The sequence below is a fragment of the Crinia signifera genome, chromosome 2 (genome assembly GCF_055691185.1).
Source record: "Crinia signifera chromosome 2, ASM5569118v1, whole genome shotgun sequence".
In the NCBI taxonomy this organism is placed as follows: Eukaryota; Metazoa; Chordata; class Amphibia; order Anura; family Myobatrachidae; genus Crinia; species Crinia signifera.
The window spans coordinates 337,079,660-337,151,748 of NC_139218.1; the positions used below are offsets into that span (position 1 = coordinate 337,079,660).

General features: G+C 46.6%; 1 protein-coding gene across 1 annotated transcript; it reads right to left on the reverse strand.

Annotated features, from left to right (window-relative positions):
- Window positions 1-10,290: 10,290 nt before the first annotated feature.
- Window positions 10,291-57,722, reverse strand: ENDOU (endonuclease, poly(U) specific). The gene is made up of 14 exons (XM_083171255.1): window positions 57,627-57,722; window positions 45,865-45,984; window positions 43,345-43,389; window positions 39,438-39,482; window positions 37,475-37,660; window positions 35,711-35,755; window positions 31,088-31,132; window positions 26,947-27,120; window positions 25,692-25,839; window positions 22,405-22,604; window positions 21,739-21,852; window positions 19,930-20,036; window positions 14,493-14,635; window positions 10,291-11,971 (listed from the first exon to the last, which is right to left on the reverse strand). The coding sequence occupies exons 1-14, from the start codon at window positions 57,700-57,702 to the stop codon at window positions 11,860-11,862; spliced, it is 1,560 nt and encodes a 519-aa protein (XP_083027381.1). The 5' UTR covers window positions 57,703-57,722; the 3' UTR covers window positions 10,291-11,859.
- Between the last annotated feature and the right edge of the window lie 14,367 nt (window positions 57,723-72,089).

A 72,089-nucleotide genomic window follows, 5' to 3' on the forward strand; every position in this document is an offset into this window, starting at 1 on the left:
GCAGCAATCACAAAAGAGTATATTACTGTATATACAGTTTAGTATCTGAGTAGAAGGGGGTGTTTGCAAGAAGCAAACCAAAAGACAAATGTGCCTTTTTGGGCGCACTCTTTATTTTGTAAGTTTGATATGATTATTACATTAAAACATAACTTTTAATGGGCTTCTTACTCTAAAATATTCGGAGCATTCATCAGTTTTTAATCAGTCATTTAGTACATTTTCATTTGACTGTCAATCAAAAATCACACACAACATATAGACAGGACATAGACAAACATTTAAAGACATGCTAGACTCATAGCTGGTCTTGATGTGCGACAATTTGATTTGTATCAATTCGCACTTAAAATAAAAAAGTGCGAATTGATACAAATCAAATTGTCGCACATCAAGACCAGCTATGAGTCTAGCATGTCTTTAAATGTTTGTCTATGTCCTGTCTATATGTTGTGTGTGATTTTTGATTGACAGTCAAATGAAAATGTACTAAATGACTGATTCAAAACTGATGAATGCTCCGAATATTTTAGAGTAAGAAGCCCATTAAAAGTTATGTTTTAATGTAATAATCATATCAAACTTACAAAACAAAGAGTGCGCCCAAAAAGGCACATTTGTCTTCTGGTTTGCTTCTTGCAAACACCCCCTTCTACTCAGTTACAAATACTGAATGTGTTGGGCGCACCACCAATCCAAGACTACAATTATTTAACAGAGTAGTCCAACATATTGGTTATACCGATGTTTCTCGTATAATGTAATAAAACTATGTACTAAGTCTGTGCGGATCCACACCCCCTTCCTTTGCATCAATACAGTTTAGTATGTCTGAAAAAATTACTGTCAGTATTGGCAGAAGGTGCCAAAATGCCAACATGTCCTTAATGTCAGCATTTCATCCTGGTGGTTGCAGCAGATCCAGCTGCATATTCCAGGTCATGGCAATCATGTGACATGACTTCCAGGTCCCGTGTGTGCAGTCTGTGCGTAGCCCAGGACTAAAGCTGGGTACACATATATACAATCGTCGGGCCGTTCTTCCAATCTGGGGGCAAACGGCCGTTCGATTGTATAGGTGTGTACGCTGTCCCAATTGCTGCTGTGCGACCGATAAACGGCCAAAAACGCTCTTGGCCGTCCACGGTCGGTCGGTCGAAGGTTCTTTGCTGCTTAATATTTCATCCGACAGGACGGCTCCATATCGGAACAAAAGTGAAGTGTGTACGCACCTTCGATCGATATGCTTGACAGTTTGACAAAGCACGGTGGTATGCTGCATTATGAGAGACCCTGTAACCCTTTGCCTGCTGTTTTAACTAATGTGTTTTTAATGCCTCACTGCTCAACACTTTAGACGCATCACTTTAAGACATTAATCAATGTTAAAGTTTTAATAGTGTGTTATGGTGCCCTGAAAAGAGCTTCCAGCCCACTCTATTAAAACTTCAACATTGATTAATGTCTTAAAGTGATGCGTCTAAAGTGTTGAGCAGTGAGGCATTAAACAGACATTAGTTAAAACAGCAGGCAAAGGGTTACAGGGTCTCTCATATACTTCTTCTTGCGATTGTTTGGACGGGAGTACATCGGACATCGCAAGTAAAATTGTACATATGTGTACGCGCAGAACGGTCGTATGTTTTGGACGGCCGAATGTGTATTCGGTCGATCGAACGGTCGCAAGAAAAAGGAAATTGTACATATGTGTACCCAGCTATACTCTGTGGGAGTGATTGAAAGAGGCTGATAGGAGTCGGAGCTGAAGTCACATGACTTTCCTGAAAACACCTGGGCACACCTGCGTTTTCCCTGACACTCCCAGAAAATGGGCGGTTACCACCCACAAAAGCAGGCTTCATGTCAATCAACTTGCTTACAGGTAGCGATAAAAAAAATAGCGGGATTTCATTGCAGTGTAGCCTTGTGCATGGGTACAATGAGTTGTACGCATGCACAGTCATTCAATTATCGCCCAGCCTGTGAATTCGCAGCCTTGCAATCAGGTTGGAAAACCCCCCACAGTCAGAGCCACCTTTATGCCTGTCTTTACCAGAATGCTTGTCAGAGATATTTACATAGTGGTGTAATGCATGCTATAATGACTGAAGATTTACTTCTATGGAAATAAACATTTCTCTATAGATTGTAAGTTTCAGCTCTTGGCCCTTCTGCCACCTTATCTGTCTTTTATAAGCCATTCTTATTTAAAAGGTACTTATACAGATGCAGCGGGTCTCTTCTTTGCAGGGGATGGCGGAAGATTCGTCATCCGCCAGCCGCCGTAAGGGGACGCGCGCGCACAAGATGCGCGCGCATCGCCTTACAACGGGGCTCCCCCCGGGTCTCCGCCGCCTCGCCGAGGGTCGCCCCGGGTCCCCGCCGCCTTGCCGCCCCCCACCCTAACCCTGTCCGCCTCCCTGAAGCGGAGACAGACAGGGTTCCCGTCCCCCCGCCGATGGGAAACTGAGACGCACGTGCGCGTGAGACGCACGCCCGTCTCAGTCAGATGGGGCGCCTCTCCATCAACTCCATGCCGACATGGATAGTGGGGGTATGAGCGTACTATCTATAGTGGGCGCCCAACTAACATGTAAGTACCAATTATTGTTCTATTATTTATTTATTTATGTTATGTATGTCCAATTGTAAAGCGCAATGGAATATGTGTGCACTTTGTCCCTCATTCTGATTGACCCACAAATCTGCAAATTTCATCTAAACACCGCCCGCACGAACGCCCGCCCACCCCTCGCACGCTGATTTCCCTGCATGTGAATGGATGTTTCGCATAAAAATTCATTCGCAACCTTGTGTGCGGGGGCAAAATCAATCAATGGTCACTGCCGAACTAATGATTTTGCATGCGCTAGCAGATCTAAGCCAGCCTCTGCAGCGCCCCTTGTATGCTGACTTCAGCTGCCCGCCCCCTGCATCACGGTCGCATTAGCATGAAAACACCAAGCATATTCATGGGGACACCCCTGGAACGCTGGGCGTTCCCATGGGTGCTACCCCTCACTGCCACCCCCACGCCACCAGCCCGCACTGTTTTGTACGAACGGGCCTGCAAATAATCAATTCTCTACGCCACTCACACAAAATGGCCGCACATGCGCATAAAGGTTTATGCGCATGCGCAGTCTCTAAACATCGCTCCCCTGTGCGAATGCGCAAGAAAGCAAATTAATTAGAATGGTGGCCTATATGTCTGAATTTATTAGCAATCTCATTAGATTTTATTGATTGCAAATATTAGCATAAACGTCACTAAATAGGTTGACATGGTCAAAAGTTCAACATGGTCAAAAGGTCAATATGAAAAAGGTCAACGAATAAAAAGATCAACAAGCGCAACGTAATATGCTGCGCTATATAAGAAACTGTAAATAATAAACAGGAGGTTTTTTTTTTAAATAATTTTTGGGACTTTCATACTTTCCGATCCACGTGGACTACAACTGAGAACAGCAAAGTGGCCCCAAGCATGGTGAGGGAAGTGAGTCATGTGAGGGCACATGTTACATGAATTTGGGGGCCAATTCTACAGGTGTCGACACTGACACACATGTAGACCTTTTGACCTTGTCCGTCTATTGCATGTTGATCTTTTTCATGTCGACCTTTTGATCATGTAGCCCAGGGGTGGCCAAAGCGGTCCTCAAGATCTACCAACAGGTTATGTATTCCAGACCACCTGTGGATCTGTAGAATGTGTCAGTTAAGAATGATAGCAGCATGTTTAAAATTGGGCAGTTGGTAATGGCTTACACCTGTGCATACGCTAGGTGGTCTGGAACACATTGATGTTGGTAGATCTTGAGGACCGTTTTGGACCTATTGGATGCCAACCTTTAGGCATAGTTTGTCCTCACTTTGTGATGGAGCTGGAACCAGGTTCCATGGCCAGTGTCCTGCTATACAGCGAAGTGTCAGCTATTGTGCACATCTGTTGCCAGCTGGGATTTCCTGCTGTTTTCTACAACCAGTTTACTCTACATACAAATACAGTACTGGCAATTATCTGAACAATGGCTTTCTTAAGCTCCATACACTCGAAGCAATATGATCGCTGAGCAATACTGGCTTAATATTACTCAGCAATATATTGCTCAGCGCTCATATTGCTCAGTGTCCCGTTTTCATCAGCGACCAGCGATGGACTAGACTCTCTGCCGGGGGAAGCTGCTGGTCACAGGAGCATACTCCAGTGACCAGTGACCATCCCCGGGCTGGTCGCGGAAGCGCGTTCCCGGCGACAGTCACCCCGTACACATGGGCATATGGTCACTCAACGACCGTATCCCTGGCGCTTATGGCTGAAATCGCCCAGTGTGTACGGGGCTTTACTGTCCACATATCTGCAACAGAAAGAGCTGAGTTGCCAGTACAGGAGGGCTGTGTAATGACTGTGCATCATCTTATCTCTCTATGCAGGTATGTTGGTGTACTCTTACTAAGCTGTTACAGTGGGGTGATTACAGCAACTACTGTTAATGAATTTAAATCAAAACTGGATGCATTTTTGGCCACTAAGGGAATCCTATAGATATGATTTACTCAAGTCAGTAGTTACAAGTTAGATAGGATGAACTCGATGGACTATCATCTTTTTCAGCCTTAATAACTATGTTACTATGGGCCTTATTCTAGTTCACTCTTTCTGACAAAATCCTTCTTAGATGGACAAAACCATGTGCACTGCAGGGGGGAAGCTCCGTGTGCTCCGTGCTGTGCTCTGTGCCATGTGCTCCGTGACCTGACCTGTGCCCTCACTGCCCTGTGCTGTGCTCCGTGCCATGTGCTCAGTGCTGTGCTGTGCTCCGTGACCTGACCTGTGCCCTCACTGCCCTGTGTTGTAGACTTGAGAGTCAGTGTTTATAGGCCTGAGCCCTGTAGTGTGATTTAACTAACTAGGTGCTGCAGTGCTCACACGCAGGGGCTGCAGTGTCCACTGTCCAGGGCTGTCCTGTGGCCCGTGCCCTGTTGTGATTTATTTAGCCCTGAACCCTGTGTTTTTTGTGATTTAACTAACTAACTCAGTGCTGCAGTGCTCACACGCAGGGGCTGCAGTGCTGCTGAGTAGTACACTGTGTACAGGGGCTGCAGTAATACAAGGCGCTGTGTCCAGTGTGACGGCCTATATCTTATCCATTGTCCAATGTCACGAGTCACTCACGACATATATCCTGTGTCCTGTCCTGTGTGACGACTGACGACATATCCTGTGCCAAGTGTGACGACATATATCCTGTGTCGAGTGTGACGACATCTATCCAGTGTCCAGTGTGACGACAATATATCCTGTGTCCAGTGTCACAAGTCACAACATATATCCTGTGTCCAGTGTGACATGTAATGTGTGCCGGCATATATCCTGTGTCCAGCGTGACATATATCCATTGTCCAGTGTGACGACATATATCCAGTGTCCAGTGTGACGACATATATCCAGTGTCCAGTGTGACGACATATATCCTGTGTCCAGTGTGACGACATATATCCTGTGTCCACTGTGATAACATATATTCTGTGTCCAGTGGGACGACATATATCCAGTGTCCAGTGTGAGGTCCACATGCTGTCGCCTAGCTTAGTCATCCAGCTACCTCGGGATAACCTTATGGCCCTACTACAGTAAATGAAAACGATTTTGTGAGCTGTGAAGTGATCAAAATTGTCTAGAAATGAGTGGAAACTAATGTTATTGAGCTTAATAACACTTTAGGGGCAAAAACAGGCCCGAAAACTATTATTTTAGCAATTTTTAGCATTTTTCCAAAAAAATCCAGATCCAAAACCAAAACCCGCAAGGGTGGTTTTGCCAAAACCAATCCAGATCCAAAACCCGAAGGGAGATCCAGATCCAAAACCAAAACCCGAAAAAGTGCCCACCGCACATCTCTAATTATAACCAGCAAAAAATCTCTACATTTTTCCAAGCAGCGCCTGAAGCTTTCATCTATTCTGTGTGGTCCGAGGTGGAATTTACAAAAAAAAAAAAAAAAAAGACATATTTTTTATATTCAACCAAGGTGCACATTGTTGCAATATTATAAAAGCCTTTGGAACCTGAATAACAATGTTGAATATTGCATAGGCACTATTTATAAAATTAAAAGTAACCCAAAATGTAATAACCTGAATTAACACATATTTATATAATATGTTTAAAATATATTTCAAGTTGTTCATTAGTAGATTAAACCGTAGAATGGAGCAGAGGTCTCGGAATGTTACACACATATAGAATGTTACATTTGTGTGTGTGGCGACCTCTAGTGGCAACAACAATTGTTTTCTTTCCTAGAAAGCGCAAGTTGGGAAACATGATCATTACTAAAGGTGCCCATACACAGAGCGATTAGCTCTGTACATTTTAAACTAGATGTGATGCAATTTAGTTATAAAAAAGTACACGCAGCACATACATTTTGTGCTTTGTGGTGTGTGATGCACATGATCGCACCATGTGTGGGCACCATAAAGTATGTCAACAGGTGCCCTTATTCTGATTGATGCGGACTTTACCGCGTACTTACGGATCGCGTCTTTATGACGTCTGCGCATGCGTGGAGAACGCTACGCGCATGTGCCACGCCTTGACTCGGTACCAGTTCGGCCAAATCCCGTCCAAAACTGTTCACCGCTATCAGTCGGGAAATAGGGGCGTATTATGGGCGTCATGCGGAATGACACATGGGCGTAGTTTCAAAGTGGGCAAAACGGGGCGGAAACATGGGCGGACACGGGGGAGTACACTTATGTTGGGGGGCGTACATTCGGAAACCACTCCGAATGCACGCGATGAAAAAAGGGCAGAAATGTGCGGTGTCCACAAGTGTACTATTGCTTTGCGGACACCACTCGTTCATGCGGTAGGCGAACGTACGCCTAATGACTACAACCATTAACACCTGAACCCAATAGAATCTACTCCTTTACTCATTACTCACTAATAGGACGCTTGTCAGTGCTTTAATTGAAACCATTGCTGCTTCAAGGAAACCTTAGTAATCCCCCACATATGCTGTACTTGTCCCACACTTAAAAACTGCTAACAATGGACATGACTGAATATTAATACTAGCAATACAGAAGATATATAATAGTGGGTTGTTTGGCGTAAATACTCCGCTTACGTGCGGTAGCACCGCTTGGCTCCCGTTCGGATGCGGTATTCCCGAGCATACTCTGTAATACTCTGTAATACCGTGCCGAATCGGAGTGTTTCTCCCGCACACGCATGATTTGTATGTCGTCCGTAAACACGCCCTGTTCTTAAAGAGTGAGTCCGTCCGAATGCGGAGGACACGTGGGCGTTTCTACGGACGATGGCCGCATGCGGCAAAACACCGTGGCGTGCGGACCGCTCCGTAAGAATGCGGGAATTTCCGCACAGATCAGAATAAAGGCCAGGGTGTGGTATAGCAAATTGGCATAAAAATTATTATTTATTTTTTTATGCCAATGTCGGCACCTGAGTGTGGACCATCAGTAAAACCCCTTATACATCGCAAACATAACCCGGGGTGAAGTGCAGTGCGAATGCACCAAACCTTATAACCGGGGTCGGGCAACCTGGTATTTTGACCCAGGTTATAAGAAAAGTTAAACTCGGGTCGCCCTCTGTATAATTGACGTCCCTGGTTTAATGTGAATGCGTCCAACCCGGGTTGGATCCAGGATCACGATCCTGAGTCTGATCTGTGTTTGCGATGTGAATGGAGTATAATTGTACCGCTTTGCCCACAATGCTTTGGGCCAGGAGCTTTTTCTGGGGACACTTTACTCACCATTCACCCCTGCCATCATTAAATATTTGATAACTGCAATATAGTACCCTTGACATTACTCAGCCACACCAAACCACCACTAAGCCTACAGCTTTGTGAGTATCCATGTTACTAGTAAGTATTCATGTTACTTTAGGGTACCTAGTATCAGAACAAGGCCCTATGTAAATTATACATCACCATTATCTGGAGAAATAGCCAGAGTACATTTTAGGATTGCATTAGTGTATTAACTTTAGGATTGCATAACTGTATTAATACTATAATGTTACAGAATTTTTGTTCTACATTTGTCTCACTTCCAAAAATTTTTAAACAATAAAATAAATTCCTATTTTGTCATGTAATCAGAGAAAAATACAAAAATTGTATAAGATGTTAGAAAACGAAAATGTTGGGCCAAATAGGGTGCGAGAATCGGAATGTGAGAGATTTTCAGAGAGTTTTCCCATTTTTTTAAAATCAGTTACAGATGGAGCGGGAGACATCTTTGCAGGGGATGGCGGAAAAGTCGCCATCCCCCGTAAGAGGATGCGCGCGCGTCCCCTTACAACAGGGCTCCCCCCGGGTCCCCGCAGCCTCACCGACGGTCGCCCCAGGTCCTCGCCGCCTTGCTGCACCCCCCTCCCAACCCTATCCGTCTCCCTGAAGTGGAGACGGACAGGGTTCCCGTCCCACCGCCGACGGGAAACTGGGACGCACGTGCGTGTGAGATGCACGCGTGTCCCAGTCTCTATTGCCGGCGCTCGCCAGTGCAAGGGATCTGGCGAGCGCCGGCCAAGGATGATGCCCGCTCCATCTGTACATGGCAAATGTAACCTAGTTTTTCAGTGTACAGTAAATGATCGCCACTTTAAAACAATGGGAAAACAATACAGTCTTTCTGATTCTCACACCCTATTACATTTGGCAGATGATTCAGGTTCATTCCAAAGGACATTTAGTTTGCTAATGGACAAAACTGTGTGTGCTACAGGTGGGGTAGATGTAACATGTGCAGAGAGAGTTAGATTTGGGTGGGGTGTGTACTTTAACTGACATCTATATTGCAGTGTAAAAATAAAGCAGCCAGTATTTACCCTGCACAGAAAAGAAGCTGATGTCAGCGGACCGCCCTCTTCCCGTACAGGACACCACAGATCTTAGGCCAGCAAAGACTGACTAAAGGCCCCCATACACTAGGGCGACTTGTCCTTAGGACAAGTCCCCCCCGACTTCCCCCTGAGCTTCCCCGGCTGCTCCCCGGGGGAGCTTGATTAGATTGGCACTTGATGTGCCATTTTTTACATGTGATAAATCGTCTCGATTTATCACATGTAAAAAACCCGGGGAGCAGGGGGGGGGGGGGCTACAGAGGTGGGAGCTGGTGGGAGCTGGGGGGCTGGGGACGCTGCGGGGGACACGTCTGTGTCCCCCGCTGCTGGGGACGCTGCGGGGGACAGCGTCTGTGCGGCGAGGCGGTAGAGGGAGCAGGGGGGCTGGGGACGCTGCGGGGGACACAGGCGGCATAGAGCCGGGCAGGGGGAGCCGGCGGGAGCTGTCAGTGCTAGAAAAAAAAAGCCTATACAATGAATGGGCAGCCTGTGATTGGCTGAGCGCTCTCTCAGCCAATTGCTGACTGGCTGAGAGAGCGCTCAGCCAATCACAGGCCGCCCATGCATTGTATAGGCTTTTTTTTTATTATTCAATACTGACAGCTCCCGCCGGCTCCCCCTGCCCGGCTCTATGCCGCCTGTGTCCCCCGCAGCGTCCCCAGCCCCCCCTGCTCCCTCTACCGCCGCGCCGCCCCACTAGGTCCCAAGTCGGGTGGTCGGACGTGCAGCAGGTCCGACCACCGATCTGCAAGCGCTGGCAAAATAATTCAATGTTCGGCAACCATCAAATGATTTTCATCCCCACAAAACCTCCATTCGCATGCATGCGGGGAGATCCGCGTTGCGTGCGGGTGGCGTTTAAATGACTTGCAAAGCTGCGAAATGTGCAGCTTTGCGAGTCAACCAGAATTGTCCCCTAAATGTGCTTTATACAAATGAACCTGAACCAGGCCCTTGATCAGTTTTTGCCAATAAATAAGACACACCACAGATATTATTTTAACCCTTTGAGTGCCAGCGTTGCTGTGAGAGATCTTTAAAATATATGCTAAAACATGCCAGCGCCGCTCACAGCGACTGTTCTTTTTTTTGGGTGCAATATTTAACCAAACTTCAATGAAGTGACCTGGCTGTGTTTGTATTTATACTAAAAGACCAGTCGCTGTGAGCGGCGCCAGCATTTATAGCGGATATTTTGAGGATCTCTCACAGCAGCGTTGGCACTCAAAGGGTTAAACAGAAGCTCTACAGCACAGCAGCCAATCACCTGGATACACAAAGGTCATTGTTTTAGCACTCCTGGGATAGAAGAACAAGAAAAAAAAACGTTTTTCAACATGATAACATTTTATTAAGATCTAACTACAACAAATTCATTGAGAACTCACAATATCTGCAGTTGTGTTCTTGTATGGCATTGGTAAAATAGCCTACAGTATACCAAATACCTTTCCTATCAAAACCTTTATGATGTGTTTGTTTCTGTCACAATATAAATCCGGGTGGCTGTGACATTTGTATATTTGTGCACAGCTGCTGCATTTGCATTAACGTACATTCCTAAATTATGCTACCCTGATCCGGCACAAGTGCTATAGCTGAAGCGATGTGAACAGGCTTGCAGTGTGATTGACATGCTGGAGCTATTTCAAGGAGGACAGTGTTTCACAAAACAGGGGGATTGTCTACCCTATTTGTGAGCTGTACTGAAGCCAGTGGCTGCATTGTCAGATGCAGACTCACAGTCCTTGGAAAGTTGGCTGAGGGCTGAGGCCAGGGGCGCAACTAGAAATTTGTAGTCCCCATAGCAAAAGTTTGTAAGGGCCACCTTTAGCAACTGATGGTGATACATTTATGTAAAATATAGTACTTAGACAGTAAAGATGGGGCCCCTTCAGCTCTGGGCCCCATAGCAGCTACACCCCTTGCACCTATGGTAGTTACGCATTTGGCTGTGCCTAATGAGGCTATGGCCCAACAGTTGCAATCCGATGGCCCCAAAGGTGCGGCTGAAAATTGAAAAATTTAAATTAGGGAACCACACCAACTGCCAGTCAGTTATAGCCAGCGGTGATTTGGTTGGCATTTGCTCCCTTATTTAAATTTTTCAAATTTCAATTTGCAGCCCCACATCTGAAGACACCTAATGCTGCATCTCCAGACTTCAGATCTGATATGGCACATCTCAATTCCAGAGATAACGCCTACATCATCTACAGACCTACTCAGGTCCGCTGCTACTGTATACGCAGCACTGTTCACTCCTGCATCCATCTCTGAATCAGGCCCTAAGCACATTTCAGTTTCTTACTAGCGTTCTAACATTGAGCAAAGCAAAAAAAATAAAAATGTTCAGAAAAGTACTTGGTTCTTGCTATCCCCAAAGTTAATTGTGGCTATAGCAGAGTTAAATGTAGGTCCATTTTGCAGACAGAGCTTGTGTGTTTTATTCTGTGCATGCTCTGGAACGTTACCACCCTATTTATTCATATAACTAAAAAAGTTCATCACATTTTTTAAAAGTTCCATTACCTAAATAACATGCCAGGAACTCAATGCTGGCTCAGAGCACGGTGCTCCACAATGCAATGCGGATGCTGACAGTCAGATTAACAGCGATAATGATCAGAATCCCGACGGATCCCAAGTACTGGGGTTACACACAATGGGGAGGGTTATTGTTAGACTGCGGGGAGCGGGGATTAGGGGTACAATATTTGCCTAGATCCATCGGGTTTTGGAATGTTGGGATGCTGCTGTGAGAATCCTGATCGCCCATATAAGCAAACTTCAGTAAATGAATAGAATAGACAGTAGATAATATGGGGTAATATTACTAGATAATACATTTGAATAGATTAAACATAGCCAATGCCTTCTTGGGTAATAAATAAATGAGGAAATCTGATGAATAAAGTGCATTAGGCATGATGTGAGTTCTAATGCTGAAACAATGTTTGTCCATCAAATTAAAATGTGGGATATGCTGTAGCAATGAATCTCTTGCCATTGGTATAGGTGTTTTTGGTCCATTCATAGGTTTGTATGGCGATGCCATGTCCTCCCAGACTCAATTGGCACCTGCAGATAAGAAGAAAATAATGAGTTTGCTAATCGGTACTTTAATCGTGATTAAGGCCCCATTTATCATTGATCCCATTTACAATGCGATCTGGGCGGAATATTACCGCCCAGGATCGCATTGTAAAATGCGATCACATCACCTAAATGTATTATTCTGCTAGGCGCAGGGACAGGGCTCCGAAAGGAGCCCGTCCCTGCGAAGCCCTGACCCGGAAGCCGGGGGGTCTGCGCATGCGCGGTTATGCGCTGACCCCCCCGCAACCCCGCTGACCGCACTGCCGCTCGGGCAGTGCGATATGTAGCCATAGGCTACAACGGGCTATCACCACATTAGAATGACGATAGCCCAGGGCTGCGATGCCGGGCTGCCCGATGTTGATACATCGGGCAGCTTTGCATCCTCCTTAGAAACCTATGGGGGATGCGGCCGGCGGCGCTGCAGGGGGGGGGGATCGCAGCAGGGATCGGAGATTCCTGCTGCGGTCCCCTTTAATACATTTATATGACACTTAATATTTGCAGGTAAACCCCGAAAATGTGTGTTTTCAGGGATTTAGCCGCAAATATTGCTTTGTAAATGGGCCCCTAAGAGTTTGTCTTGTGTAAATCTACTAATAAACTGCAGCCCTACTCCTAAACTGCAACGCTACTCTCAGACTGCAGCTCTACTTATGTAACTAGTGTGTGTTATTATTTGGGCCAAATGTAACAGTGTGTGAGAATCAGAAACAAAGAAGTGAGAGATTTTGAGAGAGTTTTCCTTTTTTTTTTTTACAATGGCAATCATTTACATCAGTGGCGTAACTATAGCACTGCAGCCCCGCTGTGGCGGGGAGGCGCTGAGGGATTGTGGGCGCCGATCTGCGGGGCTATAGTTACAACTTACTACTACCGTAGTATGTGTCTGTGGCCGGGAGCGGGGCATATCAGCAGCGCCGCCCCCCACTCCCCCTAGCCCTCCCTCCCACCCAAGTAAACTTACACACCCCCCTTACCCCTCCACATGCCGCCGCATTCAGGGTCCCGGCCGCAGCACAGATCTTGTCCTGGCTCCGTCTCCTCCTGCCGTTCTCATGAAAAATAACTATCAGAAAATGGCTGCCCCGATACAGCAGACAGTTTTTTGGGATGCTAGAGGAGGTGCGGGCCTCCTCTAGCATCCTTAAAAACTGTCTGCTGTTAGGGGGCAGCCATTTTGTGATGGTCATTATAGAACTGCAGGACTCAGGAGACGGAGACGGGAGAAGATCTGCGCTGCGGGACCCTGAATTCGGCGGCGGCATGCGGAGGGGTAAGGGGGGTGTTTAACTTCACTTGGGAAGGTGGGTGGGAGGGCTAGGGGGAGGGTGGGCGGCGCTGCTGATATGCCCCGCTCCCGGCCACAGGTGCCTACTTCCTATCAATCACCTTGCGAACGCCAGCGAATAAAAAAAAGTAGCAGGCTTACATTACAGGATGGGCTTGCGCATGTGTACTATGGGCCATATGCATATATATAGTATGCAAATACACCAACATAGGGCAAAATCCAAGCTCCTAATTCTGGTTCCAAACATTTGGCGGGAGACTCAACCTATGTTGTGTATTATGGCAACTAAAATGCAAATTATAAATCATTGCGAGTAATTTCACATGAACATCAGAAAAAATATTTGTTCACTTCAGGAAATCCCCCTGTGTAAAGGGTTGTACACACCCCTACACCCAAGTGCAATGACCACACCCACACAGAACTGCTCACAGCTCCTCCCCTTCACAGCATACAGTACGCACTTGAACATTTCTGCTCCAGGCCTATGTGCCCCTTAATCGGGCCTATGTGCTGATCAGTGATACCATCCCAAATGCTTGCCATAACAGAAAGCGCGCTATGCAGTGAAGGCAGAAAATAGGGATGGCCATCGGCACATCCCCCATCGATGGTTGCCTTTGATGGCTTCTAGAGCAGGAACCATCGATGGCTATAAACCATTCTACCTCACACCATCGATGGTTCCTGCATGTGCAGAGCAACGGGACTGGTCGCTGCGGGCAGCCTGCTCGGCCGGGATCCGCGCGCATGCGCAGAAGAAACTTTAGCCATCAATCCAGTTTAAGTTTCTTTTGCGCCTCCGGCGGGGCAGGCCGCCCGCAGCGACGCCGCTGGACGCAATGACGCAATGACGCTGCGCACGCAGTGCGCATGCACCCCCAACTTTTACCATCGGAAACCATCCATCGATGGCATATAATTATTCGACCATCCACTATCGATGCCCAAAACATCGAACACTAGGTCCCAACCATCGATGTTTTGGGAACATCGATAGTCGATGGCCATCCCTAGCAGAAAACGTTTCAATTCACTATCGTTCCTGTGAGATTTGTTATATACCAATATTCTGATCATGTAATGGTAGAGGGAACACAACCAAAGCATCACATGTACACACACTGTATAGAGAATGAGGTTCATCCAAGTGTGGGTACATTTGATTTAGAAGTGATACATTGTGGATATGGAATAGAGGGAACTTACTTTCTGCCAGGACGACTAATATAGCACAGGGTGTAGACCGCAAAGTCAAACTCCGGACTTGAGCCAATGAACTGGGTTCCAACTTCTTTATTGAAACCATCCCAATTAAACTGCTGCCCCAACACATCAGGGTAATGTGTCCACTGTCAAGACAGGAAAACATTTCAGGAAAACATTTCTGAAAATAGATGTTGTACTTCTATGTTCTTATTAAACAACAATTTTATAAACAGGAGTATACTGCAATACGCCCTGTGTACAGAACCTATTTCAACACTTTACATTATAAAAGCATGTCATCAATCCATCAATTAACCTGTTTCTTCTTGGAGCAAAGTAGTTAAATATGTAGCAAATGGCAGAATGGTGGGGAGTGGGTCTTGGTTTATGACCTCTGTCCGTCCCCCTGCAGGTGGCCAGGGATATTTTATCATGACAATGGGCATAGTGAATTTAACCCAATTTGTCCTTCTAAGCAACCACCTCTGAAGTGTCAGCAAGACGGGATGCTGGGGGATCATAATCACATTGCATCCCAGCCATTTAGGAGAAAATCTAATTGTCCTGTTTGCTCTGCGTCCGATCGCTAGGACACAGGCAGAGCTTGCAGTGCAGGCATATGTAATGGTTACTGTGAATGGGAGAGAAAGCTGTAGTTAACTCTCTGTGACCGGAGAACAGGACAGGACATTGTATTGAAATGACAGATCTACAAGAAGGTTTGCAAGACATGAGATCTCTAGGAATAATAGAATCAATTAGAGGCTTTTATAACAAGGTTGGAGAGCCTGCTGCAAAGAGAACACACTCCTAAAAAAAGCATGCATGTTTTATGTTAGGGTAAGAAGACATTCCGGTTACATATATGTCCCAGTCTCTTTCTATGCCATTTCCCTGTTCTAATCATTCTGTAGTTCAGAATACTTACTGGTGTACTTTACTCACCTCGCTTCAGGGGCAGACTAAATGGGATGAGTTTGGGTGGATTTGTAATTAAAGTTAATTATTATTAATATGTTTTAGTTTTTTTTGGGAGGGGAGTTAATTATTATTATGCGATTTCCTCTATTCTATTCAATTTTGCTTATACTGTAGAAGCTAAATCAAATAGAAATTGCATAGAAAGTGGAATGAATATCGAATGGGTTTTCCACATTCGATGCAGATTTGATCCCAATGCGTGCTCCCGCGTAGTGTAAATCGAATAGAAACAGTATAGTGTAAATCTAATAGTAGATATTGCAAATCTAAAGGGGTGCATACAATTACACGCTTTGATTTTCACAGGTTTTAGATTCTATTTTGCATATAGAAGCAAAATCAAATCAAAATTTAATCTAAATCAAACGGTTTTTAAGATGCTTTCAATCGGCATTGGATAATGTACTCTATGGGAGCAAAGGACAAATCAACCATTTGCTCCTAAAAGGATGGAAATTAGACAAAAATTATTGTTTGTATAGATTTGTTAAATCAAATGGATTTAACCAATTTGTCTGAATGATCATTGTGTGTTTTCCAGTATTTGGGAGCGAATTCTCATATGCTCCCATACATTACCAGATTTTTGTTCCCACCATACAGATTGGACACATAAATATTTAGATGTGTACTCAGCTTTAGTGTGCCTTTATGACAGTTTTTAGGAAACACTGCTTTAAGCAGGGTACAAACCTATATTGGAGCAAAGGATAATCCTCAATTTGCTCCTAAATGCTGGAAAACCACCAAAAATGACAATTTGGATGAATTTGTGAAACCAACCAATTGAATTTAACCAATTTGTCTCAATGACCATTGTTTGTTTTCCAGTGTTTTGGAGCAAATGGTTGATTGTCATATGCTCACATACATTACCAGATTTTTGTTCCCACCAGATAGATTGGACAGATTAATCTTAAGGCGTCCCATCATTACCAACTGCCTGGAAAAAAAATGTGATTGCATCCTTCCAGGATGTGATCACAGTTGGATACTTGCGCATGCACACAGAAGTGCAAAAATCGCCTAATAGCGTTTGTGGTCTTCAGCAAGCTGAAGAAGGCCCTAATTATTCGCCGGAATGCTGAGTTATGTGCATCCGTGCAATAATACCAGTTCAATTTAGGAATGCCAATCCCGGGATCAGATCAGTCTGATCCTGGGATTATGGGCATTTTTAGCTGGAATTTCAATCCTGGGATTATAGCCGGGCAGCACTGAGCACGAGCAGTGCTTGGCTCAGGTGCTGCCTGGAAAACATGCGCAACATGATGTTCGAGGTCACGATGCACAGCCGTAACCAAAACCGCATATACCAGCCACCGAGGGGGGGGGGGGGGGGTGTCTGATTGCCTGGAAACCTCCAGTAGCTGGTATATAATCTGATCAATAGAGCTGCCACCACATCATGCAGTGCAAGGGACAGAGCAGAGCTGCTGCACATGCCCAGTGGTAGCAGCTTCTTCTACGACATCTACTTAATGTGTGGATCTAAGCTCTCAAGCATCGCAATGGACCAGAGAGCAGCTGCCAGGAAGAAGAGACTGGAGCCTTACCATGTGGTGGGAGATTGTGAGGTTAGAAAGTGTAGTACTGGTTCTATTATGTTTGTGTATTTATTTATTATGTTTTTTTTTATTTTTTATTACGTAATCTTTATTCAGAAATGTTTTTCGGTACTTGTGTAGTTTCACGGCGCCAGTATAGCGCCGTGCGTCTGAGTCCCCTTGCGGAGCTAACTTCGCTCAACAACGCTGCGGGCTCGGTGGCTCGCTACGCTCGCCGCGCTATTTAAAATCAACTCCATGCCAACATGGATAGTGGGGGTATGAACTATCCATGTTGGCATGGAGTTAAGTTACTTTTTTTAACATAGTTTGTGGCGAGCGTAGAACCCGGAAGTAGCACGGCGCCATGCTGGCGCCGTGAAACTACACAAGTACCTGTTTTTCATATTAAAAATGAAATTACATTTACCACATAACAATAGACAAACATTGTACATATAGCATAGTTACCGCATATTTAACAATAAGATATTAAATGCTTACATTATTTGATGTATCTTATTATACATGTGACTTTCAAAATTAGTTTAAAGTGCTTAAAGAAGTGCTTATTTTTGCGAAATATTTATCTATTTGATAGTTCATTTCGGTTGTGTAGCATATAACTTATTTATTTATTATATTTTTAACCTATTCCTGACCACTTATCTTATTTAAATGTTTGACTTGCATACTTACTCCAGTGGTAGATTTTGGAATACATTTGGAAACCGCCCTCTAAAAATCCTATGTCAGCTGCCTTCACTTGTTCCACTGCCTCTGCCCGTCTGCTCCACCGCCTAATGTTTGCTTGTAAGCAGTTGTCAGGAGGTGATACCGAATACCGGGGTTGAAAAATATTCCCAGGGATTGGCATCCCTTGTATACCATAATCTTGTGTTTGGGAAGGGGTTCAGGTAAGGGAGCCCCAAAAATATTAGTTTATTGGGCCCCAAATTTCTGTTTCGGGACTCGCTATTAACTGTACCAAGCAGTGTCACAATGAATTTGCTATGAGCAACAAAACCTTTTAAGCATTTACCTGTGGAAAGTTTTTAACTGTGGCCCTTATTCTAGTTGAATCGGATGGATGCGTATTTCGGAGAGGAACCGAGTGTTCTTAGCCCCGCCTACCGTACGGATCGCTCACACCGTCCAAATGCGGTAAGACGCCGACCGAACGGACCGTGAGTGGTTGTTTCATGTGAATACCTCCACCATCTGTGGGAACCTCCCCCATCCTCCGATGGTCGCCGACCATCGAATGATGGACCGAGTGCTCAGGCAGAACCGAGTGCTCCAGACCACTCAGACATTTTTCCAAATAAAAGCAGCGATATGGACGGCCAGCTGACATCCGGCCAGCTGTCCGCCCCCCACACGTGCACCACGGCCGCATTACCATACATACGCCCAGCATTTTCATGGGAACGCCCATGAAACGTGGGGAGTACGCATATGTTAATGAGCCTAATCAGCCCTTCGCACCCCTCTCCACCCCCTGAGCGGATGGTTCCGTATGATCATTTTCTGCACGGAACTCACGCCGTGTTCGCATGTGTGAGGCATTCGCACATGCGCAGATACGCCTCCACACATGCACAAACACCAAACATCGGCCGGCCGCATTCAGATCCATCCGACTCAATCAGAATAAGGGCCTGTATGACAATTACTGTGCTTCCTATAGAGTACTCATAGATTTTGTGTATCTAGTAACACACTGTACTATGTAATAAAGAATACATAGCTTATAATACATTGCTCATTATTTGCAGCTACAGTACTTACTTCAATGCTATTACTTGCTGTAAATCATCACCTAAATCTAGGCAGTAATTACTCACAGCATTGTCATACATAGACTCTTGTTTACTAAATACTGTAGGTATTGTCAGATCAAAATCATACATGTGAGAATTATGCGTGTGATGAGTTATGGAGACAATGTACTGTATGAGAAACTCCTAAGAAGTCAGGATGAAGAGTGATATATGACGCTTTGTATTGTACATGGAAATGTGTAAGCCAAGTTTCGTAGGAGTCATGTGCTGACAAGTTTCAACCCATCTTTGTAAAATGCATTGGGAGTGGAACATTCTCAACGTATTCCTTGAGACGTAGATATACCTCACTAGTATAGACACACTGATTTACTATATGGAAACAAGCATCAAACTAGTGCAGCCAGGGAGGCAGATAACTGGCTAGATCTGCCAATCACTAATTCTCACCAAGGGGCACATGTAATATCGGATTGCAGATGTACTGCGATCTGGTCAGCATTTACAACCCAAGATCACATTGCAATATGCGATCCTTTCTCCCAAATGTATGTCCAGTCTGTCGCTAATAGGCTACAATAGGCTACCGCCATCTCAGAATGGCAGTAGCTCAGGAACCCACTGCGATGCTGGCCAATATTGATACATCGGGCCGCATCCCATCTCCCACAGAAACCTATGGGGGATGCGGCTGGTGGTGGGGCAGGAGGGATCGGAGACTCCTGCCGTGGTGCCTCCGTGACACATGCGGGGAGTACTTGATATTTAATAGTAAATGGGCCCCCAAATAACTATAGGAATGCTGCCAGGAATAGAAGTGACATTTAAAGCATGAGGATATTTGGCCTTATCAGTTCTGTGCTGCACCCAAAAGCAACTAAAAAATAATAAACATAGGGAGCATTACTAAAAAAAGTCAAAATAAATAGTAGTTGTAAAAAGTCACTGGGGCCATTTATGAGCTACAAAATGAAATACTTTAGGTCTTATGGTGAAGGAACCCCTTGGGAGGTGAATATCATGTTACCAGTCATGTGAATATCATGTCACCAGTATTGTTTGTGGCCTCACTATCACCAGGCAATTAAAATATGTCTTTACTACAGTACATTGATAAGAACATACCGGCCCATCGTAGTTATAGCTGTAATAATCCATCTTGCCTTTCTTTTCCATGAGATAGAACCGGATCCAGCTGTGGAACCCAGACACTTTCCCTTTTTTTACTTCACCTGAGATTAAATTAGAAACAAAGATGGATGTATCAAATTGTAAAAAAGTCAAACAAAAGTAACAATTTGGTCAGATATCTAGAGGGGGAAATATAAATGAGTGTGGGTTGTTAGGCTGAAAGAGTCTATTTCGATTCGGTCACCATGATCAAAGGATCTTTACAAAAATATTCTAGTCCAAGTGCGGGCTCAAGGGTCCAATATCCAGTTAGGGGGATAGCTGGACAGCAAGTCCACGGTAGGCAGACCACACACTTGTATGTGGACTTGTATGTGAAGTGTGTTGACTGCTTACCGTGGATTTGCTGCCCAGCTATCCCCCTAACTGGATATTTGACCCTTGAGCAAGCACTTGGACTCCATTTACCTCCCCTGGTTCCATGGTGGCTGAGAGATCTTGTTGTGGGACTGGCCCAGCAGTATGCCCGGTGGACATGTTTTAATGCTCTTTTAATAAGTCTTTTTTGTGAGTACATTTTACTAATAAATACTTTATCATTGTTCATGAAGTATTGCACCAATTTGCTCTTCTCCTTTCTGGTCTCCATTACATCCTATTAAAAAAGTTGATGTTTTGGATGCTTTGGAGATCTATGTAATTTCAGAGTCACTGTACTTCCTATGGAAATGCTGGAATAGCCCGGCAGCTTTTGCTTTGAGGAATTCCCTATGTGCCTTTTATATAATGCATGCTTGTGAGTGTATTTTAATCTAGGACCTCATTTGGGTACCTAACCCCCAGGACAGATACTGTACCTCTGTATACGGCATGACACATACTGTACAGTACATAACAATGTACTGATAAGCAGTGGCGTAACTATAGCTCCGCAGCCCCCGTGGTGGTGGGGCGCGCAGAGAAATTGGGGGCGCCGCCGGGGGGGCTGCAGGCTATAGTTACCCGCGGTCTGCGTCTCGCCCGGCTCAATGCCGGGACCTGCCTGACCGTCACGGTCCCGGCCGGCTCCTGCTGCAATGAAAACTGAGAATTAGAAAATGGCTGCCCCATACTGCAGACAGTTTTCTGTCTGCAGTATGGGGGCAGCCATTTTCTAAGAGTCTGTTTCATTGTAGCAGCAGGAGCCAGCCGGGACCGTGACATCAGGAAGGTCCCGACAGAGAGCCGGGCAAGACACAGACCGTGGGTAAGAAGGGGGGGGCAGGTTAGGTGTGTGGGGGGGGGGGGCGCCGAATAAATGTGCGGTGGGGGGGGGCGCTAAATAGTTAGTTACGCCCCTGCTGATAAGTCTTGTGCTGTTCTGGATTTACATACTCTAGGCCAGGGGTCCTCAAACTATTTTGCTCTGGGACCCCATCAGATAATAAAAATAGTTACAGGACCCACAGTTTGAGAACCGCTGCACTAGATTGTCCATCTCACATCTCCAATGGACTCTTGGGTAAATATACAGTACTGTACAAAAAAGCTTCTAAAAGGGAAAGTGAAATAGCAACTAATCCGATTCTAGCTATAATTTCTCCATTGTAGCCTAGAAAATGATATAGAGAATATGATTGGTTGCTATGGGCAACATCCCCATTTTTCTCACTTTTAAAAGTTTTAGTAAATTGACAATGAGTGTGCATCTATTTAATATAATCATATCACCAGCTTTCTCTATTTTAAATGTACAGTACAGGCTTATTTACTTGTTTACTGTATAAAAAAAGACAAACAGACCACCCAAATAACCGCACATACCACAAAACACATGCTCAAAGCCGCTAGAATCTTTTTCTCCAGAAGACCGAGAGTAAAGCCCAAACCACATCTTCTGCAGGTCATCAGCAAACTCCTTCTCGCTCGTGTACAGACCTAAGGGGGACACAGTTATCGGTCTCAGGTGTAAGCTTTGCAAACTATTAGAGTGAAGAAAAATGTCGCCCAATTACCAAGACAGTTGTATTTATATTAATTGTTATAATGTAATTGTTACAGTAGATCATTTGCCAGTGGGAATTAATCATGATCTGATTGGTTGATGTACAATACTGCAGGCCTCCATTTGTCCTGGTAACTACCCAGATAGACCAGAAACCCAGTGATAGCTTGGTAGTAGTACTGTAGTTTCCCAAAGGAACTACTCCCTGCAAACAAAAGGCAGAGCCCGGGGAGGTGTTTTCTCCTCCTGGCACTGCCAGTCCAGCCTGCAATTAGCAGTGGGTTTGGGGAAGCCACTCCCCTGCTATAATGGAGTCCAATCTGGCTCTAGGGACTGCAGCTGATGCAAGAACTCTCGGCGGGACACTGCCTTCTGCGGGAGGGACGAGGGAACATCCCCAAAAACTGGGACGTTCCCACGTTTAGCGGGACAGTTGGGAGGTAGGTAAGTGCTCAAGTGCATCACAAATGTAACACATGATTTACCCTTTTGTTGGAAAAATGTATAAAGTTCCTTCATAACTGTTGTCTTCATGATTTCCTGCAAGAACCGCTTCTGCTCCTGAACTTCCTCTGCTGTGGGTGTTTCATCTGTTCCTGTCTTTCTGTCATAATTGTCCAGTAAAGAGATGAACGCGGCAAATGTTGGTCTTTTAAATATCTCCTCATTCACATATTGGTACAATCTGGGGAAGAGAGAAGGTCACATAGATTATGGTTGTATGTACTAGCTACATCAATTATTATTATATTACAGCAGAACTGAATATATTATCAGGTATTTTCAGTATATTCATTTAAAGTTTTCTTTAATCTTTCAAGTCACCATCTAATTATAAGAAGCACGTGTCTAGATATCTGTGTCTAGCTTAGATGGACGGAGAACTCTTATGGTCCCCATACATCATCCGCGGTGATTCTCCGACTCACCGACACAATCTGCCAGCAATGATCGTCAATCTGTCTGTGAATCTGCAAGGTTGAACCTATTAAAAATGCACGAGCCACTGGCCATGCCCCCACAGTAGAGAAAATGGGAGAGTTAGGCCACGCCCTCAAATTTCAGCCCGATTCACGTTTTCTTCAAGTTGGTAGGTATGTAATTAGGTGGCGGAGGGAAATGAGTTCTACCACCTATCCAGGGATACTTTATGCCCTGAAGTTATGAATGATGACAGATAACTCATGAGAAACTCCCAAGAATGATGAGGTATGAATGATGATTTATATTATTTATGTATATACAAGTTTAATAGGTGTCACTGCTGACAGGTCGGCCATACAAAGTTTACAGAAAGTTTTGCTGAAATTAGTCAAAGAAGAAACAGCTGCTGAATTTGCATCTACAGTATGTGCAATATTATACATACAGAGACAAATCTCCTGAAATATACTGTACTATGTAAGGAGAAAAGGCTGTTCAATTACTGACTGTGCACCATACTGAGAATTGGAAAGGCATTTACACAGCAAAAATATTTGCACTAGCTAGTGCCATCTAGTGGACTGTACAGTTTTCTGTCATTTAAAGACTGCAAACTACCGGCATTATGTACAGTATCAACCATCATTGTGACTTTGGAATTATCATAATGCATCATTCTTTCCATGGGGTTATTGAATCCTGATTGCACAGCTGTGAATTCGCAGGCCGAACGGTAATCGAACAACTTGTATGTCGCACGCATGTCTAGGCTTAATCGCTGGCCTTACACAAGTTGATTGACAGGATGCCGGCGTTTGTGAGCGGTAGCCTGTCTTTTTCTGGGATTGTCAGGGAAAACGCAGGTGTGCCCAGGCGTTTTGAAGAGAAGTTGAGTGATATCAGCTCCAGCCCCTAATGGCCTGTTTCTATCGCACCCACAGAGTAGGTCCTGGGCAATGCACAGACTGCACACACTGGAAAATCATTAGACGGGAGCATCCTGCATGTAGATTAGCTGCTAATGACCAATCCGAGTAAGTTTCGCAAGCCATTCACATGGATTTGCAGGCCTGCACAGAGAGGCGGTACACTAATACGGTGCCCATGTTGACCTATGTAGTCATTGACACACAAAAAAACCATGAAAAACTCATGTCAACCATTTTCCATGTCAACATTTTGCTTGTATCGACCTTTTTGACCATGTCGACCTAATGCATGTTGAACTTTTTCCTGTGTTGACCTAGTTACTTTCGACCAAACGACCCACACGATCAGTATTACATTCCTAATAATGCTTGAGGTCAACATTTTTATAATCTGGTCTGATTCAGATGTTTAACCCATGAGTGCCAGCGTCTCTGTGAGAGATGTGCAAAATATCTGCTAAGACTGTCAGCATCCCTCACATTTGTTATATAAATTCAAATAAAAAATGTGTAAAAAAAGATGATATTCCCTATATAAGGTAACATGACAGGTCGTTACGATGAATAGAATTGTTTGCTTGGCAATTTTCACACCAATTCTGACAAATGCACTAGGCATTTTCAAAGGGTTAAAGGTGCGTACACACTAGTCGATTTTGAGATCAACGTAGCGCCCCTTTGTTGTTTTTTTAGCTACTTTGAGCTAAAAATCAACCAGTGTGTATGGGCAGGTGATGAGCTGTGATCGCTGATGCACGCTCCTGCATCATCGTCACCCGCCACCATCCATCGGCCTGTTTTGCAGGAAGAGTGAACAACTTTCCATAGTTTCCTACTATGGAAAGTGGTTCACCCCCTGTGAAAATTGCAGTGCTGTGATTTTCATTACATCATTCAGCATACACAATAATAATGGGCGATTAAAGCCTGCTACCTTTTTTTCTTTGCTTGCCTTCGCAAGATGATTGACAGGAAGTAGGTGCCTGGGGGTGGTAATCGGCAATTTAGTGGGAGTGTTAAGGAAAACACTAGGCATGATGGAAAAAACGCTGGGAATGCCAGGGAAAATGCAGGTGTGCCAAAGCCTGTTAGGGGAAGGTGTGTGACACAGTGGCGGTTTTTACATATGGGCATGCAGCCCCCCCCCCTCCCCCAGGTATAATCCGCCACTGTAGTGCAGCCATGTACAGTCTGTGAGACTGCACTGGCTTCTCTGTGACTGGCACTGACTGCCTATTGGAAGTCCGACCTGCCAGTCACCAAGGTAGTCCCATTGGGAGGTGTGTCCCCCCTCCAGGATGCCTCTCTATGGGCTGGTGAGCGGCAGCCCATAAAATCCAGGGTCTGCACATGAGTAGGACCTACGCCGTTACTGCTCATGCGCTGGTCCCGATGCCTGTCATTTGTATTGTAGATGCACCGGGGGCCAGAAATCATTTGATGGTCGCGGACCATCGAATGATTTCAGAAGCGCTCGCTAATCTAATTCGCTTTTAGGGCGCCCACAGTGAAGAACTGCACATGCGCATATTTGCATATGCTCATGTGCAGATCTACAACATCAAGTAGAATGAGGCCTTTATCAGAGGAAATGTTACTGGCTTCTATAGGACGTAGTAAAGATGAATGAATATATCTATCACCCTGTAAGAACAATAGCATGTTTGCATTTTTGTTACAAATGATCAAAAAACTAAAATACATTGATTTTGTTTTGCAAACAGTATTTTTTGTTATATCTATTTACACAAATTGCTATTCTCTCGATACTTAGGGTCTGATTCCGACCTGTTTGTTCTGCTGCATATTCACAGCACGAGCGATTATCGGAGGACTGCGCATGCGCACAATATGCACAGGCCGTCCGTATGAAGACAGCCAGTGAAGGCAGGGAGTTACATGTCTGTCCCGGTACTTACGGGTCCTCGCTGAGATCCTCGTGGCTTCGGGTATCAGACGCCATTTCTTGCTTGTTTAAAGTAATATCAGAATCTGCAGCTTTGTTTACATCGCACTTATACAACTTCTCAGACATCGCCTTTATCTCTTCATTGCTGATGTCACTTCCTGGAAAAGGGAAAGGAGCTGACTGACATCTAGGAGATTGCTACATATGTATTTACAGCCTAAAGATCCATGATGCATTATAAAGCTAAACACTTACATCAGTGCTGTCTTCTAGGGGCCAGATGGGGAACAGGGGCGATTACAAAGTACTCAGGCCTCTCTGGAGACACGGGTTTGCTGGAACCGCTAGCAGGCCTGTCTGTTTGCAATCCCGTAAGTGGAGATGGGATCGGATCAAACTGTGGACCTTATACAGGTCCATTTGCTCACATGGGAATTTGCATGTGAGCTCAATGTTTTCTAAATCCGCTTGCACATTTGTGCGTATGTGCATGCACCGGGTGGGTGCATCCACAGCGAACAGACTGTATGCTGGGTGAGCGCAACCAACATTGCAGGCCGTAGGTGTGTTTGTGTTGGGGGGGGGGGCGCAGGCCGGTGTACCCGCCCGGCCCGCCGGCAGGCCAGTGACCATCAAAATATGTGTGAGTTTCCCCCCAGCCTGCTAATGAATGTTTATGTAAAACATCAATTCGCAGGCCGTGCGAACGTGCATGGCGTGCGAATGAGGGGCGGGTGGCCTGCTATTCGCAGCACATGTTCTGGTGGTCCCGCAAGGGTGCGAATTAGCATCCTTGTGAGTCAACCAGAATATGGGCCCGTGTCCAAAGCAAATTATGGTGGCAGTCATCATAGGCTAGAATAGAAAAACCAACACCGCCAGCCTGAAAGCATTTATGGTTGCGAACCATCTTTTACTGATACTCATCTCTAGCTGGGGCAGATTTTCCACAACGCAATCTAAGTGCCTGCCTAGGGCCATAAGTCCCAATGGGCAGTCCCAATAAAAATATCCTAGCCATGAGGTCTAAATCCACCTTTATCCCTACCTCTAACTACAGTGGTGCCTCTGACCTGCTCTGCTTACTACAATCTTATAAATCCAGTGTGCTTGTAGCCATGTAGTACTGTACCTTTCAGTTTTTCCCTGACCTGGAATACTGGAATATTTTAACACATTATTCATTCCCATTATCAAACATCCCTCCAGGACATTGGCTGGCACCGAGAAGCGGATACAACCCATCACTCAGTTTCTGCACATACCTCCGTGGTGACTGCTGCTAGCACCATTTTCACCAGCACTGTTTGCACTAGAACCTCCACCACACACGTTATCATAGTCACTGCAGCAGTTGTTGAATTTGCTGCACTTTTTGTTGCAATGACAAGAATCTTTCTTATTATATTTCTGTGCGCATCTTCCCTGGCAGGAGGTTCCTATGTGGGGAGGAAAGAAAAAAAACTGATTAATGAAGACTGCAAACAGCCTATGTTCCCGGGTGCTCTAAAATATCAAAGTCAATTTAAGTAACCCATGCTGACATAAAGCAGGTTATCTTTATAGATGACATCAGAAACTAAAAAGGGCTCCTTTGTTTATTACCTGCAATGTCAACATTCGCACATTGAACCCTCACACTCAATTGAGGGGTTATTCAGAATGGATAGCTAATCAGAGAATTCACAAGTGAAGCAATTATGGAATGACTGCACATGCGCAGTGTTCACATTACATGTGCACAAGCAAAATTGTGACAGAAAATGTGAATGGTTCCTAATCGCTATGCAGCCGCAGTTTGACTGACAGGAAGTCGGTGTTTTGGTGTGGATACATGTCATTTTCTGGATGGGTCTAAAATACGCAGAAGCGGCCAGACATTTTTAAGGTGGATCTCTGCCATCAGCAATGACCACTTCCAGCCCATCACAGATTAGTGGCAGCCTCAGACCTACTCACATTTGCTCAGATGGCAAAGACTCTTCAATGTTCTGGGGAAAAGCAATGGGTGATGGGGAGTAGATTGTGACAGGATAGAGTAGGTAATAGGGAGGTAGAGGGTGATATCCAAAAGGTACAGTAGTGAGTAATGGGGAGGAAGATGGTAATAGGAAAAGGCACGGAGTGATGTGGAGGTAGAGTTGACTTGAAAAGGCAGTGGGTGATGGGGAGGCAGTGGGTGACAAGAAAAGGCACTGCGTGATGGGGAGGCAGTGGGTGACAGGAAAAGGCACTGCGTGATGGGGAGGCAGTGGGTGACAGGAAAAGGCACTGCGTGATGGGGAGGCAGTGGGTGACAGGAAAAGGCACTGGGTGATGGGGAGGCAGTGGGTGACAGGAAAAGGCAGTGGGTGATGGGGAGGCAGTGGTGAACAGAAAGGGATGATAGGAGGGCAGTGGGTGACACAGGGACAAGCACACCGTCCTACACACATGTATGGTGTGACTGTGATATATGTTGAAAGGAGCTGACACATCCAGATTGCAGCAGAGCAGTTAGTAGTCCTCTGACGGTTGGTCTACAATAAGTAGGGTTGAACAGGAGACCCTCCTCAGAAGGCTCCCCCTCCTCAGATGGCAGTGGTATTATGAGGATACTTATAGTATCAAAGCCATAAGTATACAATTTATCACCCTGAGCAAGCTGTACACCATTGTGATATTAGTGATTTGATACTACTATATTTAAAGCTTTGGAGGTAGGTGAAGTCAGACATAATAGGAAATGTAATAGGTGGGCATTGCTCTGAGTATCTCGACGGTTAAAATCCCAACAGGGTCAAAATCCCGAATGGGTCAAAATACCGACAAAGGCAAAATCCTGACAAGGACAAAATCCCGACATTTAAAATCCAGACAAGGTCAAAATAACGACATATAGAATGTACAGGTGAAACAGGTAACATGACTTTCGGTCGACAGGTCGCGAGGTTGACATGGTTTTTTCACTGTTTTTTTACCCAAATGTTGACACAGTAGACATGGATACCGTTGGAAGTGAACCGCAGCCCCTCGCAACGCTCGCTTCGCTTGCAATGCTTCGGGCACACTATTTTATTCTCCCCCATGCCCTAGTGCAGGGGTCTTCAACCCATGGCCTGTGGGCCACGAGTGGCCCGCCGAGTAGTTTTAGGTGGCCCGCCAGCGAATTGCTTTTTTTTTTTTAAATACTGTGCTGATTTAAAAAAAATAAAAATCCTTCCGAGCGCTGTCCCCTTAAAATCCTTCTGCACGCTGTCCCATTAGCAGTGGGACGCGGCGGAGGTGGTTGTGCTGGCTGGGGCGGGCGGGACTGTGGGCGAACATGTGCATTGTGTACTTCCTGACGCCGCGCACCCGTCCCGCCCATGTCCTTTCAGACAGCCGGGAGACTGGAGTGAGTGTGACAACCACCGGCAGCCGTGCACCTGTCCCTGCCTGCTCCTTGGCTGTTAAGACAGCCGACGCCGCCAGCAGCAGCCCTCTGAAGGAGACCTCTGTAAGGGACACTAAGGCAAGTGTCGCAGGAGAGGGTGATGCCGGCTAGCTACCGTGGTGCTGACTAGGGGGGAGGGGGGGGGGCTGGCAGTGCAATGTGGCCCTGTGTATGGGGAGGGTGCTGACCATGGGGGAGGGGGGATGGCAGTGCAATGTGGCCCTGTATAAAGGGAGGGTGCTGACTATGGGGGAGGGGGGGCTGGCAGTGCAATGTGGCCCTGTGTATGGGTAGATTGCTGACTATTGGGGAGGGGGGCTGGCAGTGCAATGTGGCCCTGTGTATGGGGAGGGTGCTGACTATGGGGGAGGGGGGCTGGCAGTGCAATGTGGTGCTGACTAAGGGAGGGCTGGCATGCTGCTCAATGCAGTGCTGACTATGGAGGGAAATACTAGGGAATTTTGTGAGGGACACTACTGTGGCATTTTATGAGGGACACTACTGGTGGCATTTTATGAGGGACACTACTGGTGGCATTTTATGAGGGACACTACTGGTGGCATTTTAGGAGGGACACTACTGGTGGCATTTTGTTAGAGGCACTGCTGGGGGCATAAGCAGGAGTATTGGGGGCCTTATAGTGCAAGGTGCAATGGGCATCATGGTGTGAGGCATAATGTGCAATGGGTGTCACAGTGTGTGGCATAATGTGTAATGGGCATCATGGTGTGAGACATAATGTGCAATGGGCATCCAAGTGTGTGGCATAATGTGCAATGGGCATCCCGGTGTATGGCATAATGTGCAATGGGCATCACGGTGTGTGGCATAATGTGCAATGGGTATCATGGTGTGTGGCATAATGTGTAATGGGCATCATGGTGTAATGGGCCTTCATGTTTATATGTCACTGTGCAGCCTTTAGACAGCCAACTTAAGCGTGGAAGGACAACAACCATTCCTGCGGTAACCAATGTCTGGTCATGCAGGTTGCAAAAGTGAGATGTCAGGTAATTTTTTTCCTGCTAGTTCACACTCTTATCATTAGACCACGCCCCTTATAATTAGGTCACACCCCTTTTTGGGAGCGTGCCTGCGGCGCGCGCAATTTCTTAAATACCAAAATATGTATGGAGGGCTGCATTTTCTTTCTGTTCGTACTGGGGCCCTAATTGTTTAGAAATAGCCCTGGTGCAGACTATATATTGGGGGCAGGGTTTATGTGTATGGGCAGCTGTGCCAACTATCTATGTGGGGGGCTGTGCAGTCTATCTATTAAGAGCTGTGCTAAATACCACAGTAGAGCTTAGTGGCCCTCGGGCTTCGTTGAATTTTTTAATGTGGCCCACACTGTCTTAAAGGTTGAAGACCCCTGCCCTAGTGGATGGTAGGGCATGAAATACGGCCTGTCGGCACATGTGGGGTCAAAAAAACAGTGAAAAAACCCATGTCGACCTCGCGACCTGTCGACCGAAAGTCATGTTGAATGTTTCACCTGTACATTCTATATGTCGGTATTTTGACCTTGTCGGGATTTTAAATGTCGGGATTTTGTCTTTGTCTGCATTTTATATGTTGGGAATTTGACCTTGTCGGGATTTTGTCCTTGTCAGTATTTTGACCCATTCAGGATTTTGACCCTGTCTGGATTTTGACCATCAGTATTTTGACTGCATCCTGTTGAGAACATCAAGGTGCCAGTGAGGAGTTGCAAGAGGGACATGGAGCATTTGGAGGACCAGTGTAAGGAGTGACAGTCAGGTGTGTGTGTGGATAGGCACTAGAGGAAGATCAGCAGGACGGATGTACTGTGAGCGAGGATACAGGCTCCCACACAGCTGTCTACCAATCTGCCATGTTAGGATGCACCCTGCAGTGTTCTCTTCACAAACCTGGACCGGGTAATAATGATGTGCTACTGCATGTAATGTCATTTCATGTAGATTGAAGAGGGATATCGCTACATACAGTATTCAAGAATATAGTATTACCTGATTTGTCAGGGAAAGTTTCTTCTTTTATGTTTGGTGAAACATCTGTTAACAAAAAAAATAGAACATCAGTAAATATTTATGCAACATTGGCAAAATGGGTCCATCCCGGGAGCGACCCGGCATTTGAGACGGTGAAGCTCCCTTCAGCGACCCAGCAATAAGCCGAGTCACTGACGTCACTCGTCATCGGGAGTGTTGGGGAGGAGGAACTGATACTGCCTCCTCCCTATCGTGTAAACGGCCGCTCGAACCGGGTTACCCATTTACACTGCCCAGCAATCGGGGTCCGACCTGGGTAAAACCCTTCTTTTAACCTGTGTCTTGTTGGACTCAGTTTTTCCAAATGGTGCTTTCACATGACCCGGGTCGGACCTGGGTTATTTGTGCGGTGTGAAAGGGTTAATAGTGTATTTGCTGATATTACCTGACCTTGTGCTCCGGTACAGTGCACAAGGGCATTGCATACTATGCAATAACTCTGGCACAGCATTATGGGGGTCAGAAACAATTAGTTTTATTTTGAAAAATAAATCTTATAATTAACCTTTATATACACATGGTGCGGAGCGTGCAGCTGCTATGGGACCAAGAGCTGAAGTAAAGCCCATGTTCCCTGTGTACATGTGTTATATACATTTTTCATCAATAGATGGTGCATAGGGGCCCTTACAAACTTCTGCTTTGGGGCCTTTGACACTGATTACAGATATGCCAGATTGAATTGGACATACACACCAGAGCAATATCGCCAACGATTCCCGAAGAATTCATGGGCAAATGATAGACTGCATTCACACTGAAAAATAGAGTTAATGATTTTGGGCCTGATTCAGAACTGATCGCTCATCTGCAAATTTATAAGGGACTGACAGGAGAAAGCCGCCGCCCAGTCTGAAAGAGAACATACCCTTTGCTAAATTGCAAGAGAATTGAGAATAGATCGGTAATCACCATCCACTCGCAAATCGTGTTGCAATTCATGAACCATTTAATGATTTTTCCAGTCCGTACAAATGTAAGTCTGACCCTTACACAACTCTGCTACTGAGACAGGCTGGAAGTGGTCATCGATGACGTCACAGACCCTCCTCAGAAACATCTGAGCACTCCTGTGTTTTATCCACCGCACCAAGAAAATGTCAGGTTTCCGCCCAGAAATGTTGGCTTCCTGTCAATCAACCTGTGACTACTGGGATCAAACTGTGAATACATAGCAGTAAGAAACATTTGTGGTCCTCAGGGGCATAGCGAGGGCGGAGCCGGTGGAGCACAAGCTCCAGGCGCCGATTGATCACAGGGCGCCAGGAGCCCTGCACTGCCAGCCTGCCTGACCCGCCCGCTCCCCGTTGTGTTGTGTGCCACTGTCTGCCACTATTTTTAATTTAAGTCTCCTGCTGGACCGCGGCGCTCGCCAATAAGTGCTCGCAGTCCAGCAACCAATCAGAAGCATCGGTGGCTGCTGGACTGCGAGCGCCTATTGCTTAGCGCCGCGGTCCAGCGGGAGCCTTGAATTCAAAATAGCAGTGGACAGCTGGAGCAGGGTTGGCCACTGTCATGCAGGCTGGCTTGTGATTTGTTGTGCGGGGATCAGGTGGGCGGCTCTGCAAACAGCAGGGAATGAAGTGCTCCCTGTAGCTGCTGTATCTTCTCGTTTCCTCTCTTTTCTTCAGGGGCCCAGGTGATAGATAGGAGGTAAGCACATTAGCAGCCACTCAGCCCTCCACATTACCCGTGCTTCCTAACTGCTGCTCATACGGGATGGTAGCCGGGGCTGCTATTGCCGTGCTCTGAGTACTGCTGTACATTCCTCAGCAGCAGCAGGGAGGGGGAGGACAGTGGACTGAGGAGAGACAGAGCACTGATCTCTCCCTCTACTTCTGCTGAAAACATATAGTACCTATATCGTAGGTGCAGCAGGCAAAAAGCCCAACTGCACCATATGATCCTTCAGGGGAGGGGAGGGGGGGAGGAGGGGGGTGCGAAACGTGCACGTGCTCCAGGCACCGTGGCACCTACCTACACCACTGGTAGTCCTGCATGCGCCATGAGGCTGGCACGCTTGCGCAGTTATTCTGTAATCAGACAGATAGAATTCATTGGGTATCTGATAAACCTTTGTATACTTTAGGACTGGGTGGATGGTTATTTTCTACAAGTCACAGTGTCCCGGAGAGTGTGTTTTTCCAGCATTTAAATGTGCAAAATTTGTATTGGTAAACACTGGGAGTTTTTCTATTAAAAAACTGTCCTATTAAATCATGGTTGCCGACTTTCTTGCTGTCCTCTCCGGGAGAGGGCAGCCAGCTCAGCATGACAGGGGGGCGTGGCCAAAATCGGGAGCAAATAGGGGTGGTGCTGGGGCGGAGCCACGGCTGGGCTGACCTGTTTTGGGGGTGTGGGTAGAGTGATCATGTCATTTAAGCCCGCCCCCCACCGTGCAATGCCGGTATTTTATACATTGCACTGCGGGGGGCAGGGCTAAAATGACGCAATTGCGTCATTTGACCCACGGACCCCCCCGCCGAGGGGCGGTCTGCTGGTGGTTGCAGGGCAATGCGGGAGGGTTGCCCTCCTTTCTGGGGGGCCGGGAGAGGGACCCGATTTCCGGGGCCCTCCTGGTCATTCCGGGAAGATAGGCAACCCTGTATTAAATACTGGGCTTAAAACAAAATGAAAGGAAATATTTTAAAATATTGGAAATGCTTTAAATGTAGGTGCTAGAATATCCCACTAGGGGGCGCAAGATCACAGCTGTCGGACCACAATGCTGCTGTTATGTTGACAGAAAATAGAATCTTTGATAAGAAATGTCCATGTAAAATACTGCAATAGGTTATAATATATTCATTGGGCAGTATTCAATGAGAAAAATTCTCCGTGTTTTATGGAGAATTTTTGCTTTTTTCGCCCTGGACGGAGCATTTTGCTCTCCAAAAGTGAACCACCCTATTCAATGTGAAATATTCGCCGTCTTTCTAAGTGATTTTCGCCGTCTCTCTCCGTGTAGAAATTCTCCATCTTTTGATGGAGAGCTGGAATGTGAACTTTTAATCTAAAAGGGTTTTTTTTTTAATTTTGGTGTAAAAAAAATCAGGTTTTTTTTTCTGTGAAGGGCAGTGCAGCCAGCAGGGGGCCGGAGCGCTCGAGCCGTTCATTAGATATTCATATATTCACTGCACCCGATGCACGTTCGGGTGCAGTGAATACTGGGTCCCCCGCTGGCTATAGGGGGGGGCAGCCTGTGCTGCCTGGGTCCCGGGGGGGGCCCCTACCCTCCACATATGTTCTGGGGCATCCAGGGAGACTTTAATCTCCCTGGATGCCACCGTCCCACGGCTCCCTGTCAGCTCCCTGCCGCGGACGCTCGTCCGCTGCAGGGGTTAAGACTCGCCGCGAGTGGCGGCGAGTCTTAAATACGTTGAATAGTGGGAGCAGGAGGCTCCGGAACACGGCGAGTGCATGGCGAGAGAAAAAATATCTCGCCATGCACAGCGAATTTTCTACATTGAATACTGCCCATTGTCTTTATATGAGAGTGGATACTGTCACCATATTTCTAGCCAAGAAACAGTAACATACCGTAAGTTATAGTTTTGTATGAAAACATCTGGAAGCACTGACAGACGTATTATTATTGTACATTTTCTGCTCAATACATTTTATTCTGACTTTTGCTTTAAGAAAATGTGATTCTTATTTTAACTTTTTTTTTTTTACATCTATATTTCGCTAGTTCCAAAGCTCACACTTCAAAGTACAACAACGGGCAGATGCACTAAGCTTCAAAAGTAATAACATGGACAGTGATAAACAACCAGCCAATCAGGTCCTACCTGCCATGTCACAGTTTTGTTGGGGCACTCTTACTCAATGTGCCGCCGCTATTTCCGACGGGGGGAAATAGAGGCGGCTCTCTATTCAATGCTGTCTTTAGCGGCGGCATTGATGCGGGATCACAGCAGAACAATAAGCAGGGTTGAACAGGAGACCCTCCTCAGAAGGCTCCCCCTTCTCGGATGGCAGTGGTATTATGAGGATATGTATAGTAGCAAAGCCATAACTATACAATTTAGCACCCTCAGCAAGCTGTACACCATTGGGATATTATGATTTCATGCTACTGTATTTAAAGCTTTGGAGGAAGGTGAAGTCAGACATAATAGGAAATGTAATAGGTGGGCATCGGCCTGAGTATTTACTAAGACATTGGGAGTGAGAGGAGGTAATGATAATGGTAACAGTGGGTATATAATGCTGAGCAGTAGATTATATGGAAATGAGGACGGGGATGTAAAAGGAGAAGGTGTGGTTAAGAACATCAAGGTGCCAGTGAGGAGTTGCAAGAGGGACTTGGAGCATTTGGAGGACCAGTGTAAGGAGTGACAGTCAGGTGTGTGTGTGGATAGGCACTAGAGGAAGATCAGCAGGACGGATGTACTGTGAGCGAGGATACAGGCTCCCACACAGCTGTCTACCAATCTGCCATGTTAGGATGCACCCTGCAGTGTTCTCTTCACAAACCTGGACCGGGTAATAATGATGTGCTACTCCATGTAATGTCATTTCATGTAGATGGAAGAGGGATATCGCTACATACAGTATTCAAGTATATATTATTACCTGATTTGTCAGGGAAGGTTTCTTCTTTTATGTTTGGTGCAACATCTGTTAAGAAAAACAATTGAACATCAGTAAATATTTATGCAACATTGGCAACACGGGTCCATCCCGGGAGCGACCCGGCATTTGATACGGTGAAGCTCCCCTCAGCGACCCAGCAATAAGCCGAGTCATTGACGTCACGAGTCATCGGGAGTGTGGGGGAGGAGGCAGCGCTTGGAGCTGATGCTACCTCCTCCCTATCGTGTAAACGGTCGCTCGAACCGGGTTACCCATTTACACTGCCCAGCAATCCGGGTCCGACCAGGGTAAAACCCTTCTTTTAACCTGGGTCTTGCTGGACTCAGTTCTTCCAAATGGTGCTTTCACATGACCCGGGTCGATCCGGCAACAACCCAGGTCGGACCTGGGTTATTTGTGCGGTGTGAAAGGGGTAATAGTGTATTTGCTGATATTACCTGACCTTGTGCTCCAGTACAGTGCACAAGGGCAGTGCATACTATGTATTAACTCTGGCACAGCATTATGGGGGTCAGAAACAATTAGTTTTATTTTGAAAAATAAATCTTATTATTAACCTTTATATACACAGGGTGCAGAGAATTCAGCTGCTATGGGACCAAGAGCAGAAGTAAAGCCCATGTTCCCTGTGTACATGTGTTATATAAAATTTTCATCACTAGATGGTGCATAGGGGCCCTTAAAAACTTCTGCTTTGGGGCCTATGACACTGATTACAGATATGCCAGATTGAATTGGATATACACACCAGACGATTCACTCCATGAGCAATATCGTCGACGATTCCCAAAGAACTCATGGGCAAATGATATACTGCATTCACACTGAAAAATAGGGCGAGATTTAGTGGGTTGACCGTTTTTGAGAAAATGCGATTTTTTTCTCAAATCGCCCTATATCGCAGTTTTTTTAAATCGTATTTTTGCCGCGAATTCGCATATTTAATGAGATGTGTATTCCGGCATGAAAAGTGCGAGACAGTGCGATATAGGGTGATTTTCGGGATGAAAAGTGCGATTTTTGTAAAATGATTTTGTGATAAAAAAAAAAAATTGGTGTGAGGTCCCCCCTCCTGTACATAACCAGCCCCGGGCTCATTGAGCCGGACCTGGTTCCAAAAATACGGGGGACAAAAAGCATAGGGGTCCCCCGTATTTCTGAAACCAGCCCCGGACTCTTGGACCGGTCCTGGTTCCAAAAATACGGGGGACAAAAAATCTGGGGGTTCCCCGTATTTTGAAACAAGCACCGGGCTACAACAGCCCGCAATGTCATGCCACAGCCGGGGGACACTTTTTACACAAGGTCCCCTGGCCGTACCATGAGCACCGTGGCTGGTCAGCCCTGGAGGAGTGGGGACCCCCCCCCCAATAAAGGGGTCCCCCCCTAGGCTTCACCCGTCCAGGGCTGAAGCCCGGGGCTGTCACTGGCGTCCCTGGCCATTGGACGCCGGCCTGATAGTGTTAAATTCACATTCCTAACATTGCTAAATACAGGAGAACTACAAGTGCCAGCAGACCTCCCCCGCATGCTGGGACTTGGAGAACCACAAGTCCCAGCATGCGGGGAATTAATGGGCCCGCTGGGACTTGTAGTCCACCTGTAAATAGAATGTTAAATAAAAGCACACAAAATGAAAGGAAATGTTTTAAAACATTATTCATTCCCATTTTCAAACATCCCTCCAGGACATTGGCTGACACGAGAAGCGGATACAACCCATCACTCAGTTTCTGCACATACCTCCGTGGCGACTGCTGCTAGCACCATTTTCACCAGCACTGGAGCCTCCACTGTTTGCACTAGAACCTCCACTACACACGTTAGCATAGTCACTGCAGCAGTTGTTGAATTTGCTGCACTTTTTGTTGCAATGACAAGAATCTTTCTTATTATATTTCTGTGTGCATCTTCCCTGGCAGGAGGTTCCTATATAAGGAGGAAAGAAAAATCATATTAATGAAGACTTCAAAAAGATTATGGCCCGGGTGCTCTAAAATATCAAAGTCAATTTAAGTAACCCATAGCAGGTCTTTATCTCTTCACATGCTGACATAAAGCAGGTTATCTTTATAGATGACATCAGAAACTAAGGGCTCCTTTGTTTATTACCTACAATGTCAACATTCGCACATTGAACCCTCACACTCAATTGAGGGGTTATTCAGAATGGATAGCTAATCAGATAATTCACAAGTGGAGCAATTATGGAATGACTTCGCATGCGCAGTGTTCACATTACTTGTGCACAAGCAAAATTGTGACAGAAAATGCGAATGGTTCCTAATCGCTATGCAGCCGCAGTTTGACTGACAGGAAGTCGGTGTTTGGGTGTGGATACATGTCCTTTTCTGGATGAGTCTAAAACACACAGGAGCGGCCAGACATTTTTAAGGTGGATCTCTGACATCAGCAATGACCACTTCCAGCCCGTCACAGATTAGTGGCAGTCTCAGACCTACTCACATTTGCTCAGATGGCAAAGACTCTTCAATGTTCTGGGGAAAAGCAGTGGGTGATGGGGAGTAGATGGTGACAGGAAAGAGTAGGTAATACCGAGGTAGAGGGTGATATCCAAAAGATACAGTAGTGAGTAATGGGGAGGAAGATGGTAATAGGAAAAGGCATGGAGTGATGTGGAGGTAGAGTTGACATGAAAAGGCAGTGGGTGATGGGGAGTTAGTGTATAACAGGAAAAGGCAGTGTGTGATGGGGAGGTAGTGGATAACAGGAAAAGGCAGTGGGTGATAGGGAGGTAGTGGATGACAGGAAAAGGCAGTGGGTGATGGGGAGGTAAAGGGTGACAGGAACAAGCAGTGGGTGATGAAGAGGTAGATGGTGACAGGATGGGATGAGGAGGGGGGGCAGTGGGTGACACAGGGACAAGCACATAGTCTTGAACACAAGTATGTATGGTGCGACTGTGATAAATGTTGAAAGGAGCTGACACATCCAGATTGCAGAGCAGTTGGTAGTCCTCTGACAGTTGGTCTACAATAAGCAGGGGTAAACAGGAGACCCTCCTCAGAAGGCTCCCCCTCCTTGAATGGCAGTGGTACTATGAGGATATGTATAGTAGCAAAGCCGTAACTTTACCATTTAGCCCCCTGAGCAAGCTGTACATCATTGTGATATTAGTGATTTGATGCTACTGTATTGCTTTGGAGGTAGTTGAGGTCAGACATAATAGGAAATGTAATGGGTGGGCATTGGCCTGAGAATTTACTAAGCAAACTGGGAATTTACTTAGAAATTGGGAGTGAGAGGAGGTAATGATAATAGAATTTGACATAGAATTTGACGGCAGATAAGAACCACTTGGCCCATCTAGTCTGCCCCTTTTAGGTAACAGTGGGTATATATGTTGAACTGTAGATTATATGAAGATGAGGACAGGGATGTAAAAGGAGAAGGTGTTGTTGAGGACATTGAGGTGGGGAGGGACATGGAGCATACGGAGGACCAGTGTAAGGAGTGACAGTCAGGTGTGTGTGTGGATAGGCCCTAGAGGAAGATCAGCAGGACGGATGTACTGTGAGTGAGGATACAGCCCCACAGCTGTTAGGATGCACAGGTGCCCACACCCTCCAGTGTTCTCTTCACAACCCTGGGCCTGGTAATAATGATGTGCTACTGCATGTAATTCCATTTCATGTAGATGGAAGAGGGATATCGCTACATACAGTATTCAAGTATATATTATTACCTGATTTGTCAGCGAAAGTTTCTTCTTTTATGTTTGGTCTGACATCTGTTAACAAAAAAAACAAAACAGAACATCAGTAAATATTTATGCAACATTGGCAACCTTTTATGTAACCTAACTTATTTCACATGCAAATGCTGGGAGCACCCCAGATTTGGACACGGGTCCATCCCAGGAGCGACCCAGTATTTGCGAGGTGAAGCTCCCCTCAGCGATCCGGTAATAAGCCGAGTCACTGACGTCACGCGTCATCGGGCGGGCAGGGGAGGAGGCAGCGCTCGGAGCTGATGCTGCCTCCTCACTATAGTGTAAATGGTACCCCGGTCACTCCTGGTCCGACCCAGGTAAAATCCTTCTTTTAACCCGGGGCTTGCTGGACTCAGGTTTTTCCAAATGGTGCTTCACACAACCCTGGTCAATCCGGCAACAACCCGGGTCGGTACATAGGGGTCCTTACAAACTTCTGATTTGGGGCCTATGACACTGATTCCAGATATGCCAGATTGAATTGGACTTAAGCACTATACACACTACACCAGGAGTGCTCAAACTATTTTGCTCTGGGACCCCATCAGACAATAAAAATGATTACAGGACCCCAGCAAGTTACTACTGAATGGCCGCCACATGTGTGGTCAGTGAAGTGAAGTGACCACTTTTGTGACAGGGAGGCAGTGGGTAATGGGGGGTTGGAAGAGGGTGATAGGGGGATGGAAGAGTGAAGCAGTCAGTGTTTACTTAATGAGTTATACCCTGTCCCCCTCCACAGACACATTAGCCTCATGATCAGCAACATAGAGTCGTGACCCCATGCTGAGGTGATCGGGACCCACTTTGGGGTCAGGACCCACAGTTTGAGAACCGCTGCACTAGACGATTCGCTCCATGAGCAATAGACTGCATTCACACTGAAAAATAGAGTTAATGATATTGGGCCTGATTCAGAACTGATCACTCATCTGCAAATTTAAATGGGACTGAAAGGAAAAAGCCGCCACCCAGTCTGAAAGAGAACACACCCTTTGCTAAATTGTAAGAGAATTGAGAATAGATCGCTAATCACATCCACTCGCAAATCATGTTGCAATTCATGAACCATTAAATGAGTTTTCCAGTCCGTACAAATGTAAGTCTGACCCTTACACAACTCTGCTACTGAGACAGGCTGGAAGTGGTCATCGATGACGTCACAGACCATCCTCAGAAATGTCTGAGCACTCCTGTGTTTTTTCCACCACACCAGGAAAATGTCAGGTTTCCGCCCAGAAACGTTGGCTTCCTGTCAATCAAACTGTGACTACTGGGATCAAACTGCGAATACATAGCAGTCAGAAACATCTGTGGTTCTAGCGCAGTCTGTAATCAGACAGATAGAATTCATTGGGTATCTGATAAACCTTTGTATACTATAGGACTGGGTGGATTAAGGGGTTTATTTCTACAAGTCACAGTGTTCCGGAGAGTGTGTTTTCCCAGCATTTAAATGTGCAAAGTTTTTCTTGGTAAACACTGGGTGTTTTTCTATTAAACAAATTGTCCTATTAAATACTGGGCTTAAAACATAACGAAAGGAAGTATTTTAAACTATTGGAAATGCTTTTAATGTAGGTGCTAGAATGTCCCACTAGGGGGCGCAAGGTTTCTATCACAGCTGTCGGACCACAATGCTGCTGTTATGTTGACAGAAAATAGAATCTTTGATAAGAAATGTCCATGTAAAATAATGCAATAGGTTAATAATATATTCATTGTCTTTATATGAGAGTGGTTACTGTCACCATATTTCTAGCCAAGAAACAGTAACATACAGTAAGTTATAGTTTTGTATGAAAACATCTGGAAACAATGACAGACGTATTATTATTGTACATTTTCTGCTCAATACATTTTTTTCTGACTTTTGCTTTAAGAAAATGTGATTCTTATTTTAACTTTTATTTTTACATCTATAATTCGCTAGTTCCAAAGCTCACACTTCAAAGTACAACAATGGGCAGATGCACTAAGCTTCAAAAGTGATAACATGGAGCGTGATAAACAACCAGCCAATCAGCTCCTACCTGCCATGTCACAGACTGTGTTTTTGTTGGGGCACTCTTAGGGGGGTATTCAATGTGCCGCCGCTATTTCCGACGTGGGAAATAGCGGCGGCTCCCTATTCAATGCTGTCTTTAGCGACAGCATTGAAACGGTATCACGGCAGAACAGGCCCAACTTTAGAAACTGTCAGGCCCGTTCTGCCGATAACGCCCATAGATTGTCATGACCCCGGCCGCAGATCGCCAATCCACGGCCGTTTTCGTGGCCACGCCCCCTTTGCGCCGATCGGCAGGCGGGACATTGAATCCCACCTGTCGTTCAGCTGTCGGGCTGACCGCAAATGGGCCAGAATCATGGCTGTCGGCCGGGATCGACAGCCATGATCCTACATTCTCATGGGAAAGTTATCCTTATGGGATAAAGAGTTATACACAATGCCGATATTTATGGCGTTGAGCGATTATCATTAAACTGCGCATATATCTAGTGCGCACAGGGCATTCGCCAAGGTACCTGAGCAATGTTGTTCGCAGTCTGGACTTAATAGTAAAGTCATACTGACAGTCAGGGAATGTTTGGGGAAGGTAATGGATGGGCCCCGACTGTTTTTGTGCCGTGCCCCAGCCTGCACCTGTGATCCTGTCGCAGTGACAGGGGCTCCTGTGTATCACTTCTCGCAGCCATTCTACATGACCATAGAGATATTCAGATGCTGATTAATGAAGCACCTGTGACTGAAGCTGCGTCTGTGTACGCATCTGCTACGATTACATTGCCACCTGTGGGAGTCTCACTACAGATCCTGGCAGCTGTGACATTTGCATATTTTCGCACAGTACCTGCCTACAATACGCAGCTGTGGTGGCATTAGCGTATATCTCATAATCTTGAACATTATACAGATCTGTGCAAAGGTGTCAAATAAATGGCAATTTAGAGAAGGGAAGATAAAATGATGCATGGACTGCGGAAATACTGTATAGTGCAGATTGGATGCAGTCATCAGACCTTACATTTGCCAGGGCCTTTACCCAGTCATGGCAAGATGGTGTTTGTGCCATCAGCACTAACTCTATAAGACTGACTTGTTCTCCTTACCACCTACAAGGCGGGATGGCAAGCAGCATGGGATCGAGATGCTGATTCTATGGGCATGACAGTCTGCCAATGTGGAAACAGATCACTGAGGTAAGGGGATCAGGTTGAAGGGGCAGTACTGGAGGTACAATAAGGACATTCATTTCAGCCACCTAAAATACTGATTGGTAATGTTTGTTGATATACATACAATAGCCAACCTACAAGTTGGAGTATCCTTGCCACAGTATAATTTAAATGTAGATAAATTGGGCTGTGCCCAAAATCGACCTACTGTAGGTGTTCTCTATATTTAAAAGAACTGCGGGTCAGGACAGAGACCACAAGTGTTAGTATACCTTTCCCAAAAACCGGACACAACGCTGTGCTGTCCATACTGTCCATAACGCGTCACTTTCCCCAATCTGCCTATACAATTCCGTGGGTATGCACCTGACAGCGTTTTGCAAGAGTGAGATTCACCACTTCTCTGAAGGCTGATATATAATATACCATGCTAACCACTGGCCTGTTTGTGCCCCAGAATCAGAGCTTCTGTTGCATTTCCAACATCTAATAGGGATGGGCATTACAATGCAGCATTCATAAAGAAGAATCTAGATATTTTATACATACACATATATATATATATATATATAATTATACACACAGTATATATACGAACAACATAACATTAATGTGAGCACCAGTGACTGTCTGCCCCATCAGCTGCTACATAATAGCTCTCGGCAGAGTTTATTATATAGGATATACAAGAACAAATTATTACCTGGTGATTCATGTTCAGTAACCTCATTTAATTCAGGATCAATATCTGTTTAAGAAAACAAATACAGTGAAAATGAATAAACATATAATATTGCCAGCTGCTATGTAATATTCTGCCTATACATAAACAAGTCGTACCTCCCAACTTTTAGAATTTCAATAGCAGGATCAACCGCACCGGAGTTGAGTCAACTCTCATAAAAAGGGGTGGGAGTACGAAGGAAGAGGCGGGGCCACTGGGGGAAGGGGCTGATAGGTGATACCCCTATTTACATCAGCACTGAGTAGATGCCAAAATCCCGACCGACGAAATCCCGACAAGGGGGGGGCGTGGATCCCCCCCCCCCTGCGGGCTCTCTGCACTCGCCATGCAGCGGGCCCGGTGCTTTGCTACGCTCGGCACGCTAATTTATTCTCCCTTTATGGGTGCATCCCGTAATAAGGGGAGTAGTGTGGACAGTAAAAGTGTGAGTATGTGGTGTAAGTGTGGGGCGGAACACTGTATGCATCCAAGGCTTGTAGCTTTGCAAGGATTCGCATAACTACAACCCACTCTGAATCAGGCCCCTAAAGTGGTAATAAAGGCAAAATCAACCTACAGTACTGTAGTGCCAGCAATTCTCGGGCAATTATAGCAAGTATAAGAAGATCTTCAATAGCTGTAGTGATCTTAAATGTGAAAACTCAGACAGGGTCTACTAAAATGCTGCGTGGGCTGCATAGCAAAACTTGTCTGTAAAGGTTACAAGAGATCATCTCATACACAGTGCTACGAGAGACGGGGAAGAGGCGGCAGAAGCACTGACATGCTGTAAGCAGTATTATTGTATTTTTAAATCACAGTTTTGAGAAGAAAATGACACTCACTTATCGAAACCAGTTAGACATAGTGCAAGCTGAATATAACTGTATATGGAAAACAGTCACTATAACTGTGCCATTGATTCCGAATAAAGACATATTAATTAAGCATAACAGTTGTCATTTCTTCAACTATTTTATTATTTTCGTCAATGCAAAAACATCTAGACAATTAAACCAGGGTTGCCGACTTTTAAAAGCTCCTCTACGGGAGAAGCGACTTTCAGCAGGAGCTCGTGGGCGTGGCTTAAACATGACACCATTAAGCCCCGCCCCATGAAGGAAAGTTACTTAGTTTACCTATGATGCGATTATGATGCTTTAGCCCCGCCCCCTCCACGGAGAACTGCAAACATAAGGTAATTTAAACGCCGCAGTCAGGGGGGGCGCAATCAGAGGGGGGAGCGGGGGTCCCCCAGAATCCGGGAGGGTTGGCCACCTTTCCGGGGGGCCGGGAGGGTGACACGATTTTCGGGACCCTCCCGGCCATTCCGGGAGGGTAGGCAACCCTGAATAAAACAAGGAAAAACTCCAAATCGCTGGCCGTTAGCTCAAAATTGACCAGTGTGTATGGGCCTTAAGAGAGAAAAAAGGAGAAAGAGCGGGAAGAAGGAGAGAGGGAAAGAGAAAGGATCAGAAAATAAAAAGGTCAAACCATCTGTTTTGCAGTGTCTGATTACCGTAACGTTTTGTGTACTTACCCTCAAGTATAATAGTAACATACAAAATACCCTTCAATTCAAGGTGGGCCTCCTATTTGATTTCTGTAAACCCTTCGGTCTATGGGGGTTATTCTGATTTAATCGGTCCCCGCGCGTTCACATGGGGGGCCGAGTTTTAGCATCTGCGCATGTGCAGTTATTCTCATGTGCAGACTCTTATTGCGGGCAGGCAAAGCGAACTGCATGTTTGCCGTCCCACTCACACCTAACAGTGAGGGTGGGGGGTGGCGGTGGGGGCACAGCCCATGGGACAGCCCAGCATTTCATAGGTGTTCTCATGAAAACGCTGGGCGTTCCTATTGTAATGGCCCAGTGACGAGGGGGCGGGCAGCTGATGTCAGTGGATTTCAGCTGCCCACCTGCTTCCCAGACAGGGCGCTCGGAGATCTGAGACACCACAGAGGTGTCTGAGATCTGCCAGCGCTGGAGAAACATTCGATGGTCGCCAATCGTGTCATGAAAAGGGGGGGGGGGTGGCATTTGGTGGGCTGGGAAATGTGCAGCCTCGCGAGTCAACCAGAATAAGGTCGGTCCTATATGTGCAGCTGTAGCCATGTACTGTACCAACAGAGCAAAGTAGGGAACCGGCATAAAAGGGGGGAGCTCTACAGAATGCTGGTCAGAGGCAATCTCAAGGGACAGACCCACCAATGGGAAGCTGTGGGTAAGCAGCAGACAGCGAGGGGTCAGGCCAGCCCAGCAGGCAACAGCACCAGTGTGGGTGCGGCAGCCAATCATCCAGGAGTCCAGAAAATCAGACTGCAGCTTTTGGATGGAGGAGCTCAGTGGGCCCCTGGACACTTGCCAATCTACCACCATGTAGTTACGCCACTGCATCTCATAATATTTACCACATTTGAATATTACTACAACAAATGCTGATATTTTAGCCAATACTTAGAATTTTACTATACATATAACAAATAATTATGTCTTACAGTTGCAAATGGAGTAATCCTTGCAGCAGTCGCCGAATCTTTCACACTGAGAGTTGCACTGGCAGCTATACGCCTTGTTTAGCTTCTTTCCACAGCGATTCTTACAGGAATCCTCACATTCTGCAGAAGAAAAAACATAACAATCCGTCATTATATTAATCTGGAGATGGTGTAGAAGTGCGGTAGCTGGACATTGGGTCGACAGCAAGTAGGTCGACAAAGATTTTAGGCCGTCGACATGCATTTAGGTCGACATGCATTAAGGTTGACATGCAATAAGGTCGACGGGGTAATTAGGTCAATACAAGCATTAGGTCGACATGGGGTTTTTCCCTTTTTTTGGAGCTGACATGTGCCGACAGGTGGTACCTCATGCCCTACCAGGGCTTGGTGGGAGAATAAAATAGTGTGCCCAAAGCATGGTGAGCGTAGCGAGCCACGCAAGGGGACGCGGTGCTACGTTTTAGGTTCCATGTCGACTGTGTCGACATCCGGGTCAAAAAATTTGAAAAACCCAATGTGAACCTTTCGACTGTCGACCTTCCCCATGTCGAATTAATGCTTGTGTCGACCTAATGACCCTGTTGACCTTCCTGCATGTTGACCTTAATGCATGTCGACCTAATGGTATCGACCCAATGTCCCATACCCAGAAGTGCTTGTCCCAGAAAAAAATAACTTTGGGCTGTTTGAAATACCACCTGTCAGCACATGTCGGCTCAAAAAACACTGAGAAACTCATGTCAACCTTTAGACTTTTACCCTTCCCATTGTCGACCTAATGCTTGTGTCAACCTTCCAACCAATGCGTGTTGATCTATATCATGTGTCAACCTATGCCTTGCCAACCTCCAGTGATTGACCTATTGCATGTTGATCTAAATTGGGTGGATTTAGTGACCCTCGATCATACAGTACTGTTCTGCTTTCCAGTACGAGGCTGTCACCTACAGTACTCCCCAAAATCCTCTATGCTACATATTGGTGAATACATCATTTAATGTTTCCAAAAATACTAAGACCTTTCTTATTAATTCTATTTTGTTTGAAAATGAATTAACAAGACACTAATTTGTTAATCTAATAAACATTATCCTGTCACTGTAATGTCTATCATTCTGCACGTTGTTATGTGATAATAATGTACTCAAGCAGAAGCCCAAACCTATTACACCTCTGTGCTGCAGGGGGATGAGAAACACTGCTGCGCGAACCAAGGGGAAAATAGGCTTCTGTGAGACCTCAGGCCCCATCTGCACGAACAGCTGGACAGACACTTCTGGGGTCTGTGCCGTTAATGCAATATAGGGCAGCGCTGAGTAAGTCCTCACAGGACACAGCTCTGTGTTTGGCAATAAGCCCTCATACAATGTATTCTCTGCGAGTCTACCTGGGATTGTCAGGCCAGCACCTGTGCAGAGCACGTTTGCTTAGACCTTTAAGGGAACGCAATTACTAAGCTAATAAGCATGCAATTACATTCTGGTTCTGCCCTACATCTACTACATAATTACAAACCCTATGTTTACTCTATAATTGTTGTTACAGTATATAGACAATTATTGTTGACCTACTTTAATTAGGTTGATCATGTTTTATTGTTTATATAGAATCAGTTGAAGTTTTAAGGGGCGTTATTAAAAATAATAGAAATATATAGAAATGATTATAATAATAGGCTTACTAAAGGACTATAAGCCTTTAGTGAAGTGTATTCACTAAAAAGATGTGCCTCCCATTTATCAACGACTTTTAGTTATTTAAAACTGTGTGTGATAAATGGTGCTCCAGTCAATCAGCTCCCAACTGCCATTTTTCAAAAACATGGTAGGAGCTGATTGGCTGGAGCACCATTTTTCATACGCTATTTTTTAAATAGCCAAAACTTGTGGATAAATGAGTCCCTATTTTTTATTATGTTATATTCTTCTAGAATATATATATATATATATATATATATATATATATATATACATATAGTCGATGGAGTCGGCCCGGCACTCTCCCTCTGGGGCAACTGCCCGGGTGCCTTCTGGAACTTAAGGATAGTGATACGAAAGAAGACAGCTGCTGTCTTCTTTCGTATCACTATATATACATATATATATATATATATATATATATATATATATATATATATATATATATATATAAATAGAGGTCGGGTCCGGCACTCGGATAAATAGCAACGACCGGGGTGCCCTCCCAAGGGGATGTATAACATATGAGTATCAAAAGACACAGAGGGGGCGGCACTCCAACGGAATTCAATGCGAAATGAAACACAGAGCCACGATGTGGTGATCTAACGTTTCGGCAACTTAATGCCTTTATCAAAGATGTTGTCACAATCCTGCCAGAACTCAGTGTGTTTGTCCTGTCTTACCTGCCTGTCAGTCTTGTTTCTCAGCCTGCTGCAGCAAGATCTGAGTATTTGCTTGTAACGAGCACCTGGGTGATTCTGATTCAGCCATTAACTCTGTGGTTACCACTTGAAAGATACAAGTTGCCTGTTGGCCTCATCCAGAGACTGTTCCAGGTGTGGCCATTCCCAATCACCCGGATGGCCAATCAGTGCTGCTCTGAGGGGTTATCCTCCCAGCCCTGCATAGACACTTTGCTTTTGCATTGTTGTCAATAACTTGGAAGGAAGCTTCAGCTTGTGTTCCTGCTTAAGCTCTGTGGTATTCCAGTTACCCAGCATTTGTATCCTGCTTCCAAGCATTCCTACACCTGTGAGCTTCCAAGACCCTGCACCAGCATTCCTACACCTGTGTGCTTCCAAGACCCTGCTCAAGCATTCCTACACCTGTGTGCTTCCAAGACCCTGCTCCAGCATTCCTACACCTGTGTGCTTCCAAGACCCTGCACCAGTGTTCCTACACCTGTGTGCCTTCAAGACCCTGCACCAGTGTTCCTACACCTGTATGCCTTCAAGACCCTGCACCAGTGTTCCTACACCTGTGTGCCTTCAAGACCCTGCACCAGTGTTCACCTGTTCCTGCATTACAAGTACCTGCACCAGTGTTACCCTGTACCTATATCCAGTACCTGCTTCCTGTCCCAGCACCTGTGTTCCCGAGTCGCCTGCACCTGTGTTCCCGAGTCGCCTGCACCTGTGCTTCCAGTTACCTGCACCTGTGCTTCCAAGTTATCTGCACCTGTGTTCATCTGTGCCAGTGTTCATCCGTACCTGTGCTTCCGATTTACCTGCACCTGTGCTTCCAGTTACCTGCACCTGTGCTTCCAAGTTATCTGCACCTGTGTTCATCTGTGCCAGTGTTCATCCGTACCTGTGCTTCCGATTTACCTGCACCTGTGCTTCCAGTTACCTGCACCTGTGCTTCCAAGTTATCTGCACCTGTGTTCATCTGTGCCAGTGTTCATCCGTACCTGTGCTTCCGAGTTACCTGCACCTGTGCTTCTGAGTTACCTGTGCTTCTGAGTTACCTGTGCTTCTGAGTTACCTGTGCTTCTGAGTTACCTGTGCTTCTGAGTTACCTGTGCTTCTGAGTTACCTGTGCTTCTGAGTTACCTGTGCTTCTGAGTTACCTGTGCTTCTGAGTTACCTGTGCTTCTGAGTTACCTGTGCTTCCGAGTTACCTGCACCTGTGCTTCCGAGTTACCTGCACCTGTGCTTCCGAGTTACCTGCACCTGTGTTCATCTGCACCAGTGTTCATCCGTTCCTGCATTTCGAGTTACCTGCACCTGTGCTTCCGAGTTACCTGCACCTGTGCTTCCGAGTTACCTGCACCTGTGCTTCCGAGTTTCCTGCACCTGTGCTTCCGAGTTTCCTGCACCTGTGCTTCCGAGTTTCCTGCACCTGTGCTTCCGAGTTTCCTGCACCTGTGCTTCCGAGTTACCTGCACCTGTGACCACTTGCACCCGCACGCTCCAGCATCTGCACCTGTGTCCACCTGTCTCTGCGTGCCTCAGTACCTGCACCCGCAACCACCTTCACCACTGCCTACAGTGCTTCCGGCACCTGCTCTCCAGTGGTCCAACTCCGTGCTTCCGGCACCTGCACTCTAGTGGCCCTACTCTGTGCTTTCCAGCTCCTGTGCTCCCGTGCCTCTACTACGTGCCTCCAAGTAACTTATCAGTTCCCAGCTTTCCAAAGACTTTTACAGACTTTCAAATGTCCCCTGTACCAGTTCATTATATGCAATAAACATTACCCATTTGTATCCACTTGCCTCCGTCCTGTTTCCATTGGGTTGTCAGCTAGCCACCAAGGTCACTCCCGGGTCCCAAATCCCCAGTCGTGACAGTATGCAAAAGCCCCTGGACTTGGCTAGTGACTTTAAAGTGGCTATGCAAAATCTGACAGCAATACCAATGGGAACCTACCACCACTCACTTATCCAGCTGCAAGAACTTTTGGCAAAATTTTTTCCCATAATAACTACGTTACTCAGTTACACTCCTGAGGTTGTGAAGCCCATCAGCTACAGCTCCAAAGTGAAAGGAGTCTCAGTGAAAGTGCCTGTGAAATCTGAAAGGCCTCCCAACCTTCAGAGCGAAATTTCTGTCCAGGGCAAGCGGAGGTCCCAGCTTTCAGAATCTGAACGCCAAAGACGCAGGTCTCTCCATTTATGTTTCTACTGTGGTAATCCAGACCACTTCATTGAGAATTGTTCACTCCGCAAGCCCAAGAACAAAGTGATTCTGACCACATCCAGTCTCCAGCCCCAAGTGGGGGTCCGCAGTCTCCAGCCCCAAGTGGGGGTCCGCAGTCTCCAGCCCCAAGTGGGGGTCCGCAGTCTCCAGCCCCAAGTGGGGGTCCGCAGTCTCCAGCCCCAAGTGGGGGTCCGCAGTCTCCAGCCCCAAGTGGGGGTCCGCAGTCTCCAGCCCCAAGTGGGGGTCCGCAGTCTCCAGCCCCAAGTGGGGGTCCGCAGTCTCCAGCCCCAAGTGGGGGTCCGCAGTCTCCAGCCCCAAGTGGGGGTCCGCAGTCTTGTGTCCACTCCGGTTCCAGCCGGTTCAAGTACCTCCATTGATGATCCGGTTCCAGCCGTCAGTCAGGAGGCTCATTCGGTTCCAACCGATTCCGACACCTCTGAACCTCATCCGGTCCCATCCGTCAGTCCAGAGTCCACTCCGGTCCCAGCCGGTTCAAGTACCTCCATTGATGATCCGGTTCCAGCCGTCAGTCAGGAGGCTCATTCGGTTCCAGCCGATTCCGACACCTCTGGACCTCATCCGGTCCCATCCGTCAGTCCAGAGTCCACTCCGGTCCCAGCCGGTTCAAGTACCTCCAATGATGATCCGGTTCCAGCCGTCAGTCAGGAGGCTCATTCGGTTCCAGCCGATTCCGACACCTCTGGACCTCATCCGGTCCCATCCGTCAGTCCAGAGTCCACTCCGGTCCCAGCCGGTTCAAGTACCTCCAATGATGATCCGGTTCCAGCCGTCAGTCAGGAGGCTCATTCGGTTCCAGCCGATTCCGACACCTCTGGTTCTCATCCGGTCTTAACCGTCAGTCCAGAGTCCATGCCGGTCCCAGCCGGTTCAAGTATATTCAGGGATCATCCGTTGCCATCCATCAATCCTGAGTCCGTGCCGGTCCCAGCCGGTTTAAGCATCTTCAATGATCATCCGGTCCCATCTGTCAATCCAGAGTCCCTGCCGGTCCTAGCTGGTTCAAGTACAATCGGATGTCCTCCGGTTCCAGCTGGTCCAAGTTTGTCTACTTCCACGTCTGTACTATCCTTCAGCCCAGAGACTCTATACTTTAACACAGATTTAGCTCAGTCCTCCAAGATGGAACTCTCCGAACAAGATCAAGCTCTTCTTGACCAATATATCAAAAATTTTCGGGCTGCCAGAAAACAGGCTGGTTCACAGTCGTCACCGAAGACTCAGTCCATAGATATGGAACTAAATTATATGGCTCTGTCTCCTTCCAAAGATTCCTTCGAGTTTTCTGCTGAATATCCCGCATCTTCAAGGTCTATACCCATGAGCTTAAGAGTTGGCTGTGTTTCTCTGTCTCATCCTCAAGTGGAACCTTCTACGGTACCTTGCCCCAACAAGTCTTCAGAAACCTCCAGTCAGAGCAAGGCAGTCTTAACTCTAGACATGGATTCTGATTCCGAGTATGATGAGGATTATGACTCTACCCCTTTCCTTGAAAATCCTGTTTCACCTTGCCCTGTCTTACCTCTGAGAAAAATTCAGTTAGATGCTAAAGATGGCTATCCGAAAGCCCCTGGATATCGAACAAGATTTAATTTGAGTCTTAGTGGTGCCTTAGCCTCAAGGGCCCGATCTTCTCGTCTCTCAGTTCCAGTCAAAAATACTTCAGTTATCCCTGATGAATTTGATTCTACGTCTTTCTCCAGTGGTCCTCTTCGTCCAAGTCAAGTGTTCCTTCCAGACGGAAGTCATCCTCATTATCGTGTCCAATGGAACGGGAATTCCGTTTACGTCGACGATGGATGGTCCACCTGTTCTGATGATGAGGCAGAATTGTGACTTTTCTTCAAAGTTCCTGAAGTGTCCGGTGGCCACCCGTAAAGGGGGGGTACTGTCACAATCCTGCCAGAACTCAGTGTGTTTGTCCTGTCTTACCTGCCTGTCAGTCTTGTTTCTCAGCCTGCTGCAGCAAGATCTGAGTATTTGCTTGTAACGAGCACCTGGGTGATTCTGATTCAGCCATTAACTCTGTGGTTACCACTTGAAAGATACAAGTTGCCTGTTGGCCTCATCCAGAGACTGTTCCAGGTGTGGCCATTCCCAATCACCCGGATGGCCAATCAGTGCTGCTCTGAGGGGTTATCCTCCCAGCCCTGCATAGACACTTTGCTTTTGCATTGTTGTCAATAACTTGGAAGGAAGCTTCAGCTTGTGTTCCTGCTTAAGCTCTGTGGTATTCCAGTTACCCAGCATTTGTATCCTGCTTCCAAGCATTCCTACACCTGTGAGCTTCCAAGACCCTGCACCAGCATTCCTACACCTGTGTGCTTCCAAGACCCTGCTCAAGCATTCCTACACCTGTGTGCTTCCAAGACCCTGCTCCAGCATTCCTACACCTGTGTGCTTCCAAGACCCTGCACCAGTGTTCCTACACCTGTGTGCCTTCAAGACCCTGCACCAGTGTTCCTACACCTGTATGCCTTCAAGACCCTGCACCAGTGTTCCTACACCTGTGTGCCTTCAAGACCCTGCACCAGTGTTCACCTGTTCCTGCATTACAAGTACCTGCACCAGTGTTACTCTGTACCTATATCCAGTACCTGCTTCCTGTCCCAGCACCTGTGTTCCCGAGTCGCCTGCACCTGTGTTCCCGAGTCGCCTGCACCTGTGCTTCCAGTTACCTGCACCTGTGCTTCCAAGTTATCTGCACCTGTGTTCATCTGTGCCAGTGTTCATCCGTACCTGTGCTTCCGATTTACCTGCACCTGTGCTTCCAGTTACCTGCACCTGTGCTTCCAAGTTATCTGCACCTGTGTTCATCTGTGCCAGTGTTCATCCGTACCTGTGCTTCCGATTTACCTGCACCTGTGCTTCCAGTTACCTGCACCTGTGCTTCCAAGTTATCTGCACCTGTGTTCATCTGTGCCAGTGTTCATCCGTACCTGTGCTTCCGAGTTACCTGCACCTGTGCTTCTGAGTTACCTGTGCTTCTGAGTTACCTGTGCTTCTGAGTTACCTGTGCTTCTGAGTTACCTGTGCTTCTGAGTTACCTGTGCTTCTGAGTTACCTGTGCTTCTGAGTTACCTGTGCTTCTGAGTTACCTGTGCTTCTGAGTTACCTGTGCTTCTGAGTTACCTGTGCTTCCGAGTTACCTGCACCTGTGCTTCCGAGTTACCTGCACCTGTGTTCATCTGCACCAGTGTTCATCCGTTCCTGCATTTCGAGTTACCTGCACCTGTGCTTCCGAGTTACCTGCACCTGTGCTTCCGAGTTTCCTGCACCTGTGCTTCCGAGTTTCCTGCACCTGTGCTTCCGAGTTTCCTGCACCTGTGCTTCCGAGTTTCCTGCACCTGTGCTTCCGAGTTTCCTGCACCTGTGCTTCCGAGTTTCCTGCACCTGTGACCACTTGCACCCGCACGCTCCAGCATCTGCACCTGTGTCCACCTGTCTCTGCGTGCCTCAGTACCTGCACCCGCAACCACCTTCACCACTGCCTACAGTGCTTCCGGCACCTGCTCTCCAGTGGTCCAACTCCGTGCTTCCGGCACCTGCACTCTAGTGGCCCTACTCTGTGCTTTCCAGCTCCTGTGCTCCCGTGCCTCTACTACGTGCCTCCAAGTAACTTATCAGTTCCCAGCTTTCCAAAGACTTTTACAGACTTTCAAATGTCCCCTGTACCAGTTCATTATATGCAATAAACATTACCCATTTGTATCCACTTGCCTCCGTCCTGTTTCCATTGGGTTGTCAGCTAGCCACCAAGGTCACTCCCGGGTCCCAAATCCCCAGTCGTGACAGATGTCTTTTGATACTCATATGTTATATATATATATATATATATATATATATATATATATATATATATATATATATATATATATATATATATATATATCAGTCCAATCTGAGTAGCACTCCTCACCAGCTTTATCATGGCGGTACCATCCAGGATATCCCCGATGCAGGGTTCCAATATATAGCCAAAGCGGCGGAACTCAACTTCAATAAGTCAATGCAGAGTCGGCATAAATGGTCGTCGTTTTGATGCCATTTTATTAGTGTTGCTTCTTCATCAGTATAGCCTGATGAAGAAGCAGCACTAATATATATATATATATATAAATCACAAATATCTGGTGCGCAAATCCTCTGTCATCAATGAGGAAATACAAGTCCCAAGGAGAATTTCAAATGCACTCTGGGTTCTTGCTTTGAACCGGCAGCTCCTGCAATACCTGGATCCACAGGTCACAGTTTTTTTCTAAAAAGAGACAAAAGCGGAGCGCTCCATAGTGCAAGTATTGTTTTTAATGTTTAAAATTTCGTCACGTTTCATCACGTGGACTTCGTCAGAGGGCTCACTGACGAATTCCACGTGACGAAACGCGTTGGGACGTGGCCTGGCATTGATCGTTCCTGAAGGAGTGTAACCTCTCCAACTGTGCCGCCTGAGGCTTATGCAATATACATTAGCGGTGTGTGAAAACCGCCGCCTGTGGTACGTGACCCATCTGTATTGCACGTGAATTTTATCACCATTTTAAACATTAAAAACAATACTTGGATATACACTATGGAGCGCTCCGCTTTTGTCTCTTTTTAGAAAAAAAAAAAAAATATATATATATATATATATATATATATATATATATATATATATTATATGTATGTACACACTGTATGTACATATATATATATATATAATATATATATATATATATATATATATATATATATATATATATATATATATATATATATATATATATAGATACTTGATCAGGGTCCGGCACTCCAAAGAAAACCTTGTAGTTGCTGCGGTGCCTTCCTCAGAACCCGCAGGTTCAAATGCAGAATATAAATGTAAATATATATTATATATGCATAATATAAATGTTGCTTGCTTAAAAAAGATTTTATTGTATATATCATCAGTGACTAGGTAACATAGTCATAGTGCTGAGCACACTACATAAAATTAATATGTAATTAAGAACTGCCTATAAAACATCTATGGGAACATTACAGGCTTTGTGAAAACATGAAACATTTATTTAAGATGTTTTACTGCTGTGACATGGTGAGGATGGAAGCTGTATGACACCTTTCTCTAAACCATTTCCATTGTTGTCATAATCTCACTGTACAGGTTATTGCTGGGTATTTGTACAGAGTTCTTGTACTACAAAATACAGTAACATATAGAACAGTAAAACAATGCTCTACATTCAGGTCCAGTTCTGTCAGGAAACAGGAGTTTGGGGGGAAAGCAGCCGCCCAACATATTTGCTGCAGGGGGTGAGGGACACAGGACATATTGTGGAGGTGTAAGAACCAGTTATGGATATCAGATGTCAGATACAGTATACAGATGGAAAAAAAAATGATGTGGAAATTAAATACAATTTGTATATAATTTGCATTTTAGCATAGGATGATGTTACCCAATAGTAGGCATATAAAACAGTATTTGCTTATAAATAACATTACTGCAAGCTTGGATACTCTTCCTCTATAATACATCCAAAACTGTCCCAATTATGCAGGACAATCCTAATGTTCTGGTCTGTCATGCCATATCAATCAAACAGCTTGTCATACAGTAGTAGGCATGGCGGAAGTTTCAGAGAGCAGGAGTGTAGGACAGCCTAATGCTTCGGAAGCACACATGGGTGTGGTATTGGTCTGCAAGGAGGGGTTTGGGGCTGTGGCCACTCACTCACCACAATGTGGTCATGGATGAACATTCTTCTGGTTTCCTTTACTCAAGAGATGGGTGGCACGCCCTATGTCGTGCCTGGTACCTGTTGTAAAACTACAAGTGTCACTAAGCCGAGCCAGCCGGCCACACTGAACATACCAGTTACCGGGGGGGGGGGGGGAATGTATCAAACCTTGGAGAGATATAAAGTACAGTACTAAGCATAGAGCTATTTTATTTATTATTATTTATTTATTAACAGTTTCTTATATAGCGCACACATATTCCGCAGCGCTTTACAGAGAATATTTGCACATTCACATCAGTCCCTGTCCCAGTGGATCTTACCATCTATATTCCCTACCACATGTACATGCACACACAGACATTCTTGGGTTAATTTTGTTAGGAGCCAATTAACCTACCAGTATATTTTTGGAATGTGGGAAGAAACCAGAGTACCCGGAGGAAACCCACGCAAGTACGGGGAGAATATACAAACTCCGCACAGTTAGAGCCATGGTGGGAATGGAACCCATGACCTCAGTGCTGTGAGGCAGTAATGCTAACCAGTACACTATCTGTACTGCCCCATCCGTACTTATTTTTGTGTAAATCCACTTTCTCCACTTTATCTGTCTCCACAGTTTGATACATCTCCCAAGTGTTCTGCCTTGGAACCCAAAATGGGGTGGCAGTACATGCTGGGACTTAATTCCACAGTGGCTTGAATGCTGGATGCTGTCTTACAGAAAGCAGATCTTAATGAAACATACATACCATAAACACAAAAGAGTTACAGTAAGTATACAACAAAATATATTTAAAATATTCTGAAAATGTCATGTTTTATTTCTGCTATACTGTATGTAACTTGCAAGTACAGTACTGAGGATTATATTATTCTGAAATTCAGGTAGGGGTAAAAACCAAAACCGGACAGAACCCCGGAACGCCGGACCGGACGTGCTCCATTCATTTCTGACATTCCAGAGCTTGTAGTGTCTGTTCCGGGGGTTTCTGTCCGGGGGTGTCCTGTCCGAAGGGGGGGGGGGGGGGGGACCTTATGGTCTGGGCATTTAGCAAAAACTGTAACATTCCGGACCACACAGGGAGACTGTAATCTCCCCTTCCCCATGTCCTTGGGGAAAGCTATCACAGGCATCCCCCTGGACAAGACACCCCCCGGACGGGACGCCCCCCGGACCAGACACTTCAAGTTCCAGAATGCAGAGTTTGATGTTTGGTCTGGCATTATGTTTTCAATTCAGTATACACATACCCATATGCAATAACACTGCATTATGAAAATACAGAAGTAACATAAAGCACTCTGCAGCGTACAGCAATTACAGTACAGTAGCTTAGAAAAAGAGCTGGCAGCCAGACGGATCTTAGTGTTATTCTGTAGCATAATAAACTTACGTTCACTCGAACATGTCTCCAAAGCTAAAATGCCTGTAATAAGAGAGAACAGGAGGAAGACCAGGAGCTTCTTCATGGTGGAGGACAAGACTGAACCAGTCCACTTTTGATTTGAGTGATATATAAAAGTTGTTCATAAGGAAGGGTGTTTTCCTCTATGCAAATTTTTAAGGAGGAGAAGCATAGTAGATATAATAAATGTTTATTATAATGATACTAAATAGTTATACATATCAGTGCTGAAATATGCCTGTCAAAACTAGGGATGTGCACCGGCCACTTTTCGGGTTTTGGGTTTTGGGTTCTGATTACCTTGAGGTTTTGGGTTCTAATGGGTTTTGGCAAAACACCTCCTAAGTGTTTTGTGTTTGGATTTTTGGGGTTTTGGGTTCTGATTTTTTAGTTAAAAAAAAGCATAAAAACTGCTAAAATCCAGAATTTGGGGTTTGGTTTTTTTTTTTTTGACTACACTATATTAACCTCAATAACATTCATTTCCACTCATTTCTAGTCTATTCTGAACACCTCACAATATCGTTTTTATGGCAAAAGGTTGCACCGAGGTAGCTGGATAACTATGCTAAGCCACACAAGTATGCGGCACAAACACGTGGCTCATGTAAGAGTGGCACTGCAGTGGTAGATACGGCAGTACTAGTACCAGGCAGGTAGATACGGCAGTATTAGGCACCAGACAGGTAGATAAGGCAGTACTAGGCACAAGACAGGTAGATAAGGCAGTACTAGGCAGTACTAGGCTCCAGACGGTAGATACGACAGTATTAGGCAGTGGGCATCAGACCAGACAGGTAGATACGGCAGTATTAGGCACCAGACGGTAGATACGGCAGTATTAGGCAGTGGGCACCAGACAGGTAGATAAGGCAGTACTAGGCACAAGACAGGTAGATACGTCAGCAATACTAGTATTGTGCACCAGCAGAATTTATAATAATTAATTTTATTATTAGGTACTGCTTGGCACTCAGTGGCACATGTCAGTGCACCAGCAGCATGGAATTATGTTTTACAGTCCCACGCAGCACAAGTATTATTTTTTAATTAAATTATACAGATGGGTCTTTTCCCATCTTTGCAGGGGATGGCGCTGGCGTCGCCAGCCGCCATCCCCCGCCAGCGCCATGGCGATGGTGAGAAGGGGACGCGCGCGCACGAGCGGCGCGCGCGTCCCCTTCCGATGGCGCTTCCATTCGTTCCCCCGGGTCCCCGCCGGCTTGCCGGCGGTAACCCGGGGTCCCCGCCGCCTGCCCGCACCCCCCCTAACCCCCCCTAACCCTGTCCGTCTCCCTGAGGTGGAGACGGACAGGGTTTCCGTCGCGCTAGCGACGGAGACTGAGACGCGCGTGCGCGTGAGACGCACGTGCGTCTCAGTCTCCTCGCTGGCGAGGCTGCTGGCGGGTCGCCAGCGTGTACGTTCTGGCGACCCGCCAGCAAGGATGAACACCAGCACATACTGTATATAGCAGCCTAGTATGTAGTTGTACTAGGTAGGTACACTTAGGCAGTAGCACTGCCAGTGGCAACAGTGGGCTGAGTAAATAATACTGGCAACCTATTCACAGTATTCAGTGTAGGCAGCACCAGTGGACTATATATATAATTAAATTAGGTGATTCATCGCGCCCTACGGGCGCTCTTCACACCGGCGTAAGGGGCAGCACCCCCTTAATTTGTGAACGTTTGTATTGTGAGAAATATGGTTAGAATTGTATGAAAGATGCCTGTATTGCAACTTGAGTTATAGGTGAAATGTGTTAAATAGAGAGCATATGATGTGGAAGGGGGTGTGTATTGTTTTTGTTTAATTAAAAAGCGGCTACAGAGTAAGATGTACATTGATAGTGTGGAGGGTACAGTGACATTTGTGGGTGTGGGGGTGGCTGTGTGTGCGTGTTGTTTAGGTGTGTGTACAATAGTATAGTAGGGTGTTTTTGAGTCAGCGGCTCCCCACTGGTGGAGGTCACGACACAGAAAAACAGGAGGCTGGGTAGTGATAGGGGTGTGTGGGCATAAGGGGGACTAAAGAGGAGGGTGGGAAAAATGTGCAGCTTCTGCCAGTGGGTGGGGGTCCAGCGTGGCAGTACAGGAGTACAGGACGGTGGCCCTGAGTCAGTTTCTCCTCCTACTAGTTGGGAGTTAGGGTGCATGAGAGCAGGAGGCTCGGCTATGAGGCATGATAGGGGAATGTGGGCAACACAGCGTCAGCGACTCCCCAGTGGTGGAAGTTCAGGAGAGTGCTGTGAATCGTGGGAGGGGGGGGGTCGTGAATCGCTGGAGGGGGGTTCGGGGGGGGGGGGTGCCGCGAACGCCACAAGAAAAAATAAACACAGAAAGGTCAGCACATAAATGTGGCACTTCATTGGTGTCCATGTCGACACATGAGAATGAATATGAAAACATTCAAAAATTGAAAAATAAATCTTCAAAAACTCATGTCAACCTTATTCATTGTTGATCATAGCCATGTCAGTGTTTTGCATGTGCCATTTAATCCTGGTGCTGCCGTGAATCGCGCGGGGGGGGAGGTGGGGGGTGTCCGCAAATCGCGGGAGGGGGGGTCGTGGGGGGGTGCTGCGAATTGTGGGAGGGGGGGTGGGTGCCGCGAATCGTGGGAGGGGGGGTCGTGGGGGCGCTCACCTGGTGGCTGTGGATTAGGTTCCTGGGAAACATGGGGAGGCAGAGGGTGTCTGGCACTGTGGGCTCACTGGGCTGGTTCTCTGTCATGTGAGTCAATCCTGTGAGTCAGAGGCTCCACCAAGCGTTAGACACACACTCACACACTGAGTATTTATAATATAACAGCCTAGTAGGTAGAGAAACTAAACTACTAGGTAGGTAGGCAGTAGCACTGCCAGTGGTCACCACAAAAGGTAGTTACACAGCACCAGTAGCAGACTATTATGCACCAGCAGAATTTATAATAATTAATTTTATTATTAGGTACTGCTTGGCACTCAGTGGCACACGTCAGTGCACCAGCAGCATGGAATTATTTTTTACAGTCACACGCAGCACAGGTATTATTTTTTTATTAAATTATATATAGCAGCCTTCACAACAGCGCCTCAGAAACTTAAATATTTGGGAATTCTTATAACCTCAAATCCCTCCTCACTTTATTCATCTAATTACACCCAAGTTATCGCTAAAATATGCCAGCAGCTCTTACACTGGAAGGATCTCAACCTTTCCTTATTGGGATGCACCGTTGTGATAAAAAATGTGATCTTCCCCAAAATATCATACCTACTCCAAATGTTACCGATATCCATGTCGAAAGCCGATATTCTGCGCTGCACACAAGCCTTCTCCAAATTCATTTGGAAATCTAAAAAACCGAGAATGCCCAGAAAACGCACCTTCCTGCCAAAAATCAAAGGAGGTTTGGGGGTGCCTAATATTAAAGCGTTTGCTAATGCTGCCTTGTTCAGATACGTAACTGATTGGCTTCTGGGTTCGAACAGCTATTCCAATCTGGAATTGGAGATGGCTCTCTTCCACCCATATGCCCCAGCAGCGCTACTACACACCCCAAAATCGGAGTTACCACCAGGTTTTCTCACTAATATCATGTTTAGGGATACATACAAGGCTTGGGTAGATATCAATACATTGACCCTTGTTATACTAGCTACATTCCTTTATGGGGGAACCCTTCTTTTCCCCCCTCTCTGGATAACCCTAAATTCAAAGATTGGACACATAAGGCAATCATTTCAATCAGAAACATTACAGGAAAAGTACAATATCCCTCACATTCAATTCTACATGTACTTACAAACCCGCAATTATATTCAGTCTTTAAATACCTCTGTATTGAACCCACGTTTACCAGATTTCCGAACATCACTCCTCTCTCTTTGCACTACACAAAAAATACAGGATCAGATTCTTATACGAACACCTCCTAGAGAATACCCCCACAATGTGGGAAAAGGTTGCTGGAGCCTGGAGCTCTGAAATTCCGAGCCTTCCCGAATTTAACAACCTGATCAGGCCTTTAAACAAAATCCTCCCCAATCTTAAATCGGCTAGGCTCCAGGAGATACATATTAGAACTTATACATATTAGAACCGTACATATATCTTCCCAATACAGAGTCAACATTTTAATCCCTCTTTCTCTGGGGATTGCATCAAATGCGGTCAAACCAATGCCACTCTGGGGCATAATATGTGGCACTGCGGTAAAGTAAGCAGATTTTGGAACAAAATTATCGCTTATTTAAATTCTAAATTTCATCTTGGGCTGACCAAAAAACCGGCCCCATAAATTTTTGCCTATTTTACTGACTGGGGCAACTCCTTGGTGACGGACTCTTGGAAGGCCCTACTTACAGTTTTGGTCACAGTAGCAAAACACTTAATACTCAAACATTGGATAGTAAAAGCAGCCCCAACCTTGGAGGAATGGAAGCTAGCCTTACTTGAAGTGCTATTTCATGAGAGACGTATGGCCATGTTCATTGTAGAATCAGGGGGTCTAATATTTTCCAATAAATGGCAGGTATATATACAAAGCCTTCACAACACCTCCAAGATTCTATCTGGAAGGTCTTTGAACATACCCAGTGGTATTTAGTACAGCAGATTACTTAGACCCCTGATAGGATAATTAAATCACGCCCAAAACAAGCTGAATGACTTAAAGATTACTTATTTGATTCCGACACAAATAAGGCCCGGTGCGCTCATGTGGGATGTTTCGAGGGCCAGTGCGGGAGAAAACACTTTCCCATTGATCCCCCCCCCCTCCCATCACCCTCCCTCTTCTTCCAATCTTCTCTTCTTCTCTCTCTTGCCTCTTTCTTCTCCCCTCCTCTTCTTTCCGTTGTACTTCTCTTTACTGCCAATGGCGTCCTTCTTTTTACTTCTTTTCCTCTTCTTCTCTCATTTCCAAAATTAGGTTAAATACTGTGAATGCGGTTCTTACTCCTTATTCATGTGACCAAGAGAATTTCCTATTTAAATTTTATGTTTTGTCATGTACTGTTTGTACTGACTTTCTCTTATCATTGATCATTGGTTTCCTGTATTGTAACTGCATTCATTGAATAAAAAGAGTTAAAAAAAAATAATTATATATAGCAGCCTAGTATGTACTAGGTAGGTACACTTAGGCAGTAGCACTGCCAGTGCCAACAGTGGACTGAGTAACTAAATAATACTGGCAGATTCACTGCAGGCAGCACCAGTGGACTATATATGTAATATAATTAATTATCAATATAATATTTAATATTACAGCACAGCACCAGAGGTAGGCCCCAGCACAGAGGAGACAGTAGTACTACAAGTACACAGTTAGACTGTCCTCCTTGCTAGGGAGATCCCACCCTAAGCAGAGAGGAGAACAGAGTACACAGCAGCACTGAGGGAGACAGCCCCAGCGAATAAAATAATTATAGCACAGCACACCAGAGGTAGATCGCACAGAGGAGACAGTAGTACTACAAGTACACAGTTAGACTGTCCTCCTTGCTAGGGTGATCCCACCCTAAGCAGAGAGGAGAACAGAGTACACAGCAGCACTGGGAGACAGCCCCAGCGAAAAAAATATTGCGTTCAAGGTCAAGCTCAAGTTTAAGCCCCAGCAGCAGCACCAACACACCCTCTCCCATCCCACTACTGGACTGAAGTGAAGATGGCAGGCGCAGCAGCCGCTATTTAAAGCCTCGCGAAATCCGGCGCTGGGCGATGACGTTCTGCCCACGCAAATGGACCCGAGTCAGGCGGGAATCTCCGAGTGCTGCTCGGAACCGGGCTCGGAATGATGACGTCCGTGGTGGATCTCTGGAATCCGAGTCTGCACATCTCTAGTTTTATTTCCATCATCGCTCTGTGTGCAGTTTGTAAAATCCCCTCATGCTTGTGTGGGTTTCCTATGGGTTCTATGGTTTCCTTCCTTAATATACTGGTAGGATAATTGTCTTCCAACAAAAAATTATTGTGTGTGAGCATGTACATGCGCAGATTAGATGGACCATATCTAATGTCAAGTTTGGCGGCCTTCTAGCTCGTGCTGCTGGCACACACTGTGTATTCAGTTGTCTGATTGCAGCTGTCCTTTGTGCTCTCAGAAGATGTGCTGATGCCCTCTGTCTTGCTGCAACCTTATGTGGCTGCCCTTGTTGTGCCTGACAGATGTTCAGCTGCAATCAGAGTGGATGCTGGGTGTTAGGCTGCTCTCAAAGTGTCGGGAGAGTTGGATCTAGGTAAGCCTGGCGGTGTCAAAAGTGGTAAAAGCAATGGAGGAGAAGGTGCAAATGCATGGAGCCAGTGGAATTGGCAGGTGAGGCTTGGGATGCTGCTCTTATTCCAGAAGCATCAGACCACACAGGAAATCAGTAACTAAATTATGAATACATTATTCCTTCAGTGGCTGTAGGACCCATCCAGTCTTTAAGGCGCCTATTGAATTATTGCGATTGACATTTACCTTAACTTAACTCTAATTACCCCTAGAAATAAATCACACGGACACCTTATCCTAAAATAATCACAGGGACAACAATTGCATAAGTTTAAAAGGTCAACGGTATTTATTAATGGTATGACCCCATTGAAAGGGATGGCCAGGAAGGCGCTTGGAGACAAGTCACAAATGTTAATAATGGCGGCGACTACAATGCACCAACTTATAACCAGGGCGATGAACCGCCCCCATTGAATTTAAGGCACAGCCCACACTGTGACGGTCTTACCGCTCCTCCTATTGCATGGTGAGGACAGTTCAAGGAAGTGGCCATCATCCCACCTCGGGGGCAGGACTCACCAGCAGTCCTGGCAGAGGGTGGCAATACCGCACAGTGACCACCTGTACCTCAAAATTGACCGCTGATCGAGAGCGCACTCCCGCCACAGCAACATTCAAAATTACCACTAAAGGTAATTACTGCAGAACCGCTGCCCGCCAACCCTAACAACAGCCCAATGCTAAACCATAAAGAAAAAAACCCTATCCTAAACAATGAAACAGGTCTTGGAGAAAGACCGTCATGCCTGTGTGCAATGCCACCCTCCCACCAATTAGAAATTAAGTTTTGTGAAGCCAAATTGTGTGAAGGCCGAAAGGTCGGGTGGTAATTGAAGAAAGCAAGGGAGCGAGGGTGGGAATCCAGACTCAAAGAGGAAGCAGAATCGCCTGACTACCCTTTATATACCTCTGCATAAGCTACCACCCATTCTACTCCCGATTGGCTACACCTATCATCACTGAATTCTATGGGGTAAGAAATACTTCAACCAACTTTATTAGGACAATCACAAAAATTCCCAGGCTCTTAAATGCCCTCATGCCTATACAGCCCTTGCTTGATCTAAGCGGCCTATTGAATTTTTGTGATTGACATTTACCTTAACTTAACTGTAATTACCCCTAGAAATAAATCATATGGACACCTTATCCTAAAATAATCTCACGGCCAACAACTGCATAAGTTTAAAAGGTCAACGGTATTTATTAATGGTATGACCCTATTGAAAGGGATGGCCAGGAAGGCGCTTGGAGACCAGCTAAGTCACAAATGTTAATAATGGCGGCGACTACAACGCCCCAATTTATACCCAGGGCAATGAACCGCCTCCCCTCATTGAATTTAAGGCACAGCCCGCACTGTGACGGTCTTACTGCTCCTCCTATTGCATGGTGAGGACAGTTCAAGGAAGTGGCCATCGTCCCCCCTCGGGGGCAGGACTCACCAGCAGTCCTGGCAGAGGGTGGCAATACCGCACAGTGACCACCTGTACCTCAAAATTGACCGCTGGTCGAGAGCGCACTCCCGCCACAACAACATTCAAAATTACCACTAAAGGTAATTACTGCAGAACCGCTGCCCGCCAACCCTAACAACAGCCCAATGCTAAACCATAAAGAAAAAAACCCTATCCTAAACAATGAAACAGGTCTTGGAGAAAGACCGTCATGCCTGTGTGCAATGCCACCCAATGACGTGACAACTTTGGAGACAGCAAAATTAACCTTGTGCCTGATCTTTTCCAACGACTTGAGATCCCAGCAGCCTCTCCAAGTAAATCGAGGCACTATGTCGGACCAAACAATCCGCAACTCCGGCCAATGGCCGACCAATGTCGTGAGATCTGCCTCTATCCTCAAGATAAGGCCAATGCTGGTCCCCTGGCCTAAGTCGTTGCCATCAAGGTGTACCACTAACACATCAGGGTGGCCCCACCTGTGTTCCTTGGTGAACAGCAATGCTAACAGACCGTCCCACTGGATACCCCTAAACCCAAACCAATGAACTGCCCTTACCCCTAACTGTATGTGAGCCCTGGCAGCTAACTGGTGTTTGGATGCCCAGAAAATAAAAGAATGCCCAACGAACCAGACAGTGGCATGAGTCATTGAGGGAGGGGAAGGGTCTGAAAAGAGAAAAAAACCTTACCCGTTAGCATCGAAGACTTAAACTGTAAGATAACACAACTTAAGGTTAGGACATGTATGTTGGACAACATGAATTAGTACAACTAGGACCCAAGTGAAGGTGAAAACCTTAAAAAACCTCCGGTGAACTTGAAGGAGAAGCCACTATTGGTGGAAAAAGTAAAAAATTCCCTTCACAACCTCGATTCCGGAACGCTGCTGTTTCAAAACCGAGTGTAAACAAAGTTTTTGGGTCCGCACAACAGGCGCGTGCTAAACCTTATCTAAACGTATGTAAGATTTATACGCAGAGGACTTCCAGCGGCCCAGCTCTTGTATGGCATTCACCGGAAGTCCTGCTGCGCTGGTGGCCGCACCAATACGGAACGAATGCGACCCGTAATCGGCGACCTCCAAACCCAACACAGCCACACAACGCTTAAATACCGCAGTAAACTGAAAGCGCGTCACGGGTGATGTGTCAGCATGCGCAAGAAACTGCGCCGGCACTGCAGGCCTCTGAGGCAGATACGCCCCGGCCAGTCGCACGGGGCATATGTCTCCTTCCGGCTGGGACTTTAGGGTTACCCAGCGGCCTCTGCCTAACTGATCGGTCTTAAAATGGCGGAGCTTACAAAGGACGAGCCCGTCCTGGAAGACCATGTCTTCGAACCGCAGACCTGAATCAGTGGCACTTTTGCTGGCCTCAACCAGCTCTTCAGCGCTCTATGCTACACCCTGAACACAGGCTATCAATCTCCGCAGCAACTGCAGATCGAACGGCTTGCGAGAATCAGCTGCCACTGGCTGCTCTCTTGCTCAACCCCGCAATGCCTTTGCTAGCACAAAGGATTTGGTGGGGTCCCGTTCTCCGCGTAGCTTAGCATGGAATGATATCCTGGCTAAGGCCGCCGCCATGGCAGATTTAGACCAGCCGGCGCTATAGTGCCCCCACATGAAAGCCAGCAAACTGTCATCGACCGACTTACCGCTGCTCACCGGGGACTCCTGAAAGGCTGCCCAGTCCTGTTGCGCGGCTGCATATGCCCTACGGGTGGAAGGGGCCAGGGATCGCAAGGCTAGTCCCATCATGTCTGCTCTACGATCTGCCATACAGAACATGGACAATTGAGCCCCACGGGTGATGCTCTCGGTGCCAACTCACGAGATTTCACAAAGTTGAACCGTGACAGGGCATCAGCAATGCTGTTGTCTACCCCTGGAACATGCCACGCCATGAAATGTATGTTGCGCTGTAAGCAATGCAAGACCAAGTGCCGAAGCAAACGCAGGGCTGGTGGCGAAGAGGTGCGCTGATTATTAATGACGTGCACCACGCCTAGGTTATCGCACCAGAACACTATCGTCTGTTTCGCCAGCCTATTAGCCCACAATTCTACCGCCACTATGATGGGGAAAAGCTCCAACAGCAGCAAATTGGCTGTGAAACCCCTCTCCACCCAGGACTGAGGCCATGGGGCTGCGCACCATTCACCTTGAAAGAACGCCCCAAATCCCGTGGACCCCGCAGCATCCATAAATAACTGAAGCCTGGCATTAGGTGAAGTCTCTGAGGGCCACAGGAGCTCCCGGTTAAAGTTCACCAGAAAGGAGAACCAGACGACGAGGTCGTCTCACATCTCCCAAGACAGCCTAACCATGTGATGGGAATCCCTTACTCCCGCCGTAGCCCGCTCTAACTTGCGGCATAAAACCCTGCCCATGGGGATGACCCGGCACGCAAAATTGAGGGACCCTAGTAATGACTGGACCTGACGTAGCCTTGCCCGCTTCCTGGGCAAGCAGTCCTGAATGAGGCCCAACAACTTGTCGACTTTGTCAGCTGGTAGGAGACAGCAGCCAACAGCTGTGTCAATCTCTATGCCTAGGTAGCATAGAACGCAAGTAGGGCCCTCTGTCTTGTCGTCGGCAACAGGTACCCCCAGTACCTGAAATACCCCAATTGCGGAGGACAATATGAGGGAGCAGGTGTTGCTGTCTCTTGGTCCCACAAAGAGAAAATCGTCCAGATAGTGCGCCACGCCCCTGCACTCCGTATCGTTTTGGTCGCACCAATGCAAAAAGGTGCTAAACTTCTCGAAGTAGGAGCAAGAGACCGAGCAACCCATGGGCAAGAATTTATCAATGAAGATACCCCTGTCTAAATGAAAACCCATAAAACGGAAGGAGTTGGGGTATAATGGGAGTAGGCAAAAGGCGGACTCAATGTCCAGCTTAGCCATGAGGACGCAATGCCCAAAACTGCGGACTAAACAGAGTACTTCATCAAACAGCTGATAAGGTACGCTGCAAAATTCGTCAGGAATAGCATCCATGAGGGTAAGACAGGTGCTCTATCAACCGGTATTTACCCGGTGCCTTCTTGGGTACTACACCCAAGGGCATAAAGCACATGTTGGGCAAAGGCTCCGATGTAAAGGGGCCAACCATCTAGCCCAGAGCCACTTCGGCCTGCACTTTCTGTCTGACCACCTTGGGGAAATCCACTGCCGACTTTAAATTCCTGTGGTAAACGACGCTAACAGAGTCGGGGATGGGTAAACTAAACCCGTAACCAAAACCTTTAAGCAAGAAAAGGGCCTCGTCCCTGTTCGGGTAGGACCGCAAACGGTGCTCAAATCCGGCCAGAACGATGGGAGAGGGTGCCTTACTTAGAGCCGGTGTTGTTATCACCGGGGGCATTGACTTTTCAATTCTTAGCTGGGTGGCTGGCTCTGAAATTAAGACATTCGTGGCAAAAACGGCACTTGGGGCCCCTGTCGCACTTGGAGTCGTTGAAAGCGAAACACTTGCCTTTAGCGGCTGGTTTCGCTCCCTTTTTGCCAGCGGGAAATGGCTTCTTGGGGTGGGCCTCGGCAGAAGCATGGCCCTTGCCGATAACTTCTATCATATTTCAACGTGCTTTGGCCCCATGGGCATAACCCGGGTGCCGTCATGGGTTAGACAAAATTTCTCGTCGTAATCCCGCCATGTCGTACCCTTGTAAGTGAGAAAAGTCTAATATAGGAAAATATATCGAAGAACGTTGTTGTGCTCCTCGGGCCCAGTGTCCAAGTAACAAGAGGCAAATGTCAGAAACCCCTTAAGCCAGTGGTGAAAACTCCGGTACGAGTTTTCACCTGTGCTGGCTGCTTTGTTGGCCTTGTCGAATTCTGTTTTCATGTCGCTAGTCAACGTGAAAACATCAACGAACTTTCCCTTGGCTATTTTTCCCTTTATGCCCTTACGGAGACCCCTGGATACTGCGGTATTACTGCAGTGTACCATGTCAGAGGAAGGCTGTGACTCGGCGGCAGGCTTAGTCTTGCTTACTCCCCCCAACCTGCTTCGCCACAGCGCGCTACTAGCTTTGCAAACTTGCGGGGGCGTCTAGTGCTCCCTGACTCATCGCTGCTAGCGGAGGAATGGCCAGAAGAAGAACCAGAGGTATTATCATCATCATGTTCACCATCCCCAGGAAGGTCGACAGCGTCCAGGGACCCGGCTTCTTGAGACGTCCCTGCTGCAGCTGGTACGACCCTCGTGATCGTATTGCCTGGAGAAGCGATCGCCGGGCCTGCTCCTCTGCTCGCCGACCTTGTGTCGGTGGTGGCAACGCTGGTAGTAACGTTCACCCTTAAAAGATGCTCCACCTACGTGCCTGCCCGCCGTGTGACCGTGGAGACCTCGGGAGAAGCAACAATGGTTAGAGAATCACCAGAGACCCATGAAAACCCAACCGCCCCTTGGGCTTGTGGAGGGGTGGCGCCGGAGGAAGTACTGGGCCGAGGAGGGGCTTGGGCCACCTGAGAGCTGGACAGGGTGAAAACCCGCCTGCTGTATCCTGGTGCCATGTGGGCACCCAATGACCAGCCTAGGCCGTAAGGGTCGTAGGACTGCCCCCCCGGATCCATGCTGGGAAAACCCCCCTGGCCCTGACCCGACGGGTGAGAGTGCCCCCAATATTGTTGGGCCTGGGATACCTGCGCATCTGTTGCCCCATGAATGGGGGAAAAATCTGGGGGATACGGAATGCGGACCCCGTGTAGCTACCGGGATGGGGATATTGTGGTGGAGGGACCACCTGTGGAGGGCCCTTTGATCCCCCCCAGTCTTGGGGGGGCCTTTTGTGCGAACTGGCGTCGGCTACCCGCCGGGGGCATGTGTGTGGAGGAGGGGCCCTGGCCTGGTATGAAACCCCCAAAAGGGAAACTAAGGGGTACCTGGGACAACTGGTCAGTGAAAGCCCCAGCAGAGGGCAGCAGCGCTGCCCTGCTGGTGGCATACAGGCCCTGCAAGGGATCCAGCATGCCCTGATACCTGGGCACCCTGGATCCGCCCTGTATCACAATAAGTTCGGATCCCCCCAGGAGTGGATGCCCTGGGGGATGGGATCGGGGCTACACCAGAGGGAGTGTTGGGCCAGGAATCAGTGAAGTCCTACGCCCCGCCAGCCTCCGCGCGGTCCCGCATACTTCCGGCCGCGGAGGGGCTGGGGAGGGGGACAGGCTGCTGACTGCCCACTGTGGAGGTGCTGGGGGAGCTGGGTGGGACAGCGGGAACTGGCGATAGTGCACCTGTGTGCATTATCTGCATCCCGCCGGGCGCCTGCGTGATGATGCCAGAGGCCCGCGACAGATCGAGCGAGGAGGTGGGACCCGGTCCACCCGCGGCGTGTGCTGCGCTGGACGGGGAGCTGCCCGGAGCAATGGTGAAACGGGGGGGGGTTGAGGAGGCACCCTGGGATGGGGACACAGGGACCCTACCTGCCCGCCTGCTGCCACCGCGTGCTGCCGCGGCCGACAGGGGACGGACAGACTCCGCCAATCACCAGGGTGGGGGAGCTGCATAACTGGAGCAACGCATGGCTGCCTGGCAGAAAGTAAATGGGTATGGGGGAGGCAATAATCGGCTGGGGACAGCTAAAGAAGGTACAAGGGGGGTTTTAACCACTTTCTGCTTGCTGCCAGAGGTTAAGAATAATCCAGACTCAAAGAGGAAGCAGAATCGCCTGACTACCATTTATATACCCCTGCATAAGCTGCCACCCATTCTACACCCGATTGGCTACACCTATCATCACTGAATTCTATGGGGTAAGAAACACTTTAACTAACTTTATTAGGACAATCACAAAAATTCCCAGGTGAACCCATGAGTGACCTTCTGAGACCAGAAGGTGCTAGAGCATGGGTCTTCAACTTGTGGCCCTCCAGATGTTGTGAAACTACATGTTCCAACATGCATTGCCACATTTTTTCCTATAAGGGCATGCCAAAAAACCTCAGGGCATGCTGGGACATGTAGTTCCACAACATCTGGAGGGCCACAGGTTGAAGACCTGTGTGCTAGAGTATGCATGGGAAATGCAACTGTCTCCACTTGTTTTTTTTTTTATTTATCATGCAAGAACTAAGCATTTAGGCTTGTGAAGGATCCACTAAAATGTACAATATTTCACCACACTGGGGGAGATGTATCAAACCTTCAAGGGAGAGAAAATGGAGAAGTTGTACATGAGAGCAAAGGAGAGGGAGTCTTGGATTACTACACAAGCTGCTAGTACATACCTCCCAACATGAGCCTCTCCAGGAGGGACACAATGCTGTGCTTCTGAACTTATTTATGATTGCCCAGGGGCAAACGCAGGATTTTCAGAAGGGGGTTTCCAGAGGGGCGGAGTAAATCACGGAGATGGACACTTAGGTGACCCAGTATATGGCGGGTCTGTTAAAGTATTATAGATAGACCAAATGTATATAAATAATAATAATAATAATAATAAAAAAAAATAATATATATATATATATATATATATATATATATATATATATATATAGTGTACATTATAAATTCAATAAACTGCGGCACTCCACGTTTTTGCAAAAAAAGTTGTATTTAGTGACTAACGTTTCGGGGCAACATAGGCCCCTTTTTTAAGGTATAACAAGTGACAAGTGCAAATAAACCTGTTTAAATACCAAAAGCAAGTGATACTCACGGCTCTGTTGCCTGGGGCGGCTCCACAGCGTTTCTCCAGCTTCCTGCACAAGCCAGAA

What these genes read in the sequence shown, in the direction of transcription:
- ENDOU (XM_083171255.1), bottom strand. Translation starts at nt 57,702, where the DNA reads ATGAAGAAGCTCCTGGTCTTCCTCCTGTTCTCTCTTATTACAGGCATT. An exon ending in GCTATAACTACGATGGGCCG is followed by an intron (nt 14,636 to 19,929) that starts GTATGTTCTTAT and finishes CTGTCTTGACAG; the next exon opens with TGGACACATTACCCTGATGT. An exon ending in ATTAGTCGTCCTGGCAGAAA is followed by an intron (nt 11,972 to 14,492) that starts GTAAGTTCCCTC and finishes TCTTATCTGCAG; the next exon opens with GTGCCAATTGAGTCTGGGAG.